Here is a 71,497-nt window from a genome sequence, read left to right as displayed (position 1 = left end):
TTTTGGCATAATAACTAGTTACCGTGCTCGTTACCACAATAATAACGTAGTTACTGTAACGCGTTACTTAATAACGCGTTAGTCCCAACACTGCTGATGATGCATGCATCGTGGATCACAGCAGGGCCACAAACACCATAAATGGGTAAAAAAAGACAGCGACTCTCTGGATCAGAAGACCTGGGAAGGAGCTCGAGATGACTGCAGAGGAAGGAATTCAGAATTGGTTGTTACAGAAAGTCCAGAGGAGCAGGTAAGACCTGGAACTTGGTCGACAAACACAAATGGCAAAACTCAGTCAATGTTCACAATCTGTAATCCTAAACAGATACAGTCTAGGTAACGTTAATCAGACTGATCACAACAGAGGAAACATTCACATCTCTGTGGAAATATGTCCCGAATATGTTTTTGCTAAATTGCTAATGGAGAAAGGGGCAGATCATTTAGATGAAGGTCACGTAAAGCACTGAGGTTGTGCTCAGTGTGGTAGGCCTAATAAAAACAGCACAGACACCTGCGTTGCAAACTCAACCCATCTACTGCAAGTCTGGGTTTGGATCTCGGGGTAAGCAGTAAAATACCTGGACCTATTTATCCCCAACCACTGCTTTTAGATCTTCCAAGGAATATTATGTTTTCCCAAACCAGTTGTGATCCGTGATCTTGATCCGTTCCTGGGTTTGACATATCTGTAACATCTCACCTCGGGGGCATCCAAGAAGGACCTTAGTTGGATGCTTCTTGACTTTGTTATTGAAATGTAATGTTATTTTAATATTCATGTGAGGGAAAGAGTAGAAACCAAGATATACTGAATGTCTATAAAATTCCAATGCAATAAAGAAACCACAGCATGATATTAAAAAATGTTCACGTATTTAAAAATGTACTGCAGTAGTCTACTGTCTGCTGCTCCATCGTCTTACTCTTACTGTAAGCAAGCTGAAATTCAGCCACTGACCTCATGAACGACTCCAACTTCATTTAAGGGCTATAATCTGTAGTCCTTTTCACATCTGCCTTAAACTGGTTTTCCTGGCCTGGGTCTTAAGGGCAGCAGTCTAGACAAATATGCAAAGATGAAATTAACACACCCCTCCGTCTCTCAACCTCACGTTTCATTAACCCCCCAAACGACCCCAAGTCTTTGAACTCTCCTTTACTTGAGCTGACTTGTTGTTGTTGTAGTAAATTGTACTGCAAACATATTTAACTTTTAAATCTCAGGATTCCGAAAAACTAAAGAGTTTTTGTTTTGTTAGCAGGGTTGGAGTTCTGGATGTAGTTTGGTGTATGACACATGATGATGTTTTAACTTCATGTTTTAACTTCAGAAACATGTCTGACCTCTTTGTCTCATCGTTTATTTCACTTGACTTGGCTTAACTGGGATGGGAGCCAGTGACTATTGGATTGGTCTGAGAGTTGAAGGTGGAAGAGTTAATGATGGAGATCTGACTGAATAGTACGACATACTTCTTAATTGAAAGAATTATAAACTCTATCTTCCATGATCTAACCACTATACTGTGTTCTCAGCTCAGGATGCAATCACCTGCTGATAACCAGCGCTGTGTGATTTCTGTCAAAGAAACCAAAGCATGGAAAGCTGTGAGCTGAAACATCAAAAATGATTGGAGCAGAGCAGAGCGCTCCTTCTGCTTAAATATCGCTATGAAATCAAAGAATGTAACAGGATTTATTCCACATATGTCAACCCACCCCATCCATCCTTCTTCTGCTTATCCCTATCAGAGTCGTGGGGGGGCTGGAGTTGGAGCCTATCCTAGCTACCATAGGTCAGATGGTAACTTGTCTTTCTTTTGCAGCAACTGTTATTAAACTAATTCATCAACTAGTTTCCTCAGCTTGTTGCTACTGATACTGCCGCTGCACCAGAGTTTTTAATGCACTGGTGACCTTTTTAGCACTGATTGAACATTTGTGCAGTTCCTCTTCAAGCTAGTTAAAGAAAAACAGTTGATCAAAACTGTTGTTTGGCAAGATTTTTGATCAACTAGAATGATAAAATCCCAAAGTAGAAGTCTACAAAGATCAGTGGATGATATCAAGGAAATCATGGAATAAAGGCTCAAATGGATTTCCTGTATCCGTGTGCACACATGTTCAAACTCTCCTATAGGGAGAAAGCATGTGTGTGTTCTTGGCAATCAAAACAAAGAATCAGCTCTGCTTCTTAACCTGCACTTTACTGTGTTTGTGTAAACACACAGAGGAAGAGATAATACACTGTTATAGACCGGGAAGATGAAAATAGGCTGGGTCGTTCACTGGTAGTTGCATGTGTGCTCATGCAGGTACTCAAGACTGTTTTCAGCTTTGTGCATGTTTCTTAGTTAATGTCTCTCCTTGCAGTTCACACTCACCACCTTTCATAAGAGCTGTCCTGTACACACCAAGAGTATGTGTGGATAAACATGATTGGAGGCCAGCATGTCCTATTATACTAACAGATTATAGGTTTTCTCATTGGCCAACGTGTGTTTGATGTAGATGAGTTACGTCCGGTTTGATAAAACAGTACAGGCTCCAGATTAGCATGTATGAGAAACCAGTTAACCAGCTGTGTTGCTACTAATATTCCATTTTCATTAATTGTCACACAATTAATAAATAATCAGGCCCCATCTTATCTTAATGACCTTGTAGTACCATATCACCCTATTAGAGCACTTCGCTCTCACACTGCAGGCCTACTTGTTGTTCCTAGAGTATTTAAAAGTAGAATGGGAGGCAGAGCCTTCAGTTTTCAGGCCCCTCTTCTGTGGAACCAGCTTCCAGTTTGGATTCAGGAGACAGACACTATCTCTACTTTTAAGATTAGGCTTAAAACTTTCCTTTCTGATAAAGCATGGATTGGGGGTTGGAGCTGGTGACCCTGAATCCTCCTTTAGTTATGCTGCAACAGGCCTAAGCTGCTGGGGATCTTCTGCTGATGAATTTTTCAACGGCACGTTCGCAAGAAAAGCCTTGATGTTGGAAAGGGGCTGTGAGCTCCTGTCATGTTCGGTTTGATTAAACAGGTGGAGACTCCACATTTCACAAACATACTGATACAACATTTATACAGTGAGTATACTTGTGTGCAGCTGCTTTAGCTGCTTTCAGAGCTCATGAGAAGCCTGGTAGGTGGGTGATGTCTTTACTACTTGCCTTCCTGTAAAGTCACTACACACCTCTGCAGGACACAGAAAAATACATCATTGTCCTGGTTAGTCAGTGTGGACTAAAGGAAGTCAGACCTGTGTGTTGTGGTTTAGAGACTGATACAAAGCTTCATGTGAAAATGCATTAAAACACACACACACACACACACACACACACACACACACACACAGAAGGTCACAGTGGGGTCCGTGGCTGCAGCTGCATTCCTGCACCGAGGTCTGTGTTGATACGTGCGTCGACGCGCTGCGCGGCTGTCTGGACTCTCGGCCTGCGAATCCAAACACGGAAAGGTCAGGACCTCGCTGTATTTGTTTAACGGTGCGATAGGTGTCACCATGGCGGGGTTACAGCGAAACAGCGCCAGGCATAACTGGCTCCGGAATGACAACAAACACCGGCCGTGTGTTGTTCCGGCTAATTTGCTGGTGTTTTCTTTAAAGCCTGGGCTTAGCCGGGAACACAGGCCGTTTAACTCGATCAGTGTTCCGCTTTTTTTATCCCATTTTATTTCACACAAAACAAGCTGTTGTTGCCTTCCCTCTCCAGAACTTAACCCGGCCCAGCCCTGGCCGGTTCTGTGTGTACAACCTTTCATCGGCTTTAAATTGTTATGATTGGCAGTGATATTTCAGCTGCCAACAAAGAGGCCGCATGATAACAAAAAAGGACATGAACTCAGAAACCACCCAAACAATGTTAACGGGCTTTAATGTAAATTTGATTTATTCCTGTCTGATTTCTCTTTTCTCACACAACAAGCGCACAAATTACACTCGGTTATTGTTTATTACCGTGACAGACCAACAACACCATGAGGAAATGCTAATATTCACCCAACATAACTTGACAGTTGCATGAAAGAAGGCAAAAAGTCTGGCACTTCTGATCAGTTTACAGTTACACTGCAAACTGTAAATGATATTATTGGGGTTAACATCTCATTGTTGCTGTTTCATGTTTTTGTTCAATTTTTAACAATTAATGTATCACAGAAACTACAATATATGCAAAACAACACAAGCATACATTTAGTAATATAAATTTGGGTGTTTTATGGAAGGAGCTGTAAGTATTGAACTTGTGTATCCAATCTTCAAGTGATTACATATGAACCCTGCTTCCTGCGTTAATTAACGCTGTTGTGTTTTTAACATGTTTTAATGCTTTGTATCTTGTTCTATTTAATCTCAACAAGCCCCTAAAAACAGTCAGTGATCACTGTCGGCCTGGTATTGTGGATGGATTATCTCAGTTGTTCTCCTGACTGACGTTTGGTCCGTTTACAGCATCCTGCCATGCGATTGCATTTGTCCCTAACCATCAGGAACCCTCAAGTTAACTTTTATCGAGTGGAAAAAAGTTAGCGTTCATCCTCCAGCTTCACTGTTTATATTATGCTAACTGTGTAGCTAGCCACTACATAGCAAATCATTATATACCAGCTAGTCCAACTTCAGTAACCCTACAAACGTCACTGCTGTTTAGTTTTCTGTCTTCATTTATGTTGGAAGTGATAGCAATTCAATTCAATTTTATTTATATAGCGCCAAATCACAACAACAGTCGCCTCAAGGCGCTTTATATTGTACAGTAGGTAGCACAATAATAAATACAGAGAAAAACCCAACAATCATATGACCCCCTATGAGCAAGCACTTTGGCGACAGTGGGAAGGAAAAACTCCCTTTTAACAGGAAGAAACCTCCGGCAGAACCAGGCTCAGGGAGGGGCGGGGCCATCTGCTGTGATTGGTTGGGGTGAGAGAAGGAAGACAGGATAAAGACATGCTGTGGAAGAGAGACAGAGATTAATAACAGTAGCAGAGATGTACGTTTGAATTTTTCAGAAATCTCTCAGTCAGAACATGCTATATCATGTTTAGGTGGAAGCTAGCGAGCTAACTTCCTGCTAACCTCTAACTCTGTTAAATGTAATAAATTCTGTTTTCATGGATGCCTGGATGTTAAACTTAATTGTTACACCTGGTAAAGCAGCAACGCTGATCATTTTATTAAAGATGAAAGAATTTAGTCATTTTTTAACTCTCAGTGATGCTGCAGTGTTCGTTTGACTTTGGGACCTGAAGCGGAGTTTGGACCCAGAAACAGCTAAAGACCGGATAGGGTTAGTTAGTTATTTATTGTTAACAGTTTGGGGTTTGGGTAAGTGAGGAGGTGTAGAGGGGACAGGAGACGTTTTGGCTAATCACTTATCCTTCACCTTACTGGAAACGTCATGAGGCCATGGAAAAGAGAAGTTTACTGCTCTTTTTTCCCCCATAAAAAATAAACTTTGTGCAGGTTTGTTAATTTAGAAAAACTCAAAATGAGATTGTGCATCCATACTGTCACTTAAGTGTGCATGCACTCACACTGTCCACAAATCAGATATTGTGAACTAAAATACACAACGAGACCTGTTACACTTACATTTAAAAGAGTCCGTTAAATTTCACAATAATTCATTTTTTTTATATCTCGTCAAATCACAACAATCATCGCACGAAGGCGCAAATCAATCCTTTATGATTCATAAACCTACACATAGGCTACATAACAAGTTTAAGGATAAACAAACAACTTTAAAGCACATGAACACATAATTACAACCATACATGGATAGTACGCTCAAAGAGAAACGTAGCCGCAGTTGGGTAGTGCAAAAACACCTGCTTTAGATTGAAGACACAAAGCAGGTGCACGAAGGTGCACGAGGGGATCACCGAAGTCACCGCACGCAGAGAGTGACTGTGAATATCTCCAGCATGTTTCCATTTCTTTTGTTTTTCTTAGTGATGTCGTGCTTTAAAACTACAACATATGGACAGTTTTAGTAGGCCACCTCTACGTTACAGCTGTGTGAGCTGCTCAGCCATGGAAGCTGGAAATGGAAGCTCCCGGCATACAGTTTTTGTGCTGATCTTAATGTTCATGGTTTGGTGTTCTGTAGTTATTGGTGACTCTTGCACTGTATGTGCCTCAGCACTCAGCAACCTGGCTCTGTAACTCTGTGTGGTCTGCCACTTCATGGCTGAGTTGCTGTGGTTCCTAAACACTTCCCCTTTGACATAATACCACTTACAGCTGATTATGGGATATCTAGGGGGGAAGAAATTTCACAAGCTAACTTGGTGCCTTACTGGTTGTATGTTATTACAGAGCTCTTGCTTGTAAAGGCAGACTGCATGGCTAAATGCTTGACTTTATACACCTGTGGCAATGGGCCTGAAAACACCTGAATTAAAATAATTACTTTTGTTCGTGTAGTGTGGCTGCACACACTGGTGAACGACCTGTTTTTAGTGCCAATGAAACACGAGGGGTAATTCCCAAAGTCTGACCTGCATAGGCTTGCTCTAGGCAGAAGCACTAAACTATCATTACAGAGTAAGTATCTCGAGCTGCAGTAACTTATTGCCGATGTGGGTGTTTAACTTTGCTCATTACTAAACTGTATGACTTAATTTAACGTATAGTTGTGGAGGTGTATCAGTAGAATTCAGCCGACCCCTTTGACCCTGAGGCGTGTCCATTACGACGTGTTGTTGACCGGACTACAACATCTTCCATGCATCGCTTTGTGTGTTCTTTGTGTTGCTTCCTGCAGGCCATGAACCAGGATCAATGAACTCACCACACACCAGAACCATCGGGATGTGGTCAAGTAGCCAAATTTGCTCAGGAAGGTTTCAGACTTCCTGATGTGACCCCAAAGTATCTGCAGCAATAACAGGAGCTGTTGGCTAAATAACAGGTAAGGTTCTCCTTTATTACCTCCATTTTTTATGAAAGGAAAAGAGATAATGCCATCCCATAATTCACAGCAGAACAATTAACACAACTGACAAGTGACGCAGGTCATGTAAATGTTAATTAACAGTCTGTTTTGATTTTCGTGCCGTAACCTGCCGATATGTTTTGAACCTTCAATTGCAGCTTGTAAAATCAAAGCCACAGGTGAGCTCTGAACATTATGCTCCTGCAATAAAAACAGCTTTTTATGAAGTTATGTGAAGAAAATAAAAGCTGCATAAATCAAGATTATGAGCTACATACAACAAAATAATCAAAGTGAATTTGAGGCTCAGGAGTTCATTTAACATCAGTCATGGAAAGCCTGGATGAAGGATCATGTCTCCCACCAGAGGAGAAAATATGAGTGAACAGGATGAGAAACTAATCACAGTATGACAAACATATCATTCCACTTCATAGGCTACTCATTACTTTTTATTTAAAATCGCAGCCTCTGTGATGTAAGGTATCATTTTCACCGGTCGTTTTCTCTTTTTATCACCTACATGACACAACCCAGCAGGAAGTGATGTGCTGAAGTGTCTGATGCACATTTTGCAGTTGATCCTCAGATTTTCATCTCTCCACAGCAGACTCACATCAACAACATCAGCTGTCACCATAGTTAGTGAGAAGGAGACTGTGTGGTGTGTGGTGCTGCACTGAAAACCTCCTTGTCTCCTCGCTTTGGTCACCTTTAGGTTTGCGTGGAAGACACGACTGATCTGCAAACACTCGCTGTGCAGACTGCGATCCAAACCATAAATGGAAACTGTTTACTTTCAAAGTAAAAGTTGGGACATTTAAAGCGTGCTGGTTTCAGCAGCAGGACAAAGCTTTGAACAGTCTCTGTAGTGTTTGCAGATGAGTTGGTGTCTTTCATGCAAACAGCTGGTGACCACAACTATCAGCTACTGACCGAAGAAATTAAACGAGGTTTGTGGTGCAGCACGCTCTGATTTCACAGCTGCTTGGGGAATATGTATTTTCAGCAGGTGAAGCTGCTTTAGGGCCTACAGCTGACACCTGCTCTGACATCTCTGATTAGCTGTGTGGGCAAACATGAGACATCTTCAGTGCAGTAAACTGAGTCTAGGATGATTTAGAAACATGTGACCTGTTCTTAACCTGCCGCCTGTTTGTACCCAGATGATTCAGAATGACATTTTTTCTTTTACAGTGTATCCGTCTGTCCCTGCTGTACAAGCAGAGCAGTCTGTGTGTCTTTGTGTCAGTGTTGTTGCAGAGTGCAGTGACCTGCGGTTACACTCTCTCTGTTCCCGTTAGGGTAAATATCCCTCTATTAGCAACAAGTGGTCTGAAAGCTCCGATTCTCTCTGAGCTGCTGGAAGCTTTTACAGAGTTAGACAAGAGAGGAAAAGCAGCAGCTCTGCCAGACTAACCCTCACTGCAAATCACTCGCATCTATTTGATCCACTTTGAGAACAACAGCACTGGCTGCTGCTGCATGCGCTTTTTACATTCTGCTTTAGCGATATTTTAGGTTTTTGAAAAGCATTTCTTCAGTTTTTAGCGACATGTGAAATCGATCTTTGTCAAAACATGAAAGACAACCAAACTCATTGGTTTTTGAACATTTTGACACTGTTTTGTCCACCACCACAAGTTCAAGGCACACCTGCCCGAGGGCTGACAGCCTGACTATTCCTTAAACCTCGGATTCAGGGTTGGGGTTATGTGGTTTCCATCCAGCTTGAAAGCCATCATGTTCAGTTTTTGGAGACAGAAATGACCATATTTGGATGAGAAGGTGAAGTAGTACCTACGTCAGACTAAAAATAAAACTTCTTGGATGGTGTGTGAGTTAACAATAAGAATTAAATGCAACCATATTAGTTTTCAGACTGTTGCATTAAAAATGTTCAGAAACGCATGAAGCTCGTGTGAGAGCCCATCAGTCCACACTCCTTATGATTATAACTCTAAACCTTAATAACATTTAAAAGACTGAATTTGTGTACACCTCCACCCCACAGACGTCATAAAGACCAAACAGTTTTCTGTATCAGGCTGTAAACTGTTTTATTTCTGCTGGAAAGTCTTTGAAGACTGACTCACTGTCTGCACCCCTAGTGGACATTAGAGGAAGTGGAGGTTTTGGTAGCTCAGTGTTGGCGTCATTTTACAGCTTGTTGTTTGGAAAAGTGCTGATGAGATTCAGCAGCGGTAGTCTTTTCTGTAGTAATTCTTTGTAGTCCACTTGAATTAGAGCACAATGATGTCATCTCTTTATAGATGAGTCAGCACAGTCACAGAAAATTGGCAGGACATAAACACAAAGCCTCACAGTCGCCGCCCAAGTGGAGCGAATAACAAAAAAATAAGCAAAGTATCTACTATGTGCTTTTTTAGCTCAATTTTTACGACGTTGTAACAATATCTGCTGTCACATCATTAAGAATAAAAAGGCGATGTCTCCTTCACATCTTTCATCACATCATGACACTCGACGTGGAGGACAGGTGATCAGGACAGCAACTCACTTTTTGAAGGAACGACTTGATTTTGATTTGATTTTCTTTTTATAAACTTATTGGTTTATTATGAGTTGACTGATGGTTGAATGTCAAGAAGAAACTTTGTTGCTCTGTTAACACCTAATGGGAATAAAGAATAAAGAAGCTGATGCTTTCAACCCAAGTTTGACCGCATGGCAGGATCCAGAGTTATTAACTGCTACAGCTGCTTTACTGTGATGTACCGCGACCGGATCAGCATTTGACCGGATCAAGGCCAACATGAGGTCTCTCTGTTGAGCTAGCCGGGTCACTAGCATAAACTGATGAGCATTGTTATGTTTCAGTTTCCAGTTAAAGCAATCTGAACAAAGATGCTGACATGATGAAAACCTGCCTAGTTTGAAAGAGAAATGAAACAAGCTAAAAATTAAAGTGAAGAACGACTCTACATAATCAGGATGTGTGAGGAGCTGCCTTGAAAAAGGTACTTTGGTACTTAACTTAAACCACTTCAACATACTTGATTCACTGACTCACACGTACATTTCTTCTATGAAACATATATGCGTCTTTACTAACATTCAAGCATGCAAACACACTAAGATGGCAGATGATCGAAGGCAACCCAAAGTTGAGCATCTTGTACGAGGGTACTTTGACTTGAGTCGGGGATCGAACCACAAACCGTCGCATTTGTAGCTTCTGCTAAATAAATATATGATGATGATAAATTTAAAGTTAAAACTCACTGATTAAATCCACCTTTATTCCCAAAAGTTTATTTCACTTGTCAGGTTGTTTTCATTTTGTAGGATTTACTGTGAAAAATGTTGAAAAAGAGAAGAGAGTGAGACTGAAAGGAGCGAGAAAAGGAAAAGTTGCTGACCTGCTGCTGAACCTCGGAGCAATAATGAGTAATGACCCTGCAGAATGAGTGTGTGTGTGAGAGTGTTGAACGGCTTATCACTGCAGTCATGCTTGTTTTAGATCTTATCGCTGTTTTCAGGGTTCGTGTGTTTAGGAGTTAATCGTTTTTATCGGCCGTGTTGCAGCTGAGCTCTAAAAACAATCGCTGACTGCTGGATTATTTTTAGATCATTTGGCAGTTTTGATTTCCGTCTTCAAGCTAAAATTGATTCTAGTTGTTCAGGAGACAAGTTTGTTCAACATTTTACAATTGACACACATTAGCGAACACAGTCATCTCGTGGATTAAGTAGCCTTTGGCTCTGTAGCACGCCCACAGGAGAGGCCAGAAGTTCAAGGCACACCTGCACAAAATGCCAGTCCTTCTTTGGACTGAACTGTTGGACTAAGGCACTTTTGACGGGCCATTTGCCACATCTGGACCTAACATGATATCTGCAAGTGTGCCACTGCTCCACTGCCATTTACCTCGCCTCAGTCACCTTATCAAGCACTTTGGGACAGTCTAGCACATGGTTTTACTGCCTCTGGTTCAAATCCAGCACTCGTTAGAGGAAAGCCACGTTCTCAGAAGGCATGTGTGGTTCCCATGTGCCTCTTTAGCTCACTTGGCACGGTGTTGTCAGTTGCCAGTTTCTCTCTTGAGATAATGCAGCCAGCCCGAGAGCTGAGAGCATGTCTATTCTTCAAACCTCAGACTCAGGGGCAACAGTGCAGTTTTGGTTTGTGCGCTCCACGAGCCGGCCGAGGGTGCATGGATGTTTGTCCATGAGTCTGCTTGTGTTTCGTGGACCTTGAGATGGTATCCGACTCCTCTGAGAGGTGAGAGGGTTCCTGTCCCTACCAATGGCTACGAGTTGGTAGTGACCAAAAGAACAAAATCTCAGATACAAGCAGCAGAAACGAGCGTGTTTATATGTTGTGTGGTTTGCTCCATACTGGACAGTGATGAGTATTTCTCCTTATTAAACTTCTGTCTGTAAATCAGGTCCTTTTCTGTCATCCCTCACTCAATCCCTACCATCCAACTAAATCTCCCTCTGACGGGTGTTTTAAAGACTATTGGGTGAGTTAATGAGTGCATTTTTTTGCGCATTTTTGCAGGATATTGTAATAATAATGTATGGTTTTTATAAGATCCGATGGCACACTTACACACAGTTTGGAAAACACTGCTTTAGATATGTATGTAAGTGTGTGTGTGTGTGTGTGGGTGAGTGAGAGAGAGAGAGTCATAAATCCTGCTGTTTGACAGCAAACACACTGCAGGGTCACCAGGAAAACACACAAACACACAGGTGGTCTGTAGCTGGAGAAGCTTGTGGAGGACATGCGTGTACTTGTTTTCCTATAATTGTGGGGACACACGTCTCTTTAAACACTCACATTGCGGGGACGTGGTTTATGAATGCAGTCTGCTAAACACATATATACTACAAAGCAGGTTTAACATAACCAGGCTGTGTTTGTGTCTGGCTCACCTAAAACTACAACCCCACTCAGACATAAGGAACAGTGGTTACCAACTGTATTTGTTATCGAAGGTTTTCTGCTGCAGGCTCTGTGCACGCTCGTATTAAAACGGGTTTTTGACACATTATTCCACAATTTAGCACCACGATTTCAATCAAAGGAATTAAAAAACAGGTGATACAGACCATTAAAAATATAAAAACCTGAAACATTGATGCCGTGAATAAGATAAAAAAGTAACTCTTAATACAAGATCTTGTGAATTTTGATCATCGCATTTGCTCTCTGTGCTGCTGTTTATTGCAAACCAGGCAGCTGATCTTTACAAAGCTTCTCGGTGAGGTCGCACAGATCTTCAGCTTGATGGAGAAGACATGCAAATCATTAGCTTGTAGGGGCTATCCCATCTTTAAGTGAGGACGTATGAACCCTGCTTCCGTGTCCAAAATGCTCTGCGTTTATTAGGCTGTTGTGTTTTTAACCTGCTAACTTCGAACTCCGTTTAACTTCATAAATTCTGTTTTCATGGATGTCTGGATGTTAGACTTAACTGTTACACCTGGTAAAGCAACAACACTGATCATTTTATTAAAGATGAAAGAAGTTTGTAAGTCTGAGTGATGCTGCAGTGTTCGTTTGACTTTGGGACCTGAAGCAGAGTTTGGACCCGCAAACAGCTAATGACGTCAGACTTAAAGACCGGATTGTTGCTTTAAATACTCTTTGCTAACTTTAATTTAGCATGGAGAAGTTGCCAAATTGCCCAGAGTGGTGGATTAACATCCACATCAACACATTTCAGCAGCTGTTTTTGTCTTTTTTCAAAGAGAGGAAGTCAATCTGGGTGAAAGGTCAAATCATCAGAAGCACCGGGGAGGCTAAATAAATGAAAACAGTATTGAAGGTGCTAAACAGATGATTATTTTCACAGTGTTACAGGAGGCTGTGTGTAGTTTACACAGACTTTGAATCTAGTTTCTCTTCTGCTTCTTTTTAATTAGCCGTACGCGCTCACATGCGAGCCGCGCCCTGCTAGCTGCAGCGCTTTGTTTATGTTAGCGAGGAGCTCATCTTCAGACGAGTTCGCCGCACGGTCTGCGGGTTCAAGCAAGTTCAACTACAATCCAGCATCTATGCTTCAGACATGCACTCACACATACAGGCCTGTGATTAAAGAGCATGCACAAGCTGACCTGTGAGAGGAACCAGAGACTTTTCTTTAACGTCGACCGAACCAGCAGAAAATTGCTGTTGTTCATCGATATCTCACAGATTATAACTCCACACGCACGCACAGGCGACATGCCTCTCCGCCCTCAACAGTGGAACCAAAACAGCGATTAGAGTTTCAACTCTTCACCTCACTGTCGAACCGCCGCTAGATCTGCCACCGGGCGTAATTACAGGTGAGGAGGAGACAGGCAGCGGGCCAGCCCGATCTGCCTGCTTGCGTCAGAGATGACTCTGCCTTCACCTCACGGCAATGTGCGCGCCAACACACACACATGCACACGTTCAACAAGAAGAGGTGTATAGTAGCAACCACAAAGAATTAAATATGTACAAACAACACAGGAGGAGGAGGAGCAGAAAGTTCAGGTATGTGCAGGTACACAGTCTCACACACTTAAACGCGACCTCAGAAAAAAGCTCTTTGAAGCTCACTCAAAAATGTGAGCGGCATTTTGAGGAACTGATGAACGGGACAAAACGTCCTCGCCCGCAGGCAAAAGAAATTCTCACACACATTCACTGATTTATGTGGATCTGACAGCTCCAGAGAAGCAGGTCAGCAGAAGGTGGGACTGGCTGATTCTCCAACAGATCATGTAGCTTTATTTCATAAATTCCTGTTTTTAAATTTTTCCAAAATAACAAAATCATGCTATCAACAGAACGCGACGGCACCGCTCTGACTTTAAGTCCTAAACATCTTTGTATTGTGATTGAGAGATATCGACTGAAGCCAAACTAGTGCCAGGCTGTACTTTTATGTAATACCACTTTGTGCCACAAGATGGTGCAAGGACTCAACCTGACAAGTCTTTAAGATCGTGCCTGTTGAGCAAAAAGGGGGCAAAGATGAATGAAAATGTTAAGTCAAAATAAGTAAATGTTGCACCACATCCAGTGTCAAACACTGCCCCCTGGTGGTGAAAGTTTTTCTCATTTTTATTTTTTGGCTGTTTGCTCTACGTGTCGTCAAAGCAGATCACCTGCCTCCGTCTCACCCATCTCACACCAGCCCTCAGCACATCCTAATATTTTGCAAAGAGTTATTCCAAAAATGCAGTTGGCTTCCTCCTTTAAACAGAAGCTTTGAACAGCAGATGTGTTGGGCTTCTGTGCGTGAGATGGGCCCAGCCCTTCTCTATGACATCATACAGGTCTGAGAGTCGGAAAAATTGTGATAAACTGAGTGTTTAAAATTTTGGCTCCTAGGGGTTAAATTTGGACTTTGAGCACCCATTTATAACAGTTTCATAGAGGAGACTGTGGTAGGTTATATATGGGGTGAGACAAGTCATCTACGTCCCTCCTTTGAAGAGAAAGGTGGGTTCCACCGGGTGACCTTTGACCTGATTTACTTCCTATGTGATTTACAGCATTCAGCAGGAACAGAAATACACCAATTATCCTCAAAGTGTGGATTTCACCTGAACAGGTGAAATTTCTGTTCCTATTAAGAGTATCAGGTAATGCACTCATGAAGTTTTATCAGAAAATATTTAAAATCTCCTGCTCAGAAAAGTTGTTGGACCTCCATGGGGCCAAATCAGCTTTCAAATCGTCAGATAAATTATTTCCTTGTGAACTAAACATATCGCAGTCCTGATTGATCGGGTAAATTGATCCCGATTATAGGTGTCTCGTTGAAGGCCTGGTTTCCAGATTTGGGTTGAGTTTCTGGTCGAACTGAAGGATTTCTTGTACCTCCAGTGAAAGTCACAGTGTTCAATTCAATTCAATTCAATTTTATTTATATAGCGCCAAATCACAACAAAAGTCGCCTCAAGGCGCTTTATATTGTACAGTAGATAGCACAATAATAAATACAGAGAAAAACCCAACAATCATATGACCCCCTATGAGCAAGCACTTTGGCGACAGTGGGAAGGAAAAACTCCCTTTTAACAGGAAGAAACCTCCGGCAGAACCAGGCTCAGGGAGGGGCGGCCATCTGCTGCGACCGGTTGGGGTGAAAGAAGGAAAACAGGATGAAAGACATGCTGTGGAAGAGAGACAGAGATTAATAACAGATATGATTCGATGCACAGAGGTCTATTAGCACATAGTGAGTGAGAAAGGTGACTGGAAGGGAAAAACTCAATGCATCATGGGAATCCCTGGCAGCCTACGTCTATTGCAGCATAACTAAGGGAGGATTCAGGGTCACCTGGTCCAGCCCTAACTATATGCTTTAGCAAAAAGGAAAGTTTTAAGCCTAATCTTGAAAGTAGAGATAGTGTCTGTCTCCCGAATCCAAACTGGAAGTTGGTTCCACAGAAGAGGGGCCTGAAAACTGAAGGCTCTGCCTCCCATTCTACTTTTAAATACTCTAGGAACAACAAGTAGGCCTGCAGTGCAAGAGCGAAGTGCTCTAATAGGGTGATATGGTACTACAAGGTCATTAAGATAAGATGGGGCCTGATTATTTAAGACCTTGTATGTGAGGAGCAGGATTTTGAATTCAATTCTGGATTTAACAGGAAGCCAATGAAGGGAAGCCAAAACAGGAGAAATCTGCTCTCTCTTTCTAGTCCCTGTCAGTACTCTTGCTGCAGCATTTTGGATTAGCTGAAGGCTTCTCAGCGAGTTTTTAGGACTTCCTGATAATAGTGAATTACAGTAGTCCAGCCTGGAAGTAATAAATGCATGAACTAGTTTTTCAGCATCACTCTGAGACAGGATATTTCTAATTTTAGAGATGTTGCGCAAATGGAAGAAAGCAGTCTTACATATTTGTTTAATATGTGCATTGAAGGACATGTCCTGGTCAAAAATGACTCCAAGGTTTCTCACAGTGTTACTGGAGGCCAAGGTAATGCCATCCAGAGTAAGAATCTGCTTAGATACCATATTTCTAAGATTTTCAGGGCCGAGTACAATAACCTCAGTTTTATCTGAATTAAGAAGCAGAAAGTTAGCGGCCATCCAGGTCTTTATGTCTTTAAGACATTCCTGCAGTTTAACTAATTGGTGTGTGTTACCTGGCTTCATGGATAGATAGAGCTGCGTGTCATCTGCATAGCAGTGAAAATTTATGCTATGTCTTCTAATGATGCTGCCTAGGGGAAGCATGTATAATGTAAATAGAATTGGTCCTAGCACTGAACCCTGTGGAACACCATAATTGACCTTAGTGTCTGAGGAGGACTCTCCATTTACATGTACAAACTGGAGTCTATTAGATAGATATGATACAAACCACTGCAGTGCAGTACCTGTAATACCTACAGCATGTTCTAATCGCTCTAATAGGATATTATGATCAACAGTATCAAACGCAGCACTAAGGTCTAGCAGGACAAGCACAGAGATGAGTCCACTGTCAGAGGCCATAAGAAGATCATTTGTAACCTTCACTAAAGCTGTTTCTGTGCTGTGATGAGCTCTGAAACCTGACTGAAACTCTTCAAATAAATCATTCCTCTGCAGATGATCTGTTAGCTGTTTGACAACTACTCTTTCAAGGATTTTTGATATGAAAGGAAGGTTGGAGATTGGCCTATAATTAGCTAAGACAGCTGGGTCTAGAGATGGCTTTTTAAGTAAAGGTTTAACTACAGCCACCTTGAAGGCCTGTGGTACATAGCCGATTATTAGAGATAGGTTGATCATAATTAAGATCGAAGAATTAATTAATGGCAGGACTTCTTTGAGCAGTTTTGTAGGAATGGGGTCTAAAAGACACGTTGATGGTTTGGAGGAATTAATTATTGAAGTTAACTCAGAAAGATCAATTGGAGAAAAAGAGTCTAACTTAACATTGATGGTACTAAGAGTAGCTGTAGATAATATTACATCTGTGGGATGATTATTGGTAATTTTTTCTCTAATGATAAAAATTTTATTTGTGAAGAAGTTCATGAAGTCATTACTAGTTAACGTTAAAGGGATTGTTGGCTCAGTAGAGCTCTGACTTTTTGTCAGCCTGGCTACAGTGCTGAAGAGAAACCTGGGGTTGTTCTTATTTTCTTCAATCAGTGACGAATAGTAAGATGTTCTGGCTTTGCGGAGGGCTTTCTTATAAAGTAGCAAACTATTTCTCCAGGCTAAATGATGATCCTCTAAATTTGTGACACGCCATTTCCTCTCCAGCTTACGGGCAGACGTATCTGTAGATATGTAGATATGTGAAAAAAGTGGCTGAGCTTTCTGCCGTCTGTCATTGTGGCGCATTCAGGGTTGTTCCCTGAATGCACCACAGGTATGTGCAGGTACACATACTAACTGTGAATGTCCCGAACATGAATGATTGTGAACTCTCAAAATAAACTTCTTTGTGTTTTTATTTGAGTCACAAAAGCAGGCAGGTGGTGCCATCTTGTGGTCACATTTGTGCTTTACACAAGTAAATCGTAACATCGAAACAGTAGATGGCAATAATTATATCTACTTTGAGTTAATTTCACTGAGAATAATCAGACCCCAGAATATGAGTTTAGCACCACAGTCATGGAGCCTGAAGTCTGGATCTACCTTACAGATGCAGCAGCTGTGGACGCTGAGCTCCACCCGTTAACACACAGTGAACATGTTTCTGATTAGATCTGACTCAGAGAAACGATGCACTCTTTTAATATCACCAGACTCGACTAGTGCAGCGCTCAGTCGTCAACTTTCGCCAAAGGTTTTAAACCAGAGATTAAAGTTAAGCAATTCTAGACCCTTAAAATCTGATTGAAACTATTTGTTTGAAGTTTATTGTGTTTAACTAAAGGTTTCTACCTGCTATAAGAACTGAATCCCCAACATCTTATATTAATTTGTCTTTAGGAAGGTGACACACACTGTTGGTGTAAGTCGTCTTTCATTTTCTTGGCTGCTGTGAAGCAGGAACACCTTCACTGTGGGGAAAAAGAACGAATATTTTATTGTTATTATACTTATAAGTTATTTTATTTGACTTTGTTTTGGTTTTTTCATTGACTTTATCCAGCATTTCATTATTTGAGACACTGTTCATATACTTACAGGCTTTTGTTAATATTCGTTTAGTTTTATTATTATTTAGTCTTTTCATTCTAAGCAGCTCAGCATGTTTAAATGATTTTCTTGCTTATAAAGCGGTCCCTCGTTTATCGCGACCTCTTTTCAGGTCCACAACTTCAGAATAGAGCAGCTGCCAGAGAATTCAACATTAATGAATCAATGATACGGAAGTAGAGGAAGCAAGAACAATGAGTTGAGTAAAGTTTGACTTATCTGACTGTTTTGTTTTGCTTTATGCGCCTTATAATCCGGAAAATACGGTAACTGCTACCTTCCTTTAGCATGTTCAGAAGTTTTTGTGCGATGGTTGGCATCTTCCTCTGCCTTTTGGGTGCTTCCGCAGGTGCCTTAGATGGTGCAAAACATTTCGTCGACATTTTTGTGTTAGTTGGGGAGAAAACTTACAAACATACAGTACAGACCTTCAGAGTCACACTGCTATCAAAGATTTATGTAAATTTGACAAGCTGAACGCATTCTGTACTGTACAGGAGACACGGCACGAGACTAGTTCACAATGGTCTACAGCCAATCAGGTTGCAGAACTCAATGTGCTCTAAAAAAAAAAAATACATGCAACATTGCACAAAAAAAAACAGCGAAACAGCAAGACCACGAAAGGTGAACGTGTTATAGCGAGGGACCACTGTATTACATTTTATTCACTGCTGAAGAACTTTGAGCTGCACTGGTAAAAGTTTTTATGTGAAATATTTTGGCCTTTGACATCATGTGCTCCACGGCGTCCATCCTCAACCTGTGCATCATCAGCGTGGACCGCTACTGGGCCATCTCCAGCCCCATCAGGTACGAGCGGAAAATGATTCACCACGTGGCGTTTGTCATGATCGGGGTGGCGTGGACGCTCTCCATTCTGTTCTCCTTGATTCCCGTGCAGCTCAACTGGCACCGGGCCGGGGAGGAGGAGCAGGAGGTGGCGATGGAGGAGGTGGCGATGGAGGAGATGGCGGTGATAATGGCTGCCAGCGGAAAGAACTTCACAAACACAAGCAGCTTCAACTCAAATGACGTCGCCGCCCAGAGCTGTGTGGCCAACCTGAATAAGACCTACGCCATCTCCTCCTCCTTTATCAGCTTTTACATCCCAGTGGTGATCATGATCGCCACCTACACCCACATCTACCTGATCGCTCAGACCCAGATCCGTCGGATCATGTCTTTGGAGCGCTGATCAAATATGGCAGCTTTGTGTTGTGCTGCAAGTTAAAACCAATTGTCCCCATGAGCACAGCATCTAACAACTCTCCTTCAAAATAGCGCTAGAATTTAACTGGACACCGTGGTTTTCAGTGGGAGATACATTCATCACTCAGCCGTGACAAAACAGTTTTCCATGGAAACATCCAGAGGAACTAATCTTTGTTGTTGTTTCTCTGGGCTCAATTTCAGCCTCAGCAGCATCTCACAGAAGAAAACCACCGTAAAATGTTTGCCAATAATCAGACAAAAACATTAAGACAGGTGGTATTCTCTGGAGTGTAAGACCAAAACTGAACTCAAACAGTGAATTTACATTAGACTGGAATTCATAAGATAAATAGAAATACTGCTGAAGCTGAATGATAAGTTTTCCGCGCAATTTAGTAAAAGTACAAATGTGTACAAGTTACAGACTTCCTCAGTAAGTTTACACTCTTTTGGAGTGATTTGAATTGTGTGTTAAAGGAGAAAGAGATTAGGAGGTAAAGTAGAGGATGCAGAGTCCATCATCACTGAGGCCGTCTCTCCTGCATGAAGTCCAGGTGCTGATTTTCCCATGTGTGCGTCTGATGTCCCATAGCTGACTCAGAGCCGTAACACCATCAATGACTGCGGTATGGAACAGATGTGGGTGTGTATGGAAGCCCGTTTCCAACACACACAAAAAAAAGTATCCATAACTCGAAATTTCAAAAATTTGAGAAAATTAGCTTGAAATTTTGACTTACTTTTCACAAAATAACTCGAAATTTCGAGTGGGTGCTGCCAATCAGTAATCTACGTGAATGACATCATGTCCTTGTTACCCGGAATCTGAAGCCCTCAGCTACAAATGCTACAGCTAAGCTACCAGTATTACAGCCACTGATGAATGCACAAATTGCTGAGTATTTTCAGTGTGGCGTCACAAATGATGAAATCCTTGTGTTATTAGCTGAATCACATGGCGTTACTATCAGCTCTCTCGAAAGTGCCAATTAGTTGCGATCCAGTTTTGAGTGTGCATTCCACGTAGATTTCTGATTGGCAGAGCTAACTCGAAATTTCCAGTTAATAAGTTGAAACTTTGAGAAAATAAGTCCAAATTTCGAGTTATGTGTGTGTCTGGTGGAAACTGGCTTCTATAGGGTGTGTCCTCATCTCCCGGAGGAGTCCAAATTGTCATCAAACAGACCTATGGACACAAAAACATTTTAAAATATAAACAACCAGACTATCAGCAGTGATTTAACTACTTTAAGACCTCTTTGAAAATTATTCCCACATCATTTACAGTATATATCACAGAATTCAAGGCCTAAGCAGAGCATACAGAGAAAAATTTCATCATCTATATCTTTGCCACACAGGTGTAGTTACTGTAGGTGCAGTGAATGCTTAAATTGTACTGAGTAGAATATGCTAAGATTCAGCGCACTGTGTTAGAGGCTGGGATTTCATGAATTCATCATATATACAACGTTTGAGTTTCCATTTTCAAACAACATTAATAAACACAGCCATGTAAAAAATAAAACTGCACAAGGTCCCCGATCATCATCTATGTCCAGCTGAAAACTGAAATTAGTGTCCTCTCCAGTCTTAATATAAGGAATGAGAGAACTGACTCAGCGTCTACTGCAGATGTGTCACAAGTTAATCTGGTTGTAGGCTATGGCACTTGGCCACAAGGTGGCAGTAGTGGACTGACCTCCGTTTGAGCCTGCTCCAGCTGCTGTGTGATAGTCCGTGGATCTGCTACAAACAGAAGATCATATGCAAGTTTTGGAAATTATATTATGAATATTCTTAACTTATCTTTAAAACTAAAAATTTCTAACATGCCTCAAAACTCCAAAACACATGACAAACCAACTGACACACCTGAGTCACTCACTGTCCTAAATCCACTCTCTCTCACTAATCACTGTGGAACTGCTTACATTCACAGGAACTGCCATCTCCTTACAGATGTTTGTTAAATTAACCACACTTATACAGACTGTATATAACTACAAACTCTCTCCAGCCATAGTGATGAATTAACCAAAACTGGCTCAAACAGGAGGTGGTGTTTACAACACTAGTGAAATATTTGTGGGTAATATATTTGTTCAAAACGTATTTCTTTGTTTTGGAAAGTAATATAAAAATGATCATTAACAACAGGAGTGGTGTTTTCTATAACTTTGTGTATATATTTTGGCATTTCTTACTGATGTAGGCCAAAAATAAATACAAAATACCATTTCATTTAGTTTAAAGGTTTATTTGCAAGACGCAAAAACAGACAAAATTGAAAGTTACAAATGTGTTGTGCATGAAACAAGTTCAAGCGTGGCGATAGAGCCAAGTGCAGCTATTTGTGATGGCACTTGGCACCAGGTGGCGCTAGTTGACTCGACTCCATTTGAGTAAACTGCACGCTTTAGTTGTGAGGCGAAAACGCTGAAATCGGAGTAAGAAAATGCGTGAGGAACGATAACGAAGACAAGATTCTCCAGATCATTGACTCTCGCTGTCCTGTTAACAGCATCAGCGTGGCGATGTTTATTTGTTTGCCGTTTTCGCGGTTGCCTCGTGCATGAGAATATCACAAGTTTTAAATATTTTGTTGTTCAAGAGCAACAAGACTGACGGAGTTTGTTGACGGTAACCTCACAAATGTCACAGATTAAATATTTAGTGTTTATTTGCTGGTTTATCGGTAGCAGCTCCTGAAAAGCAAGTCTACTACACACACCAGGCTGTTCGACCAACACCAGGTAATCTGGAACACTGGCTCCCCACGTAAAAAAACAAAAAACGTGGTTTGTTGTGTTGCCACAGTATTTAACTGTCTTCCCACACACAGTTATGATCTGTGAACTAATTCAAGATTGTGTGTTTTGTGGTCTAATGTTTTGTGCCTCTGGTTTCTCATTGGCTCCCACTCTTGTGGAGCCGTAGCACGCACATGAATGAGAGGCGGAAGGCGATTGTAGTTCCTATTAACAGAGTATTGCCGACTCTCCCGCTAAAAGTAAACAAAAGTTTACTTTTGCCTGTATGTCATATTTATGATTAAAAACAAATTTAATCCAATTAGATATTTATATTTTCATATGGGAATTGATCCTCCAACATGAAACGCTGGTATTGGAAGTATTGATATTTTAGGATCGCTCCTCACATCACTACCCCTCAGTCAGACAGCGGTGAGGAGGAGAGTGCGAGTGCGTCGCAAAAACACAAATATGACTGACACCTGTAAATGAAGCAGCATCTGGCTGCAGTTTAAAGAAGAAGCAGATACTCACTAAGAGGAGAAACTACGTCAGCCCATCCAAACTAAGGCATTTAATTTTTCTGAATGTCAACCTACACTGAGGACAGACTGTTTGGCTGCTGAGTTTGGTTCTGTTTCTGTTCTGTGGATTTGTTTGCAGTGTTTTGTTTTTGTGTTAAATTAAAATTAAAAGTTTGATTAAAATATTAAACAAAAGTAAGAATGCCTGCTTTTGTAACAGAACAAATACACAAAATTAGGCAACTATAAGGCTTCTCATAAAAACACTAAATGCAAAAGGGTTTATCAACACACAAAGCATTCATATTTGCCAAGTAAGGCTAAGATATGAGGCTACAGATGATAATAAGTTAAGAACCATTTGGGAGCCAAAAGAGCCGGTTCTCTGAAAAGAGCGAAACTTCTCATCACTACTGTGAGCACAGCAGTGTAGAAAAATCCAGGGAGCCACTCTGTGTCTGTCCAACCAATCAGAGAGCTGCTTACATCCCACCGTGAGGCTAATTTGCATTGCAGCAGGATTTTTAAAATGAAGTTGCTAATCCAGGAGCTAATCCAGGAGCTAATCCATGAGCGAACAGGAAAGGGAAATGGATTTTAAAATGAGGAGTGGAATCACCATTTTAAATTGTGTTTTAAAAAAGTTATAAAAATCAGGTTTTTTTTAATTAAATTAGGTTTTTATTGAGAGTTTAATTATTTTTTTGTGAAATTCATTTTCAATTTGAAGTATTTATTGATGGATTATAATTCATTTTTAAAAAAATATTTAATAATACTGTTTTTATATAATATTGAATTATTAAATACTAAATTACATTAGTAATGTTTGAATAAATAAAGTGATTTAAAAATGAATCTGAAATTGAACAAATGCAGAATTTATTCTACAATACATTATTTAAGCACAGAATTCTTTATTTCGATGCACGTGGCTCTTGTGGTCCTCCATACATGAGTGAAAAAGGCACTTTTAAAAGTGCATCTTTCCAAACACTTACATTTCTTTAAATTTACTTGAGTAGGGTTAGGGGTTGCTACCTTAGCGTGCAGTCAAGTCTTGCTAATGACCTGCTAATTGTATTCAGGTGTGTTGCAGCAGAGACACATGGAAAAGTTTCAGCACACCGGCCCTCCAGGACTGGAGTTGCATGGTGTAACTACAGGTCTAGGAAATTGTCAGTGTCACTGTCCCTGAGACAGTTAAAATAAAGTTGTGTATTTCATATGTTTCTGTGATAGATTCATGCTTAATTTAGCTCATTTATTTGTTGGAAAGAATTAAAAAAATATTGGATAAGCTGATAAAAGTATAGCATTGATTTAAAAACTTGTATAAAATATGTGGTTAGAAAATAACAGTTTGTTAAAGATGTAATGTGATGTAAAGTTTTTATTAGGTAGAGTCTGTAATGGTCACATGACCAGAGTTTGGCTGAGAGCACAACCATGGCATTGTGGAGCTAGCATGGATACATGGCTACAGATGCGGCTACAGCCACAACATTAATGTTATTCTGCATGTGGTCCAAGAGGCGCAGACGGTATGGTTTCATGTATATTGTTTATATAATGTTGCATGTGTGTTCTACATTGGTAATAAGAGGACATTTTCAGTAATATCCATTATTTTGCATTTTTTCTGTTCTGCTTGCTCAAGAATGTTTATGGACACTGACATGAGAGACTCTGATAACGTGGCGTTGCCGTTCCTGCTCGCCATAAAACGCAGGACCTACAAACCAGAACACAGGATGAGCCACGTGATGCTCAGTGTTCCTGAAAGTGAGCAAAGGAAACGGGACGCGCAGACCCAACAAGTCGATAAATCTGACTTTACTTTAGCTCACGCTTCTCTCCAGTCTTTAGAGGGAAAGTGTCAGGAATCGAACCGTGGAGTCTGCAGTTCTATCAAATGCAGCTTTGCAGGTTTTTCTGCATTAAATGCATTCATACTTAAAGTTAACTTTTGTCCCTCGACAGAACAGCGCTCCTCTGTTTGCTGTTTCTAACACTGTGCAGGCCTTTGTCAAACCTCTTGTTTCTCACTCCTTTTGCTTCCTGCTGGTTTTCCCCACTGAGGTCAGATGAGATCAGCGTCCTCGCCCAAACCTCCTCTGAGTGTAGGAGGAGAAAACATCTGATCACGAGCGCTTCAGACTCCAACCTTTGGAGACCTCACTGAGGCTAAAACCATAATCTGAAGCTGGTTTCTCGGCTCACTGAAACATTTAAAAGCACCAGATGAACAGAGTAAAGGAGGGTCTGTTCACACTTTGTTCAGCTTCTCAGTTTTAAATATCAGTGATTCACACAAACATGCAGAGGTGCATTTTTCTAATTCCCGGGAGATTCTCACAGAGCGGCTCAGGAATGCTTCATCGTGTTTACCTCCTCAGCTCGCTCCGCCCGGCCCTGGGAGTACAGCCAACGAGGAGACTCTGGAAGAGAGCTGCAACCACAGAGGAAGACAAGAAGACATCACTGGGTGTGTTTGGTTCATTTTACAGACACAGCAAGTGCAGAAACATTTGAATGTCACAATCAGAAATAGCCAAAGCATTTATTTCACACAGATTCATTAATGTAAACACATTTACATTTCCATGGTGACGAGGAAAAGAGACTGAAAGGGCAAAAACATCTGGTGCTGATCAAAAACTCGAACATAATAATACGAGATCCACACTTTGTGCATGATTCCCAGTGTATCTTATAACGCGGAGCCTCCCTCCCTCCTCTGTATGAAACCAGCTTCTTTAAGCCTTTCCATCCACATTCATCCTAAATCACACTTCCAGCTCCTGCAGGAGGGTCCGGAGCTCATCTCAGGCCAAACAAGAGCCATGTAATCTCTCCCAGTCTAACCCACGGTCTCCTCCCATTGGCTGCAGCTGGAAAACCTCCAAAGGGAGGCGCCCTGACAGTGTGCCTGAACCCGTTTGGACCGTCAGTCTCCACGATCAGAGCTGTAGCCTTTCACAGCCTTTCTGTGCAGAGCCTGGATGTCTGTTCTCTCTGTGGTGATTACAGATTAACACTATAAAGCTGAGCGTGTCATTAAACTGTTAACCTTCCTGGTTTAAATCCCAGGAGAACACGAGCTCTGTGTGTTTAGGACGTCGCCCTGATGGGAAATGCTTCCAAACATCCAACAGTTTAACTTTATTGGTTTTGGTTTTTCGTGGCTGCGTGGGGCGACTCGTCTCTCTGGTGTGTGTACTCACACAGACAGCAGGAAGAAGAGCACGCCGGATGAGTTGGCCGCCGTCGCCAGGGTTAGGGATTTTAAAGGATTTTAACTTTTGGTCATGTCTCTGCACACCACGTGAACTACACGTCTCAGTCCAGAAGCGTCGAATAAGCCTCAGAAGAAACTGAAGAACTCATCTGACTCGACACAACTCACACTGAGCAGATTCTTTGGCAAACATTCACACAATGAGTCACTTGGTCTGCCTGAGCTTATAACCCTTTTAAATCTTATTTTTAAAAACAGTACTGTATGACAAGCAGCACTGAGGCAGATACACAATGAACAGGAGACCAATGAAAGTTTAATGAAGGATTTCTGGCCTGTTGTGGCACCGAGGACTGAGTCTGCAGCCAAATTCATGCAGATAAAGATCAATGACTAATGATCTCATGATTTTCAGATGAAACTGTGGTCAGTCGTTAACAGATGTGCAATCAAAGATGAAATTTCAATTTCTGACAGATTTCTAGAGAATCACTGAAAAATAAAATAAAATAACTCAAACTCTCTTAAAAATTGTGCCAGTTTAACACAACTGACTTTATCTTCCTTTTCCTTCCTTCCAAATCTAAATCAGCCGTGCTCAGTAACATGTGAGCTCGTTCAAAATACATTTTTGTGTCACAGGTCCAGTTCATGGACTCTGCTGAGCCGAGGTGAAGCCGAGCACACAGCTAGCAGCTACAGCCACCTCTCAGTCAAAGAGGCCACGCCCCTAATGATGCAAACTTAAAGACTCAATACATTTGAGACAAATTAGTTACAAAAACATTGAGAATTTTAGGATTTGCATGTATGCGCCATTTTAACTTCCCAGGACTGCAGACCGAGAAAAGATGCCTGTTCACTCACAAGATCTATGTTTCTGTGCACGGTCCCTGAGAAATAAAAAGAATACATAAAGAAATTTTGATCTGCTGACAGCTGTAGTTTTTTCCAATTCAATTTAATTTACAAGCTCCAAATCACAGCAGTTGGCTCAAGGTGCTTTAAAAGCTTCTTCTAAATCCATCACAGGTGAGTCAGGCAGGCAGCTGTGCGCGTTCCTGAGAGGAAGGATCTGCGCAAGCTAATAATCCCCCGCGCACTTCCGGCTTCGCTTGAGCCCGGCGTCCATTTTATCGCGCTTGGATTTTGGGAGGTAAAATAAGACACCATGAGTCTGTGTAGCACTGCCAGGTTTATTTTTAAAGGCACCACAGTTTCTAATAAATAATCAAACTGTGAAGAAGTTAATATGAAAGATGGAAGAGTCGGAAGAAACAAGAAAATTCACCTGTGCAGTGCTTTAAAAACAAACTTTTAAAAAGTGTAAAAAGCACAACACAGAGTGTAGAGTCGTGTCTCATTAAGTCAGCACTGAAGCATTACATGAGTACATGATGCATGTTTAAACTTTGCACATTAACATATTTGTGGACCTATTCTGCGTTTTTTGAGAGTATATACACACAAAGACAGTGTGGATTGTGTGCAGGAGTCAAGTCTGCTTGTTTCAGGCAGAGGATGAAGTGAAGGGCTGCTATGAGATACAGGATTATTATCAGGGCTGCACATAAGTGGTCCGCAGGTGCGCATTCGCTGTCAAAATAAAAGACGCGCACCAGATAAGAAGTTGCAACGCGCGTTTGCATTCATAAGATTTTCTGGAGGAGGACAGACAAGTCATATTCTTTTATTGTCACGACTGTATTTGAAGCTTTTTTTTTTTTTTTTTGTATGATACCTGATTTATATGGAATATGGCTGAAGTAAACTAAAGTCTAAAATACTTAGTCAGTCATTTGTTTAATAGTAATTTAACATTATATAATTCACATATAAAACTATGAATTGTAATTTTAAATGGTTTAAAAGCATGTAGAATAGCATATGTAGGCAAGTATATTTCTCCTTTTTTATCAAGGAGCAAAGACGAAAAGGGAAAAAAAAAAGACACAGGGCAGGGTTCGGTGGATGAATCATCCGTCCCCACCAATGCCAAAACCAAATCTACGCCCTTGGTGTAAAGATATCATTACTTCTTTGTATTCTGCCAATCTGGATTAAAACAGGGAAAATTTCAGGGTTGTTTTCCTGCTCGATGAGTTGAGGACACATCCATGATCTAACCCTAACCCTAACCTTAACACATCGAGGAACGTTTCTGTTAAAGTTCGAACATTGACTATGGCATTGACGCATAGCTTTCCTGACAGTACAAAGGGTGTGGGCTCTTATAGGCTAATACAGGCAGCCCCTCAAATAAAAAACATTTTCTTTTGTTTTAGGAAGAATTACTGTTGCAGCAGCAGCAGCAATCTATAATACACACAGCTGAGAGCTTGAAGACGATCTCCGCAGGCGGGCTGTTTTCATTGTTCAGGGGCTGTTGAGAACATTGCTGGAAAATTAACATCAATCCAAGTCTTAACTGATTCTTTGATTCTGTAGAAAACAGCCGCTGCTTATTCTGATTCTGGTTCTGGCGGTTTCTCCTGGTGGAAGGGATTTTGGAAGGGTTTGCTCTCTTTCTGGCTCACTGGGTTTTTCATCCTGCAGGTGAAAGTTTTCACGCTGTCCTTTTCCAGTTTGCTGAGATCCCTTCTGTCTTGTCCCTCTTCCCACTCTCCATCGTCCTTCTTCCAGGAGTAGGTGACAGGCCCGGCATTTGTAATGTCTCCGTAACATTTCAGTCCACATGTCGACGATCGATCACACGCCAGCGGCTGCAGAATCACCTCAGGCTGGGGCACATCTTCGATCTCCACAGTCTGATAAACCTGACTCTGGACCTGGTTGTTGATCTCCACTGAATACAGTCCAGTGTCCGCCGCAGTCATGTTCCTGATCTCCAACACTCCTGTGGTCGTGTTCAGAGTTGTTCGGACTTTAAACTTGCTGTAATATGTCAGATCAATCGCGTCTTTCACCCACTCAGCCAGCAGATACTTGTCGTATTTCCACAGGATGCTGGTGATCTCTGCAGAGACCGGCTGAGGGCTGAGCTGAAGTGTTTCACCAACCTTGATGTACTTCTCCACAGTCTGAGCCTGACAGAAGCTAACGTTAGCCACCACCACCAGCAGCAGAAGCACTCCGTAAACCACAGACCGACCCATGTCCACTGATCAATACAGGACTGACAGAGTATCGATGATCACATCAATAAAAACTCACTCGTCGAAATCTTTTCAGGCAGGTCAGTAAAAACCGACGAACATGAGGCGGTTTGAGTCGCTGATAACGAAAAGACCTCCGCCCTTCTCTCCCTGTGGAGCAAAATGTCTCAGAAAAAAACCTTCAGCGTGGCTTCTCTGCTGTTCACTTTCAAAATGAAAGAACAATAAAATACCTCAGAAATATTTTAACCAATTTCTACAGTCATTGTTTTAAAGCCACATATTCTAATCAATTTTAGTGTTAAATGAAACATTTGTTAATTTTGTAATATTTGTGAACCAGATGATTTATTTCTTAATAAATTAATAAAAAATGTTTCTTTTCATTCACTCTCTTTCTTCGTCTTCTTTTTTATTTATTTATTTATTTTTTTTTAGCAATGCCAACGTTAATTTGGAGATCCAAATTAACGTTGGCATTGCTAAAAAAAATGTACAGATACGTGATACCTCATGAGGTGAAAGTCAGTAACAAAAACTCGCATCAGTTGTATAAAGTTGGATCCAGCTGTTGTCCACGTGTTTTATGGTTTCCCTTCCTAATCCTAAAATGCTCACAGGTGAAAGTGATCAACACAGGTGAATACAGCACTCAATCTAACGCCTCAGCACCAGGAGGAGAAGAAATCAACCTGGATGCGAAGATGAAAGAAAAAGAAAGAAGTAAACAGCTTATATTTACAGCTATATAACACTGCTGTTAGTGTGAGCGTAACATCAGGTACAAATTTAATAACGTCATAATCAAGAAAATCCTCAGGAACATGTAAAAGGAAAGAAGAGTTTATCAGAGGCGATATTTGAGGTTCTGCTGCTTTATTGCTGCAGTCAAAACAATTCTAGCTGATATCGTATTTATATTATTAACATGACAATGCATGTTTTATATGTGCAATAAACCAGAACAGCGACGCAACACGGCTTTATTTTGAAAGGCACGGGATCGAGTTTCCTTAGAAAGTGAAAGTAACTCTAAAATAGGACATATTATTGTCTGCGCGCACTTATTACAAAATGGCTCTGTCTGTAGACACATAACGTCTGTATTAAGAGCTAAATTAGTCTTAAAGAATAAGAGCGAGAATTTGACAGCAGCCCCGAGAACCCCCCCCCCCCCCCACACACACACACACACACACACACGGTGGCTCTATGGGGGAGGTGTCTGACCGATCAGGGCAGTTTCCACATAGGAAAGAAATGTGCTCCGTGTCTTTCCTATGTGCTTCCTTTGGAAAGAATGTGTATGTAAATACACACACATATGTAAATAAATGTTTATTTTGACATACAATATAAACGTAAATATGTCTGTATTTCAGTTCATCCACACAGTGACTGCAGGGAGTGTTCAGGGTGAATTTGATATTTACAATAAGAAAAGAATAGATGGTTTTTCTGGTTTTCTATTCAGACATGAAAGAACAAAGCCTCCTCTCCTGCCTCCTCTCGTGTGTTCCTGTAAATCTTTGCTTAGAGGGCCTGTTCTGTTTCTGTGTTTCCTTAGGACTCATAATTTTTTTTTACACTTTTAAAATGTATTTTATTGCCATTGGCTTAATAAGAAGAAGGGCAGGCTTGCAATTTCTTCACTAGGCTAGTGCCCTGTATTTGGGTCCTCTCCTTTTCCGTATCCACGACAGAAACATCTTTACATCTTTAGGGCGATCGTGGCTCAGAAGTTGGGAGTTCGTCTTGTAATTGGAAGGTTGCCTGTTATGTATGTTTGCACTGATTGCCGATCACGCTTCAACTGAGTCGTCCTCGGTCAGAAGGAATGGCACTCCACAGTGATGTAGTTCAAGTAACTTTAATAAGGAGGTGGCAGATGACATCAACAGGATGTACAGCGTCGGTGGGGAGGCGATTGCATTACTGTATTCAAAAATGCAGGTGAAGGGAGTGTGAGTGTGTATATGAGTGTGTGTGGTCATATGATAAGCACGCACACAGGGTTAACACACACAGGAATGCAAGGAAAAACGTTAATCCTCCGACACCTCCGACACACCTCTCATCTGTGCAGAACTGCGCTGAACACGTTCCCAACCGGAAGTACAGATACCGAGGTGCATCATGGGTAACGTAGTCTAAACAGTTAAAGTGACCAAGCGGACTTTTAACAGCCGCCCCTGTATTTGTATGGAAATACACACATGCTAAAGTCCTTCTATTTTGAAACAGTATCATCTGAGTCCTCAGGAACTTTGGGAAGTTCCACCAGCTTAGTTACCGGGCGAACATAGATACTGTCTTTAACCTTGACTTCGGCAGCTCGAACAATGCCATCAGTCCCTGGAAAAACTTGGGAAATGGTACCCACAGGCCAAAGGCCTCTAGGCAGATTCGCGTCCACAATCATAACAGCTTGTCCCACGGCCATGTTGTCAGTGGACTTCCTCCATTTCTGTCGGAGTTGCAGTCCTGGGAGGTAGTTCTGTATGAACCGCTTCCAGAAGTGGTCGCTGATGACCTGACTGTGTCTCCATCTTCTGGTTGAAAGAGTGCCTGAGGGGCCGTAAACTGCCTGGGGCAGTGCTGAATCATGCCGCCCCATCAAGAGAAGATTTGGTGTGATGGGATCTGGGTCAGCTATGTCAGCTGATGCATAGCCGAGTGGTTTTGAGTTCAAAATGCCCTCAATCTCTATGAGGGCTGTGAGTAGGACTTCTTCGGCCACAACTTGGTCCTTCAGGACTACTTGCAGAGCTGACTTCACTGCTCTGATTTCCCTTTCCCAGGCTCCTCCGAAATGAGGAGAGTGTGGGGGATTGAAGCAGAAGTTGATAGTCTGCTTGGCTAGCTGCTGCTTGAGGTCAGGCTCCATGTTTTCAAACGCCGTTTGGAGTTCTCTGTGACCACCTCTGAAATTGGTCCCTCGATCAGACCACATCTCGTATGGCTTTCCTCGGCGTGCGATAAATCGGCGTAATGACATAAGGAAGGAATCGGTGTCAAGACTAGGGAGGAGATCGAGGTGCACGCATCTGGTTGTAAGACACTTGTAGATAATTCCCCAGCGTTTCTCTCTTCTACGACCTATCTTTATCGTGTACGGCCCAAAACAGTCTACGCCCGTTGACCAGAACGGGGGCTTATAGAGTCTCAGCCGTGATGAAGGTAAGTCAGCCATTTTGGGTGTAGAAGGTGAGGCGCGCCATCTCCTACAGTCCACACACTGGTGCTGGTGTTTCTTAATGGCTTGACGTCCTCTGAGAATCCAATAGGTGCGCCGTATTTCCGCAAACAGCCTCTGTGCACCTGGATGAAGGAGCTGGTCATCATAAGTTTTTATGATGAGCTTCGTCAGGGGATGTTCAGCTGCTAATACGATGGGATGAATACTGTCTGGATCTAAGTCTGCGGCTCGACGGAGGCGGCCTCCAACTCTGATGAGACCGGTAAGACTGTCATATTCAGGGGACAGCACGCTAAGACGGCTGTCTGAGCGGACTGGGTGACTGATCTGGAGGGCTTTGGCCTCCTCTGGGAAGCTGTCAGTCTGAGCCGAGCGAAGCAGCATGGTCTTGGTTTCTAGTTGCTCCGCTGCTGTAATAGGAGTGTCGGCCGCCCCGTGTAGGGTGCGGTATGTAGCAGCAATCAGCTCATCTAGTGTGGCATACTGTGTTGGATCCGGTAAGGTCGGGGATACAGAGGCGTGCCCACAGAATGCAGTCTTCCTGAGCTCTGCCTCACTGCATGCCGGGAACTCTATTGGCAACTTAGGCCAAGTGTCAGCAGTTTGTGACAGGAAGGGTGGACCATGTGACCAACGATTGGGGACTGTTAGGTCGGCGAGATGTTTCCCTCTGGTGATGTCATCAGCGGGATTGAGGTCAGAGGTCACATACCGCCACTGTTCAGGTGATGTCAGCTCCTGTATTTCACAGATTCTAGTCCCCACAAATACCTTATAGCGACAGGAACTAGACTGGATCCACTGCAGCACCGTCGTAGAATCTGTCCACAGGTAGATCGACTGCAGGAGGATGGTGAGCTCTGTCTGGAGTACTTTGGCCAATTGGGCTCCTGTGAGTGCTGCGCAAAGCTCCAACCGGGGCATTGACACCTGTTTGCGTGGGGCCACTCTGGAGCGAGCCATCAGGAATGATGTGGCAATGGGCAGTTGTTGCTCGATTACCCGAAGATAAGCCACAGCCCCATAAGCCTTTTCTGATGCATCGCAGAATATATGAGCCTCATATGTCGCATTGCTGGAGTTGTGAGGAGGAGCGTAGCAGCGGGGAATGGTGACGTGCTGGAGGTGTGACAGTTCACCTTCCCACTCAAGCCAGGACTGAAGTAGATTCCCTTCAATGGGCTCATCCCATGCTCTCTCGGTGCTCCACAGGGCCTGTACAATCAGCTTGGCCCTTGTAGTATAGGGACAAATGTAACCTAGGGGGTCATACTGGGTAGCTAGTACCTTGTACACATTGCGCAGCGTGACCGTGGAGTAGGTTATAGGGCGGTGCTTATATCCCAGGACATCTGTCGGGCAGTGCCAGCTGAGTCCTAATGTTGACTCTTGTGGGTCGAGACTTTTGAAGTTCAGCCAAAGCTCGCAGCTCTCTGATCTAGCTGAAGCGGGCAGGTGAGCAACTACTTCGGGCACGTTGCTCGCCCACTGTCGTATCTCAAATCCTCCTTGAATAAGTAAATCTCTCATCCGGTCGATGAGCTGCTTTGCCTCTTCTGGGTTGGACAGGGACTGTAAACAGTTATCCACATAGAAGGCTGTGTGGACAGAGTCGCAGATGTCCCTGTGGGTGTCTTTGTGCTCCCTTGCATGTCTCTGTAGGGCGAAAATAGCACAACAGGGGCTACATGTCGTTCCGAAGGGCAAAACTCTCCACTCATATACGTCTGGGGGCCGGTCCGTTTCACAATCCCTCCACAGAAACCGTAGCAGAGGACAGTCCTCTGGGAGCAGCCGAATCTGATGAAACATGGCTTTGATATCTCCACTCACGGCTACAGGGTGTTGGCGGAAGCGGAGCAATACCCCCAGCAGAGTGGGCCCCAAGGGAGGTCCTGGTAAGAGATAGTGGTTCAGGACGTTCCCCTGAAACTCAAACGAACAGTTGAAGACCACTCTAGCCTTATTGTTGTGATGTACCATGTGGTGGGGTACATACCATGACTCAGAAGAGCTATGTGTCTCATCTGGGCTCAGCTTAACAACATAACCAGAATCTACTAACCTGTGGATCTCCTGGTTGTATGTGAGGGTCAGATCAGGGTTCTTGGCCAGCTTACGTTCAGTAGATCTGAGGAGGCCTTTTACTGCTTCAGGAGGGACACACATGCGTGGAAAGTCTCTTCTTCTCAGCAGCGGAGTGGCGTATCTCTCGACACCATCTACTGGGACTCTGATGGTCTTTGTTTCCAACATAGCTACCGCCTCTCTGTCCTCCTTTGACCGTGTGACCTCCTTCTCTGTCCTGTAGGGGGAAGCATCTAGTTGCCACAAACGCTTCACATCTTGATGCAGGGCCTCTGCAGGAGAAAGGCACATGTTCAGGCACTGCAGGTCCCCCTCAGATGTAGGCATACTACTGGCCGGCCCCTGGATGGCCCATCCGAGCTTGGTGCAGATGGCTACTGGCCCTTTGGATGACCCCCGAAGGACAGGACGGACGGGGGTGATGAGATGAGCATTATCTGAGCCAATCAGCACCAAAGGTTGGACCTGGTTGAATCCTTCAATCTGGGCTTTCTGCAAGTGAAGATACTTCTTCTTCAGCTGGTCAGCTGGACATGACTGAGTAGCTAGACTCAGCTGCTCGGCTGTGAAGGCATGTGTTACTTTGTACCTCACTTTGGGCTTAGCCCTTGGTGACACCTGAAATGAGACAAAGCCTCCCTCCATCTGGATTACATCTCGACGGATAGTTCTTAGTGAGAGTGTTGCTCCCTCCTGTTCCAAACCTAGAGATTTAACTGCCGCAGGAAGCACAACAGTCTTCTCTGAGCCGTCATCAAGCACAGCAAATGTGTCCAGAGATTTGCCACCATGATGTAGTTGAATTGGTACTACCTTAAGCATAACTCGACCTGAGTGACTTGAATAGTCTAGGTAAACCATACTAGTACTCACAGTTAGTATGTTAGGGTCCCGCTTCTTGGCCTCAACCAGGTCATGGAGCACCGACAAATGCTGGTCACCACAGGTGCTGCACGGCTTCTTCAGAGTACACTGCTCTGGAGAATGTTTACGGCCACAACGCCAGCATTTGGCCTTCTCGGTAATCCAGGTAGCCATAGCTTTGAGGTCTAGCCTTTTGAATCCATCACAGCCATTGAGATAATGCTCTGTCCCTTCACAGTATGGACAATAAGGTTTGAACTTCTGTCTCTTCTTAGGTTGGACTGTCGGATCTGGAGCTGTAGATTCTCCCTCTTGTTCTAGCTTGGCTTGGGCTGGATTTGGGCCGTAGTAGATGGACGCAGATTTGTTGTGTGGCTTGAGCCCTGCTGAGGCTTTGAGTAGGTTCTTCTCTGGACGTGGCCTGTCAGGGGGCATTTGAGAGGCTTGTCTGGATAGCTGAAGGACTTGGGATTTCCGTTCCAGCCATTCTGAGAAGTCGTACATGTTGTACGTTCGGCTGCTGCCAGTGCGGATGATACCCCGGGTGATACAGTACTCGATGAAGCTGTCTCTGTAGTTCAGGGGGAGCTTGGTAAGCAGTCTGTCCACATGTGAACCACAATGGAGCTCACTGGCTGCTACTTCATCCATGGTACTGAGAAGCCCGACCAGGCTGGACACAGACAGAGACAGGTCTTCCATAGCTTGAGAGTCTCCGGTTCTAATAGGGGGGCAGTTTAATATAGTGCTAAGCTCACTTTGGACTAACTGCCTTGGCTGTCCATACCTCTGCTCTAGCGCCCTCATTGCCCTAGTATAGGGAGTGCGGTCGTGAATGTAGCGCTTGGCTACCTGTAGGGCGCTGGGATGCTCTAGATGATCTAATAGGACCTGAAACTTGTAATCTTCTCCCAGATGAGAATGTGGCCCTAAGGTGCTGTCCAGCCCTTTCTTTAATAAGGCGAAGTCACTCTCTCTGCCTGACCTGAAGATCACCAGCTTAGGCTTTGGAATGCCATATGAAGACGCCACCATCATCTCCATCAGGTTTGGTAGAGGGGTTCCTGCTGGGGAAGTTGTGGCCACCTGTGGATTATGGTGTTCAGCAGAGGAAGATGATGAATAGTGACTTCCTGAGGGATAGGGAACATAGTGTTTGCCAGCTGGATCAGGCAAAGCTTCAGGATGCAGTATGTTGGGCACAGGGCGATGAGCTTCTGCCCACTGTGATGGCTGGGTCGCAAGTTCTGGTGGACGTGAAGGTTGGTAGGTAGGATCAGCAGGATGTGGTGGTTGCTGCAAGTACACAGGATTAGCTGGATGTCTGGCTTGGAAGACGGGAGCAGCGGGATGCGACGTCTGCTGCAGACTCACTGGGTCCACAGCCTGTGATAGCTGGTGTACTGAAAGATGAGCAGGTTGTAGTGGCTGATCAGCTGGGGATGCAGGATGTAATAGCTGCACTTGGTCTGGCCTGTTTATAAGGAGCTGATGTTCCGATCGCTGATATGAGAAGGGTTCAGCAGTGCATCGTTCAGGTCTCCTGAGTGGCGTCGATGCGGCTACATAAGTGGCAGGGTGCAGCACGGGCTGAGTGTGAAGGCGCACTTTACGAGGAGGTGATGGAGCGGATGTTTCCACTGGCGTCAGCATGTTCACAGGTGTTGTGGTGTCCTGCTCTGAGGGTATTACTGGCACAGTTACTGGCTCTGTGGTGTGATGTAACACCTCACTGCTAGGTTGTAGTGGTGCAACTTCTGTTATGGAGGAAATAGGTTGGCGTTGTTCTAATGCTCCTGTTTCTGGGGGAAGAGGACTGCCAGGTTTAGAAGCCTGCTCCAAACGCTCCACCCGCTTTAGTAATGTCCCACGAGTTTCCTCCATAGACACTTGCAATTGAGTCATGTGTTGGAGGACACTGTTCCAGACTGATTCCATCTTCTGCCATCTCTCTTCCTCTTCATTATCGGAGCTGCTTGAACTACTTGGAGCTCTAGATGGCTCGGGTGGCTCAGTTAGGTTGTGCTCATAGTCCACCAGATGTCCCGGAAGTTTCTTCTCCCGCTTTGGACGGGGGCTACTCGATGCACCTCTATCCTGAGGGTTTGCCATCTCATTAACTCAGCCCAGGCGAATCCGGCTCGAAGGACCACTTGTTATGTATGTTTGCACTGATTGCCGATCACGCTTCAACTGAGTCGTCCTCGGTCAGAAGGAATGGCACTCCACAGTGATGTAGTTCAAGTAACTTTAATAAGGAGGTGGCAGATGACATCAACAGGATGTACAGCGTCGGTGGGGAGGCGATTGCATTACTGTATTCAAAAATGCAGGTGAAGGGAGTGTGAGTGTGTATATGAGTGTGTGTGGTCATATGATAAGCACGCACACAGGGTTAACACACACAGGAATGCAAGGAAAAACGTTAATCCTCCGACACCTCCGACACACCTCTCATCTGTGCAGAACTGCGCTGAACACGTTCCCAACCGGAAGTACAGATACCGAGGTGCATCATGGGTAACGTAGTCTAAACAGTTAAAGTGACCAAGCGGACTTTTAACATTGCCGGTCCGAGCCCTGGCTCGGACAGTCTCGGTCGTTGTGTCCTTAGGCAAGACACTTCACCCGTTGGTGGCCCCAGAAGGCCCGGTGGCGCCAGTGTCCAGCAGCCTCACCTCTGTCAGTGCGGCTGTGGCTACAATGTAGCTTGTGTGTGAATGGGTCAGGGTGGATGACTGAATGTGTAAAGCGCTTTGGGGTCCTTAGGGACTAGTAAAGCGCTATACAAATACAAGCCATTTACAAAATGTGTGAAGTTGTCCCTGATGCAGTGGGATTATAAATTATTACAATTAATTTAAACACATTCAGAATGGATAAGTGGCATAATGACTTCATGCACTTGTTACCAATGAAACAGGCTGCTGAAAGACAGATGATGCTGTCAGACCTTCTAAAATCCTTGTGGATGCTGAACTGTTGAACCAACACACACTATATCATATATGCTGTTTGCCTGTTATGATCGCTGGTTTAGGTTCCAGGGTTTTTGATTTGTCTTAGAGATTTTAAAATTTTTTTATTTGGACTTCTTTTCCTTTGAAAGGGTAAATGGCCTGATTCCTATATAGCACTTTCCTCCTCTCCCAGAGCACTTAAAACACTTTATACAATGTGCCTCATTCACAGCCTCTTTCTATGCTCAAGTGCTTTTCATCTAACATTCACACACATTCAGACCTTGATGGGGAGCTGCTTGGGGTTAGTACCTCTTTGCCATGCAGACTGGAGCATCCAGGTATTGAACCACCAACCCTTTGTTTAGTAGATGACATGCTCTTCCTCCTTAGCTACACCTGTAGTGCGGTGTAGCTGTGACTCATGCAAAATTGCTGTAGAAGAATCAGAGGATAGAAAATAAGGACATTTTTTTATTTATTTATCAAGGTAAAAATCTCAATGAGACTAAAATGCAAACAATCATTCACAAACATTCATGATGCTATGAGTTTATCTGCATGTGCTCCTCTCCTGCAGCAGGTCACAGTTTCTAACGCACAAACATCAAACCCAGGCTGATGAAGCTTTACACATCACTGACATCTGTGGGACAGAAATCCTGCCTTTAGTTTAACTGGTGTGTGTTATCTGGCTTCATGGATAGATACAGTTGGGTGTCATCTGCATAGCAGTGAAAATGTAGATTCAAGACTCAAAGATTCAAAGCGTTTATTGTCATGTGTACAAAGAAAAGCATTTCTCTGTGCAATGAAATTCTTTCTCTGCCGTCCACACACAGATGCCGGTTAATATGTACAAATAAAACTAGAACAGATAAAATACAAATAGTATAAATAAATGGAGACAAAAATTGAAGTGTTAAATAGATGTGTGTGCAAAAGAGCTATGAGCTTAATATGCTGGTTTGATATGTGAGATGACCTGATGTGCAAAAATTATTATTACTGTTAAAATAGGTCAGCTGTTCAAGAGTCTGACAGCAGTGGGGAAGAAGGAGCTGTTGACTCGAGATGTTCTGGATTTCACACTTCTGAACCTTCGTCTCGAGAGCAGAAGTGTGAACAGTCCGTGTTGGGGGTGTGTGGGGTCTTTGAGGATGGAGGCAGCTCTTCTCTGGATTCTATGATGGTAGATGCTCTGCAGAGAGGGCAGCGGAGTCCTGATGATCTTCTCCGCGGTTGTTATCACTCTCTGCAGGCAGTGGTGCTGCTGTACCATGCAGTGATGCAGTTGGTCAATGTGCTCTCCACAGTGTAGCTGTAGAAGCTGCTGAGGATCTTGGCTGACATACATTTCCTCAGCATCCTCAGAAAATACAGCTGCTGCTGAGCCTTCTTGACCAGCTGTGTGGTGTTCAGTGTCCAGGTGAGGTCCCATGACACAGTCGTGGGTGTACAGGGTGTAGAGGATGGGACTGAGGACGCAACCCTGTAGGACGCCAGTGTTTGTAATACTGCTGGCTGAAGTCCTGTTGCTTATCCTGACGGACCAACGAACTCATACCCTCATGTATGAGTCTTTGTTTTCCAGATGGCAGAGGGAATAATGAAGGGCAGCAGTGACCAAGAGGCCAGATCAGCTTCATATCATTCAAATCGTCAGATAAATTATTTCCTTGTGAACAAAACATATCATGATTCTGATCGATCGGGTAAATTGATCCCGATTATGGGCGTCTCATTGAAGGCCTGGTTTCCAGATTTGGGTTGAGTTTCTGGTCAAACTGAAGGATTTCTTGTATCTCCAGTGAAAGTCACAGTGTTGGGCAGACGTATCTGTACATATGTGAAAAAAGGGGCTGAGCTTTCTGCCGTCTGTCATTGTGGTGCATTCAGGGTTGTTCCCTGAATGCACCACAGGGGAACTGTGAATGTCCCAAACATGAATGATTGTGAACTCTCAAAATAAACTTCTTTGTGTTTTTATTTGAGTCACAAAAGCAGGCAGGTGGTGCCATCTTGTGGTCACATTTGTGCTTTACACAAGTAAAATTGAATTGAATTGAATTAAATCGTCTGCAGTGGAAACAGTAGATGGCATTAATTATATCTTTTCTGAGTTAATTTCACTGAGTATAATCAGACCCCAGAATATGACTTTAGCACCACAGTCATGGAGCCTGAGTTGAAAGTTAAGTAATTCTAGACCCTAAAAATCTAATTGAAGCTATTTGTTTGAAGTTTATTGTGTTTAACTAAAGGTTTCTACCTGCTATAAGAACTGAATCCCCAACATCTTATATTAATTTGTCTTTAGGAAGGTGACACACACTGTTGGTGTAAGTCGACTTTCATTTTCTTGGCTGCTGTGACCAGGAACACCTTCACTGTGGGGAAAAAGAACGAATATTTTATTGTTATTGTACTTATAAGTTATTTTATTTGACTTTGTTTTGTGTTTTTCATTGACTTTATCCAGCATTTCATTATTTGAGACACTGTTTATGTACTTACAGGCTTTTGTTAATATTTGTTTAGTTTTATTATTATTTAGTCTTTTCATTCTAAGCAGCTCAGCATGTTTAAATGATTTTCTTGCTTATTTTACATTTTCTTCACAGCTGAAGCATTTTGAGCTGCACTAGTTGAAGTTGTGCTAAAGTAAGTTTCTGTTGTAGTGACATTAAAAAGTCACAAACAGATTTTATGTGAAATACTTTGGCTGGTATTAAAAAGTGTGAAACATTAAACTGCAGACTGTCGTTCGCTTCATCAGTGTCGACTCGCTGAATGAGAAGAACTGCTGCTGGGCGACATTCATGTAAAACTGTTGATTCACTGAGAAACGGAGCTGCTGGTGATCTTCTCAGACTGTTTTGATTAACCTTCAGGTGAAAACATGTTCTTCGTTATGTGTTGACTGTCACTGTGGTGCCAAACCTTCACCCTCAATCGTCAAACCTGGAATAAGCTGTATGACTATTTCACACCAGGTACGATGTTTATATTTTAAGTTACTGCATTTTTTAGGAGGAGTTCAGAAGTGTGTGCAGATTTGCTGAGAACAGCTCAAGAAATAATCTGAAGGTTTAATTCTTTGAGGTTTAAAGGTAAAAAGCTGTGAACATGAAACATGGAGTAAACTATTCACCGAGATATAAAACAGGATTTATTGGACTGAACCTTCAGCTCAGTTTGGAATAACGCTGCTTCAACCAGCAGAGGGCCTCATCACAGCCACGGATCATCATTACACTGAATTATGATTAGTTCTACTGCCATGCTGTGGAGGCAACACACTGAGAGGCAGGACTCGAGCTCTTTGGAGAAAATTTTACTCTCACCATTCGCCCCACGACCTTTTAATGACAGCCTTTTCATTTATATAGAAATGATACATTTATGTCTCTTAAATGTCTGAGTTCATGCCTAACCTCACACACACAAGTTCAGGGGTAAAGAGGAAGAGGAGGAAGCCAGGAGGAGGAGCTTGGAATCAAACCATCTGCTTTTCAAGGACACAGACCTGAAAGCCCCGGGCAGACTGCAGGGATGAGTTCAATAAAAAAATTAATTAATTAATTAAAATCCAAATATTGGTGACAGTATATTCTTAATAATTAAATATTTGCAGCTTTTTTTCCCTTTCACTTTTAGTGTTGTGACTGATCAATAACAGCTGATCTGAGTGGGTTTTGCAGCTCAAACTGGATTACATGAAGAACAAATCTGCAGATAAACTGATCATGTTAGTCTGTAGCATCCAGTTTTTTCCCTCTTAATCATTTTTATTGTCTGGACATTTTGAAATGCTGTTTTATTTCATGATGATGCCATTTTTATTAACAGCATTACTGGAATTTTCCTGTATGGTACCTTTGCTGTATTTTCCATTTTTAGGGTATTGCTGTGATATCTTTTAAGGTATTTCTACTGCAGTCTCATTTACAGTATTTTTACTGCAATGTCTGTAACCAGAGTGTAACAACACTTTTAGTGTATTTTCCTTTATTTTTGCTTAAAGTAGTTTTGTTGTTTATAGTACTGTTTATTAATTTTAACCCGTAGAAGCATTCTGATTGCAGTGCAGCACTTTAAGCTAAAACTTAACATAAAAATGAGATACACATCTGTCAGATTTGTCCTTAAAATTGACTTTTATTTGTAGAAAACTGATTTGAAATGAATGAAAGTACAACATTTGTTTTTAAACGCAGACTGATTTTCTAAAACACTGAATGTTTCTACTTGTGGGCCTCATTAAAAATGCATTGAATCATTTTGATATATTACACCAAACCCGCAATTACTGTGACAACGTAATGCATTCTGGGTCATATGACCTGGACTGCTGCTTTTCTCCTATTACGCAACATAATGAGGCATAAAGCATAAGGAGGATACTTAAAAGCTATAATACGTTTAATTGAATCCATTATATTCAAAAAGTTAAATGTATTTCAGGTGTGACAGATTTGATTTTGCTCCGTTATTGTAATATTGATCTTTGATTTTTAATTTGCTGTTTAATTCTCCCTGATAAGCTCCGGAGTTCTCGGAGCTCCTCTCCGCGATTCGCTCCAGCAGGAATGGAGGAGAGTAATCTATTACACACGCTGAGGAGGTAACGAGCCCCGCATCCCTTCCACCTGACTGAGTGTGAGCGCGTCACACAGAGAGGTGAGTCCACTGTGAGTCACACCGGGGCTGAAGACCGAGGAGGCAGAGAGTTCTTCCCCCCCGAGGAGGAATCATCCGAACCACCGCTGCTGCTGATCCCCCATCATTTATTATTATTATTATTATTATTATTATTATTATTATTATTGTCATTTAATTCTGAGGATTTATTCACGGAACGTCCGGGACGCGGATATTACAAAAAATAAAAGGAAAGTGCTTTATTTATTTTATTTTATGTTTTATTTTTTCCGTGGGAGGATGGTCAGTGGATCAGCTGCACGGAGGACAAACGGCTTTCCACGCGGATATTAATGCGCTCTGTCACTTTGCGTGATGGAGAACTTTACCATGTGGAGTAATTTCACTCGAGTTCTGTCAGAGCTGGACGGGACGGAGGAGGACGAGGATGGGGAGGAGGACGGCGGAGGGATCGGCGGACTGCGCGTCCTCGTCGCCTGCGTGCTCTTCCTGCTCATCGTGTCCACGTTGCTCGGGAACACGCTCGTGTGCGCAGCCGTGATAAAGTTCCGCCACCTGCGCTCCAAAGTCACCAACTTCTTCGTCATCTCTCTGGCCGTGTCCGACCTGTTCGTGGCCGTGCTCGTGATGCCGTGGGAGGCCATCACTGAGGTGACCAACACGTGGCTGTTTGGACGCTTTTGTGACGTCTGGATCGCCTTTGACATCATGTGCTCCACAGCGTCCATCCTCAACCTGTGCATCATCAGCGTGGACCGCTACTGGGCCATCTCCAGCCCCTTCAAGTACGAGCGGAAAATGACTCACCGCGTGGCGTTTGTCATGATCGGGGTGGCGTGGACGCTGTCCATTCTGATCTCCTTCATCCCCGTGCAGCTCAAATGGCACCGGGCCGGGGAGGAGGAGCAGGAGGTGGCGATGGAGGAGATGGCGGCGATAATGGCCGCCAGCGGAAAGAACTTTACAAACACGAGCAGCTTCAACTCGAGTGACGTCGCCTCCCAGAGCTGTGTGGCCAACCTGAACAAGACCTACGCCATCTCCTCCTCCTTTATCAGCTTTTACATCCCAGTGGTGATCATGATCGCCACCTACACCCGCATCTACCGGATCGCTCAGACCCAGATCCGTCGGATCATGTCTTTGGAGCGGGCGGCAGAGCAGGCGCAGCACCAAGGCCACGGCGTGAACAGGAACCAGCAGCAGGTGCAGCGGCCCGGCGACGAGGCCTCGCTGAAGTCCTCGTTCAAGAAGGAAACCAAAGTCCTGAAGACGCTTTCAATCATCATGGGCGTGTTCGTGTTTTGCTGGCTGCCCTTCTTTGTCCTCAACTGCACCGTCCCCTTCTGCGACCCGCCGTGCGTCAGCGACACCACCTTCACCGTCTTCGTCTGGTTCGGCTGGGCCAACTCGTCCCTCAACCCGGTCATCTACGCGTTCAACGCAGACTTCCGCCGAGCTTTCGCCAGCATCCTGGGCTGCGGCCGAGTCTGCTCGAACAACGCGGTGGAGGCGGTGAACTTAAGCAACGAACTGGTTTCCTACCACCACGACACCACCCTCCACAAGGAGGCGCTGGTCCCCGCTCAGCCGCAGCAGCATCCCCGCAACATTAACGTCAGCTCGGACCACCTGGAGGACATGAGCGCACATTTTGACGAGGAGTCGATCATCTCCAACAGTTCTCCGAGCCACAACAGACTGCTGCTGCTTCCCGCAACCATCCAGTATGAGGAAGACCCAGAGATTTCCTTGGAAACAATCACACCGTTCACCTCAGCTCCAGGGCTGGAGAGTGATGCTCTGATACCGGGACAAGTCCACCAGGACGGATAGGACAGACTCAGTGTTTGAACAATACTCCATGATGTGTGGACTTTAGAACTTCATAATTTGGGTTATTGATCTGAAACTGGCCAAAATCACCACTGAGCACAAAGAAAGTATAATCTCCATGTTCATCCTGTTATAGCCTGTCATGGAGGGACAGATGATGTTTGAAAAGACTTTGTCTTGACAAGTCTCACGGCTGATATCTGGAGCTCTGAGGTCTCTCCAGACGAATGTCCCATTAACAACTCAGTAGTTTGAGAGAGCAAAAGATGATATTGGATTGGTATCCATACTAAATGAACACGTCATTAAAATTGCACTAAAACTTCCTTCTCATTTAAACTCTTTAAATGAGAGTCCAGTGACACCACCTGCTGGTTTCTAAAGTCCAGTTCTGAAGCCTCAAACTGAGCATTTCGGGCATGATAACCAGGCGTGATGAGCTTCTTTCCCACTATAACATTTTCAGTGTGGATCAAGTGCAGAAATGAAAATGCCCTGTTTCATGTAGATAAATATAAAAAAGAAAAACAGAACTGTTTATGCACTTTTTCTTAGTGCGAGGATCTGAACACTCTGTGATTCCCAAATCACTGCAGTATATGCACTAAGTAGATGTGCCCTAAATCATACCCCTGCTTTACTGTCCATTTAACTTTTTATGGGACCATAATTTATCAAAATAAACATTTTATGTCCACTAAGATATAAAACTAGGAATCAAGACCATAAACTCATCAGATAAGTTTTCACTGAAGTCATTTATCATGTGAGAAGGGGAGCCATTTTCCCATAGTGTTAAATATGATCCGATTTCTTTGTCCTACTGGCCTTTAGAAAGAAGGCAGGTTCGAGGCATTCCAGCGTTGGCTGGATCTATCCAGCCTGATAATAAATAACAGGCAGGAAGCTCAAGCTTCTCTTAAAATGCCAGCATCCTAATATATATTTTTTTACATCCTATTTGCTGTTGTATTTTGTATTTTCTTTGTATTTTCATCTTTTTTTAGGTTGTTTAAATAGAAACAGATTTATGTGTGTGGAAATGTGACCTGACAAAGAGCCTCTGCAAACCCAATGCAGACACAATCGTTTAAACCCATATTTATTCACAGTAGAACACAGAAAACATATCAGATGTTTAAGCGTAGACATTTTAATATGAAATGAAAATATGACCTCAGTTTGATCTCATGGCAGCAACATGCCTCAAAAAATCCATGATGGGAGCAAAGAAACAGCTGGAGAAACATGTTGTACGAATCAGGTTAATTGGCAGCAGGTCAGTAACATGACTGGGTATAAAAAGAGCATCTTAATCTATAAATTGTGAAACAATTTATGAATAATATTCATCAAAATAAAATTGCAAAAAACTCAGAATATCTCATCATCTACAAAATATTAAATCATAAACTAGTCTGGAGAAGTATCTGTGTGCATGAGACGAGGCTGGAAATCCGGACTGGATGCTGGATGGTGATCCGATGGCCCTTTGGCTTCGGAGTAGAAGAGTCCGAGTGCTGAGCCAGCTGAGAACATCTGGAGCATCCTGAAACCAAAACATGGACCTGCACAAACTTTTAGAGACATGTCGCTACCATCAAATTCAAAACGAGCTAATATGTTCATGAAGACTTACTCAGTTTAATCATTTCATTCGTTTTTTGTGAATAAATAGGTTTATGACATTTGCAAATCATTGTATTCTGTTTTTATGTACATTTTCCACAGCATCACAACTTTTTGTATATTAGGAGAGCGCTGTTAGAAAAACAGACGTGCTTTAGAGACAAGTAGAAGTGACCGCTGTTTGTGTGTTTAAACAGAATTAAGGGTGGAAGTTACGAAATCCAGACAGAATTTTCACCTGACCCTGACGGTTATCCATAAAATGACATTTAAAGCTTCATCATAAGTGCGATGATGTATGCCATTCATCTGTAATCCGCAAGATGCACCCGTTGTTGAGAATATGTTATTAACAGGGACTTAATGTGAAAGCAACATTTAAATATTTAAACAGAGTGCGATGGTTACTCTGTTGCTTCGTTACGGTTTTAAATGCACTGTAAACCATCAGAGAGACAAATAAAGGCAGAAGAGGTTTAACTGAGTGAAAGTCAAAGGTAAATGCTGCTGTACTGAATCTTTGAATCTTTACAGCAGGTAACCTGACTCACTCACTAACATCCTGTCTCCCCCCTACAGATACATTATGCTGTTCTCAGCTATTCTTAGAAACATGACATTTTTGACAACCCTCTAAAAAAGTAGAAATGAGATTTTTTTCCAACCAAGAAAAACAAAATACTTTCATTTTATTTATATAGCGCCCAACCACAGTCGTCTCAAGTAAATTCGGTACAATGATACACAGAAAACCCAACAATCAGACGACAGCGAGGATGCGAGGACGATACAAATACAGACGAACACGGAGCGACGGCAGAGTCTGAGTTTTCCTCCCGTTGGTCGCCGCTCCTTCCTCTCTCTCTGCAGTCTACCTCTGCTCTCTCCTTTCATCTTCACTCAGTGGTGGAGTTGAAACAGAGCGGAGGCTCCAGGGGCCACTGAGGGGACGGCACTCTGAACCTCACAGGTGTGTCCTGCAGGGTCAGCTGTTCAATGCATCATCGAGGTGTTTCGTGAGGGGGGAAACGGGAGCAGAGCGCTTGTTTCGGGTGTGGGCTGAGCTCAAGAACTCTGCAGCACATCGACACTTAACTGATCTCAGACCTCCCTGCAGAGTTTGAGTAATAAACGGATTGGTGTTTGGTTGAGCAGGATACAGAGGAGTCTCCAGCAGTGTAGACGCTGCTGTTTGTGGAGCAGGTGATAGATGGAGATTGTGATTTAAGAATTTATCTCATAGGATCATCACAGTATCCTGGCATCTTTAATGAGTGCACACTGACACACACATATGGCAGACACCATGAAATGTTGACGAACTTTGAAATCCTGGCAGGCATAAAACAGAGAGACTGTGGCACTTGTGCTCTCTGTATAGTGTTTTGGTGCACTTGCACGTATGCCACTTTTATTTGAAATGGACTGAGATCTGGAAACTGTGGAGAACAGGAAAGAGGTGGGCAATGAGGAACAGCCGAAACCAGTTAAGGTAGCGCCAAACAAAGTAAAACAGGAAATGCACAAAGATGAAAAGAATAAGAACACTAAGAAATTCAGAAAGCGTTGGTCCAAAAAAAGATCCCCATCAAGCCGTGATGAGGTGGTCCTGATGTTTTTAAACAAGAAAAAGAAGAAATGGGGATTCTCAGTTCATCCGATTCACAGAAGGCAGCAGGAGAAAAAACAATCCCCCCCCAAAACTGAGCAAGGTCTGAAATAAACCAAAAATGTAATATCGTATGCTGCAAATTCATCCTGTGAAAGTACGCAGTTGGTGTGAACGGCTCCATTAACAATACTTTTTTTATGCACAAAACATTTTCACAAATAACACTCAACGATATTTCAGAGAGATGGTTGTGTGAGCAAACTGGACCAGCACGTCTGACATCATCAACCACCATCAGTTAAATCAGCTTCCCTCTCCATCCTGATGCTTAATTGCACTGAGTTGCTGGCATGTGACTGGCTGATTAGGTAAATGATGAGCTATATATGACTGCAGTATTAGAGCACGGTGTCTGTCCAACAGTCTCACAGCAGTTTGTGAAATATTCAACATGAAATGCTTGAATTCTTGTTTCTGGACACAAATCGCCCCTCCCCACCGTTTTGCATCACACTCGTCTCTGTCCAGGAAGAGCAGGAGGGGCAGTGAGTGCTTGAATCATTGCGTCACTTACAGCAGAAACACGCAATTCAGGCAGCTCACAGAACTGAAAGCCGTCCTAATAAAAGTGCTTTTAGAAAATATCCTGCTTTGGTTTCAAAGCTTCAAAGACAACAAATAATTCTTGTTGAAACACGTCTGTTTCACACTCGTTCTGACTGTGATGACAAACGAGAACAATGTGCGTCTGTGAACAACTCATTGCTTTTTGTGACAGTTTCACATTTTGCTGTGAGACTGGTCAAAGTGGTCATACTCCTCTATAATGCAGCAATGTTGAATTGAAGCCGACTCATTTGCAGCGCGTAACGCAAAAGTTGATGCAACGTAAAAGCAACTAATGCACACTTACCACCTTCACTCTCTAAAGGAGCTCTTCCCATGTCTGTTTCATATATTTAATGAATTACTGAAGAATTTTAATATCGGATGTATTCTTCTCTCCTTTTTTACTTATAATCTTTTATACATTTGTCAGCTACTTGTTGCTGTGCTGCTCAGGTTTTTGGATAGAAGTCATTGAGAGACAGCACGAACTGTTAGCCTCCTTTATTACTCTGATGTTACAATAAACTACAAAATCAATATAATTTGTTATTAAACAAAACTAACTGCAGATGAAGCCCATTAAGTTCGCAGGAAAACGTTTATTGAAATCACAGAGTGAGTGAATTTAGCGCTGTCTCCCTATTATCGTTTATTGAACTTGAAGTCAGAGTTGCCACCCCCTGCTGGTCATCACAAAGAATGCACCGTGGCACTAAGCTCCTTTTTACACTCTATGGCACAGGTGACAAACTCCAGTCCTCGAGCGCCTGTGTCCTAAAACCTTTCAATGTTTCCCTGCTGCAACACACCTGAATAAGATTAGTAGGTCATTAGCAAGGGGTAGGCAACTCTAGGCCTCAAGGGGGGGTGTCCTGCAGGTTTTAGATCTCACACTGGGTCAACACACCTGAATCAAATGATTAGTTCATTACCAGGCCTCTGAGAACTTTAAGAAATGTTGAGGAGGTCATTTAGCCATTTAAATCAGCTGTGTTGGATCAAGGACACAAACCTGCAGGCCCTCGAGGCCTGGAGTTGCCCACACCTGCTATAGAACTTGGCTGCATGTTGAGGTGTCAGTTCAGCCATTTGATGTTACAGCAGCTAAAGAGTGAATGAACATGGTGCAATAAAAACACTTTTAGAAGTACATTTTTCCAAACACTTACATTTATTTAAATTTACTTGAGTAGGGTTAGGGGTTGCCACCTTACCAGGACTGGAGTTTGACACCCCTGCACGGTGTAATTACAGGTTTTAAAAGAGCTCCAGCTTACAGGTCTAGGAAATTGTCAGCACTGAGCATGAAGGAACTTTAGCTTCACCTCAGTGAGGAGACGTATTTGATCCCAAAGGTGTGAGCACATCCTCGGGATCAGGAGCACACGGACAATGAAACTGCTAATTATGGAATTTACTTACTGTCAATTACAAATACTCTCTCTCTTTATCAGTGAAGTCTGTGTTAAAGAAACACAGAACAGTTTTCTTTAATGCTTACCCAACTGAGTCTTTATCAAATGAGTCATTAGATGAAGAAGTATCGTCACATGCATACACGAGTCACAGGACTCGACACTCCAGTGATTTATTCACTATCAGTTGCAGGAAAATTATAGAAAGATTTGTTTTGTTTTTTTAAATCAGCGCCAACCACAGGTGTCAACCTTTATTTTGAAGGCTGTCTGTGGCTCACGGTGTGATTGCTCACTTTTCATTCTACACATTAGATAATGGAACGAGTTGTTCTGTGTTGCATCTGTGCTTTTAAACTGACAATAACACACAGACTTGACATCATTTAGACACCATCAGCTGCTGAAGAAGCTCACATGTCAGTATACATTTGCATCAGCGCGGACAAAGAGAGAAGGAAACCCTAAAAAAATGGATTTTTTCTGTTACACAACCTGCGAATACTTTGTGCACGGGCCTCCCTGCTGGTAATTTTGATAGTTTTGATGCCAAAGGGGGGAAAAAGAGCTCAGCTTTGATTCTGAACAGCACCGGGGAGGCCTCTGTGTCCATGAATGCCCCTTTGTCATAACGTGCGTCACAGTTTGAGGCTGTGAAAGTACTAATTTGTTAGTGTGAACTGTCTGCTGATGAAAGGTTGGACAGATTCAAGTCATCACTGCTGCACAGTTTGTATTTTTACAGTTGCCAGATTTCTTTTGTTGTATCACTTTTATTCCAACAGTTATGGGTAAAATAATGATGCAGGTTGCTGATGTGAGCGCACTCGCTAATGAGAGACCACAAACTTTATTCCTGCACCGACAGAAGACCCAAAATGAGACTCTGGATTAAGTAAGCAAGAGCAAACTTTATTAAACTTTATTGCACTGAACCAGAACTCTGGGAGAGCGTGGAGGCCAGAGGAAGAGGTGGGAGCACACGCCGACTGGGTGGAAAAATAAAACAGGAAGTAAGACAATAAAAGACACACGAGGAAACAAATCAATCAAAATTAACTGGGAAGTGACAACAAGGCCTGACACAGACACAGACAATGGGAAATATATCCCAAAGTCTTTGTCACCTTAGAGCTGAAGGGCTAAGGACACTTGGTGAAAGACTTTTATCTTAACCAGGATTTAGTTTTAATGTTATGGGAGGAATTTCTTAGAAAATGCCATAATTTATTGGGCCAACAATGCACTGGGAAGCTTTATGAATACAGGCCCTGTGGTGGTAAAATGCAGCCTGCATTCAGACTGTCCAGATAATAGATGTTGAGGTTGGTGCTCTGCATGTAAACGTAGTGTCTGTGTCCGCCACACTTGGCTGTTATGTTAATACCTTCATTAGAAAACTAAACTTTCTCTCAGGAATCGAAATAGTGAACGATTTACGTGGAGAAACTCTGTTCCCGTACATTAAACCTTCATTGTGTGGCTGAATCTACTCTTCCTGCTGCATTCACAGTTTCACTGTTTCTGTGCTTGTCCAATAAACATGACTGGAATTCAGCCGAGTTAATGTGCCATGCTTGTTCTCCCCATCATCGCCTCTTTTATCTGAATGTCCAGGATCTCTTGGTTGATGTTTCTATCGTCTATGTGCCTGCTCTGTTTGACTGCGAGGGCTCATCTTCAACCTTCATTTGGCTACTAACTAAACCTTTCATCTCATTACTTCATTAAATTCTGCTGTTCACATCAGAATGACCTTTTTTAATTAAATCTGAACACCTTTTTAGCAGGAATTAGCTCACTGTTCCCATCTTCTAGACCTCAGAGCCACATTTACTAAAGGAGTGCAAATTACATAAGACTGCAATCAGAAACCTGCGCTGATTGGAGTGGAAGGTTCTCCAGGTGATCTTCTAACAATGAGCTCATTTAAGATCACAAACACAGCCGGTTAATTTCAATCTACCAAGAGGAATGCAAATTAAATAAAAAAAACCAAACTTGATCTGGAAGTGAGCCACCTGCTAACCTGCAGGTTATATATACACAAGCTTTTATCCAGAAACAGGACAAGAATCCAGATCAACGAAAGGCAACTGAGGGGGAAATATCTCCGTGGGACGTTAGAAGAACCTAAAAAACCTAAAATTTACATCTACAGAAACCATCATTCACCAGATTCTGGTTAATCCGTGTTTTAATAAACTTTAATGTTACTTGTGTGCAACACGCTTTGATTTCTTTCTGCATGCATTGTGAGGCTGCAGGGATTGATTACAGTCACAGAAAGGAACCTGATTCACAGCCATCTGTGGGCAACAAATAGTTCCTGCAAAACCCTGAATGACATTCAGTGACACCTGAACAGAGATGAATGCAACACTCTGCATTTTAAGAGACATTCTGTTTTATTTCAGATTTGAAGAGAAGAATAAACAACAAGCTCCGTGAAACCTGCTTGTGATGGTGCAGAGCTCTGTGTGTACACTGCTGGGTTAAATGGCACAGATGTTTTTACTCCACAGCCTCCTCAGAGGCCTTATGGTGTGGACCTGAGCGCAGACCCGAGCGCAGACACTAACCTAAACTAAAACCTAAACTGGGATAAGCTAACACTAACATGAGAACTATGACAGGGGACGTGAACATGAATCAGAACAGGTGCATGCTAAACCTATGATGAGAAACATGAACCTGAACTGAAGCTTGAAAATAATCATATGACTTGAAGTACATGATGCAAGACAGAGGAAGGCAGAAGACTTAAATACACAGGAGGGTAATGAGGGAAGTGAGAACATCTGGGGAAACACAGCTGACACAAATGAACCTGAACAGCAGGAGACGTAAAACTAAACACACTGAACATGGAACACCAGACCCTTCAAAGTAAAACAGGAAACTTAACAGAACGTGGACAAGACAAGACAAGCTTGACAACGTGTCAGACTGCACAGAGGACAGGAAACGACTCAGGAGACAGAAGAAACATAAACTAGACTGAAACTCAACTAAGACAAACTAATAATAATAAGAACTTAACATTATTTCAACGTATAATAAGCAAAGAAAATATAAAATAACACAAAGATGCTGGGTCACAGACGGAGCCCCCTGAAAGGTCGACCTGCCGTCATGAAGAGCAGTAAACATTTTAATTGTAGTTTATTCTTTTCAGGCGGAGTGTGCTCTCAGTGCTGCTGTTGCTTTCTAAGGTGGCAGATCGAAGTGAAACTCATTGTAATGATTTCTTGGTGTGTGTTCTGCTTTCGAGTAGCTGCAATTCCAACAGTGTGAAAGAGACTTAGCAGCAAATTAGAATCAGGTATAAAAATATTAATGCGTCCACACTCCTGTCACAATGCAGTGGTTCATTTAGTGGCGTCAGTAAGGCTTGATTTAACAACTTGCACATTTCAAACATATTCCCCTGCAGTATTCTCTAATACACATAAAACATGCTGCAAATAAAAGACTCGGTGAAAGCAGGGTGCTTCTAGCTGACTCTAGCACACTGGTTGCATGAGACACTGAAAAAGAGCCCTTAGCCTTTCTCTTAGCTTCCTAATACTTTGAAGTACACAATCATCTTTTAGACTCAGACACAGAACTGCAACCAGCACCACACACGCTGGTCTTTCTTACTCATGGCTGATGCTCTGTGCAGGTCATTGCTGTGCACAAACTGCTCCTGTCCTCGGCTCCTCTGCACTCACCAAAGAGCCAGCAGCTTGACAGCTAGCAGTGGGTGCTTATGAGGAAGTTAATGACTGAATTGTGAGCGCTGATTGTACACTCTGAAGTCTTTATGCTCGGCTGACAGCATTTTATAAATCGTCCCTGTAAAAGGTAAGATGTAAATCAAGGGTGGGGGAACTCCAGGCCTCGAGGGCCGGTGTCCTGCAGGTTTTAGATGTGTCCTTGATCCAACACAGCTGATTTAAATGGCTAAATCACCTCCTCAACATGTCCTGAAGTTCTCCAGAGGCCTGGGAATGAACTAATCGTGTAATTCAGGTGTGTTGACCCAGGGTGAGATCTAAAACCTGCAGGACACCGGCCCTCGTGGCCTGGAGTTCGACACCCCTGCTGTAGATATTGAACACTTTACGGGCAGTTTAGGAGTGAGAATCAAGCCTCAGTTAGAGAACTTTGTGAACTTTGTTTGCCTTTACTTTCCTGTTAGGGAAGAATAGAAATCATTTGGATTTTTGGTTAACCATTTTACGTTTATACGTCACTCCTTGATGTGCACAGGTGACCAAAATTTTGACCAAAACCTTCACAAAAGGTTTTTGTTGCCACTTGAACACACGTACACAAACTTCAGTTATCAGTTTTGTGCTTTATGCTTCATTTCTGAACTTGCCATTTAGTGACACATCAGCAAAACAGGTGAACATCCAAGGAGATTCAAAAGCTCACCCCACACGGTTCCCCACTGGTCAGGTTAACCAGGTATCCACATACCAACTGTGGTTCGACCTACTTATGATTCTGCCTCAGATTATGAATTAAATTGAGCCAAGTTGTCAACACAACTCGCTCTGAGTGAACGCTCTGAACAGATGATTTATCAAACTCACTTTAGTCAGAGATCCCAAACAGCTGACTCTGTTCATGTGGATGCAGCGTTTTCAGGTGATGATGAAATGTTTCTCCCACTGAAAACGCTACGTCCACATGAACAGAGTCAACGTTTTGGGATTTCCTTACATGGATGAGCATGTATGAAAACACTCATTCAGAGACTTAAAAAAAGAAGAAAAGAAATGTCTGTAGTGCTGAAAATGAACTGCCGTCTCCTGCAGCTGAAACCCTGTGGGCTCTGATGTAGTCACACCCCGAGGTGACAGCAGCAGAATGAATTTGTCTCAGTGTGTTTGTGCGCTGCAGTGTAACATTACAGCCTGGTGAATGAAAATCAGTCTGATCTTGTTTCCATTAACCTAAGTGATCTAATCAGTTTCCCTCACGTTCATCAGCTTTGCACAAACTCACGGAAACTTCAGATCATGTTGACATTTGGTGAATGAAGGACTTTAATTTTGAGCTGGGAAAACACATTTTCCCTGGACAATAAACCACACGTCAAGTTGACTGGACTGCGCAGTCGGTGCTTTCTGCATAATTCATATACAAAATGTGTTAACGTGCAAATAAAAAGACAGGACAGGGAGTCTAAACGAATTCAGCCGAGCTCGTCCTTCACATCATTAGCAGTTTCAACATCAACAGCTCTCTCGAATGGGTTTTCAGTGAGAGTCGGCTCTTCTTCACTCTCCTCACACACACACACACACACACACACACACACACACACACACACAAAGTCTGAAGGTCAGTGTTTGGTGTCATAATCACGGCAGTAATCACAGCAGAGGAGGTGACGACGACGGTGGAGCGCTGATTGCGGCTGTCTCTCAACAACTGCTCAAAACGAGAAAGTGGACGCCTCTGTTTGCAGTCAAGGACTCAAAGTCATCACCGGTGCATCACACACACACGCGCACACACACTTAGCTGGAGACTGAAAACTGGTCAGAGAGAAGAGGTTAAAATAGGCAGCAGGTGTTTTAATCGAGGCTTCTGCAGCTTGGTGAGTCAGAAATCTGCTTACTCCCAGCAGGAATAAAAGCATGTTTTTCATAGGAAGCTTTAGGAATATTCCTACTGTTCCAGCAGAGGTCCCATGTAAGTACTTGAAAAACTTTTATTATAGCATAAAAATGTGTATCGGACTGATTTCATGCAGAACATGAATGACTCCTATGTTACTTTGTTCTGACACGTTTTATAGTTACAAATTGTTAGTTTCCAGAAACGACCAGTAGGAGGCAGCAGAGTCCCAGCAGCACATGCATAATAAATGTGGCTAACACAGAGGGACTCTCAGCTCCTGGCACTTCATCGTGTGCAGGACACAACAGAACAGGCCGGTGCCCGTCGCTGTACTTTACCAAGGTCTGACTTTCTCTCTGACTTCCTGTTTCCCTTGTCCTCCCCTGTGATGCATATTTAAAGCAGCTCTAACAATCCTTTTTTTTAAGTGTTTGAAGTTTCTGTTCTGGTTGTTGTCCTCTCGGCTGCACGAGGCCTGCTGAACACACACAGGAGACACAGTCAGACACTGGCTGGTGAAGACAGCTGAACTGTACATGCAGAAGACACAGATACTTCCTCCAGGAAGCAGAAGTGCTGGAAACATGTTAATGCTGAATGAAGTCTTTATAAAGATCAAATTCTAATAAATAAATATGTTACTTCAATGCTAATACATGTTGAAATATCGGCTGTGGTGCAGGAGGTCATCTACTGGCATTTGTGTCAAACTGAAGAAGCCCCAAAACTGTGCAATACGAAGGTTGTGTACAAGTTGTTGTTGTTATTCATGTTTGTCTGTTTATTTGTATATTTGAGGCTCAATGCACAAAATACATGAGAGGCATTGAACCACATTTAGCTATCAGCTAATTTCCATCTGCACAAAACTGTTCGTGCTGGTGAAAATGAACGTATAACTTATACCTCTGTCAACTCTCTAACCTCCCAACACTGAGACTGTGTGTCTGCTGAATCAGATCTCAGACTTATGATGCAGCACAGTGACAACGTGTCTGCACAGTCTGCGGTTTAGAATTATGTTTTTTTTGTTTGTTATGCTTTAAAGATTATTTGAGGCCATTTTGCCTTTATTGGATAGCAGAGCAGTGAAGACAGACAGGAAAGTGGAAGACTTGCAGCAAAAGGCCATGTGACATGTGGCTGCTTGCCTCTGCATTGGAAACTGACAATCATTCACTACCAACAGCCAACAAGAAGACCAGGAAGAGATTAAGCTGCTGGACCTGCTGATGTTACATTAATATATTTTCACAACTTACTGTGAAGTCTTAAAATATCACTACGCTTTCTCTAGGCCCATTCCTTTGTTCGCTTTCTCTATCCATGAGTAAAGTAGAGCAAAGCATCTTCAGCTGCCCTCAGATGACATCAAGAAGCTCGTCTTCCATTTCTGATTGTTGGTGAGAATCCCAGCTGACGAGTTTTCACAGTGCAAAGGGAAGTGAGTTTTTCTGCAAAGTTAAAATAGTTTAACTTGTTTAAATGTGGATCTGCTGATGGCAGACGATTTGTTTGTGTCCTCTGCCATCAGTTTTCTGCCTTGCTTAGACTCCTTTGCCTTTGGCGTGATCGTGCTGTCAGCTGAGGGTGTTTTTGCTTGGACTCATGTATTTGACCACAGACTGGGCAAGTTCGTTAATGAGGTTAGATACAGAACTTATTTTGAGAGTTGATAATGGGTGGTTAAGCTGAAGAACAAGATATTTTCTAAGGAGGTAGTGGAAGGCAAGTCGAAGCTAAAAGGAGAGAGTGCACTGTGAATGTAAATGTTAGCAATTAACACGCAGACCAGAACAACCTGACAAAGTCAAAATATGCCAGAACGTTTCTGTCTAAAGGTTTGCTAAGAAAGTGAAACAAATCTCATTTCCTTTAAATCAAATATTTTACCACAGTAGCAGTTTTACAGAGTGCAGAATATGGTTTCTATTTGGCCTTATTTTATTGAACATATATATTACAAAGTCTCTGGCTGACAAAGAAAGCCCTAAAAATAACACAGGAAGATGGATCATCCCTCTATAAATTATTCATCCTCCCTGCACACAAACGCTGACACACTGAGCTGCTTCTGTTAAAACTTGAGTAAACAATGCAGATCAGAGCGACGCCGCTCGGCTCGAGGAGCACTTATAACCGAAAACAAGGTGACAAATTTGTTCTTGATTGGCCCGGACCGGGCGGAACGGCGTAGTCATGGCACGGTCGACTTGTTTTTCAGAGTGTCCTTCTTTGGCCAAGAGGATTTTTGGCAGCGCTCGCAGGGATGAAGAGAGAGGCGCACTCAGAGCTCCACCAACCCCTGTGCTGAATGAGAAGGAGCTGGGCGCTGATGACAAGAGTGCCAGCAGGGGGTTAAGCTGTGACCCAGATTCCTGCACGAGCCTTTGTCCTGGAGAGGAGAGAAGATTCTCCTCATTCATCTTGCCGAGGGCTGAATTCGCGTTATGAATACAGTGACAGAGGGGAGGAGAGACAGACTCTGGACAGCAGAAAAAGAAATAAATGACTCTGAGTTTGCATGCATTAAAGATCATTCTGGAGATGCATGCAGTTTAGCAGCAAACCAGTCACTGCTGCATTCTTTGTTTACTCTCCTCTTTCAAAATCACTGCTGGTCTGTGTTGCACGGACTTCTGGATGTGCATCGGTTAAAGTCACAATCAGCTTCAGAAGGAACAAAATATTTGTTTCCACATACAAAGTTTTATTCCAGGCAGATGTTTTAGTTTGGAATAAAGGTGCAGTAATGCTGTAATACTTTCTCTTAAATGAGTAAGGATGAACTGTTCTGTATTATTCTGCTTATACAAACTTTTATCCCAATAAGCAACATGTCATCATTCAGAGGGCTCAGCTGGAAAAATAAACACAGAGAGAATATTCTGAAAGTTTTAATTGTGGCGTTGCGAGTAGAGCAGATGATGAGCAGCTTTATTATGTTTTCTTTCCTTTATTCTTTTTACACTCTAATAAGTAAAGAACTGTTCAGTCGTCACCTGGTAAAACAACAACATTGATGACTGAAGCTAACAGCTCAAAACAGCTTTTTATATTGGATTATTTTCTCGGTACCCTGTGTGCACTTTAAATCTTTTACTCATGCCATTATGTCTTTATTATGTGAAGCACTTTCCTTGTGACAAAAAACTTGTACTAATAAATATGTCTTGCCTTGCTTTGGTGAGTGGGTCCCAAACTGTGGTCCAGCACCCCATAAGGGCTCTGGCAGAACTCGAGGCATTTCTAACTGCTCCATCCAGGCAGCACCGAAACATGTTTCTGTTACAGGTAAGAGAAAGAAAGCTAAAGCACTGATAAAGGTTGAATTGTAAAAGATATGTCGGGTTTTCCCAGATTTCTTCCTGTTAAAAGGGAGTTTTTCCTTCCCACTGTCGCCAACCTGCTTGCTCATAGGGGGTCATATGGTTGTTGGGTTTTTCCCTGTATGTATTATTGTAGGGTCTACCTTACAGTATAAAGCGCTTTGAGGCGACTGTTATTGTGATTTGGAGCTGTATCAATAAAACTGATTTGAATTGAAGTGACTGTGTCCCTGTGTGGGGGCTGCACACGGAGTCAGTTTGTTGGGGTTAAGGTTTAAAAACACCAAAGAGATGCTGGAAAACTAGGAAGAAGGGTAATTACATGAGCTGTATATAAAAGATGGATGTATGGCACTCAGTCATTTTGTGGGAATCAGAAGTGAAGAGAGGGTGGTTATTTGCTGGTGCTGGTTAGCTTGGTTACCCACTGCATCCATAGACTGCACCAGCACATCCCACAGCCACAGATACACAAAGGCTTTGTTTTTCAGCCTTTGTGGCAAAAATGGTAAAAAAAACCCGTTGTTCTTTATTGATGGACAAAGTTACAGATTTTTAGCACATATTAAGTCAATGAAGCATGTTGTTGGACTGAATTCTATAATAATTTACTTAAAATAGCTTCTCCTGGCTCTTATCAGTGATTATCACTGTCTCGCTCTATTCAAACTATTCAATTCAAACAAACTTGATGTTTCTGTGACCCAGTCAGCTGCGCCACACATTCATTTCCATAATCGCACCCAAAACATCGACGACTCTCTGCAGGCTACGAAAGGCCAAAGTGAGTCAGGACAGAGCTCGTTTTTTAAGTAATCCCACAAACATTCACACAGTTTCAGTAAGAAATGTTAATATGTGATAATTAAAAGATTCATTAAAAAATAACAACTAGTCCTAGAGTTAAATGTGAGAGGACTGTGCAGTGGATGAATTTGTAAAGCACCTTACAACTGAAAACTCTCCAGTTAGGAACAAAGCGGTGTTTTCTCCCTGAGCTGAATGACAGCGATGCATCCAAACCCTCAAAATGTCGTCAGCGTGGCACAGAGCGAGGGACCTTGGCAAGTGTGTCCATTGTGCTGCTTTCACACATGTATTTTGGGGGGGGAGAATGTGGGAGGTGTCCTTGTTTTTTAGACTTCTTGGTATAGCGGTCCATACTCCCCCCCAAACACCCTCCCTCCTCCCTCCTCCTCCTCCTTTATCCTCCTCTTCTCCCCTCTTTTATCCGAGTGTTTGTGGCCCCCTCAGTCTCAGAGCGACTCGGAGCCGAGGAGCGTCACATGGTAAGAGCACCGGGCCTCCGCTCATCAACAGCTAACCTTCTCTTCATTTCCACTGCTTCCTCAAACTGTCTGACAAAATATTAGACACAACAAAGAAAGGTCTTTTTTTTGTTTTTTGTCATGACTTATTGATGAGGGTGCAAAGGGAGGGGTGGGGTTGGGGGGGGGGCACTTAAAGGAGGATTATTTTACTTTGTTTTTATCTCCAGAAACTGTGATTAAACGCTGCAGAGGAAACGTGACGCTTACGATGAAAACAGATGTTTGGGGTCATTTTTGTTCCTGAAGATGTTAAAAATATGGAAGTGAGGGAGACAAATATGGGAGCGCCATATTACAACTGCATGAAGTGTAGCAGTACACCAAGTCTTGATTATGAAGAAATGCTTTTATTATTTTCCTCCAGGTTTTTTCAAAACCAAACAGTACCATACAATCGTTGCTCCGTGCTAATGCTCTGCATCCTGAAACTCTTTGTTCAATTCATAAATGTCGAGTCACTTCAGACTCTTTGGTATTGATCCACGGGAACGTGGACTACGGGATTTTGCGCAGGATCATCAAGAATGATTGTTATTCTACTTCTGAGGCTTTAAGGGAGGATTTTTGGTGGCAGCTTCTCTTTGAATAATCACACAGCAGGAAGTAGAAGTGATGCTGGGCTGAACATTAGAAGCTGGGAGACTGGTTAGGATCCTTTCTTGTACTACAGTGTTTACTAATTTTATGTATTTTTTTAGGTGGCGTGTATTGGTTTGTGCACTGAAATGGAGTCAAACTCATCTCCATCTGGTAAAATCTGGCTCTGCGTCAGATTCTGACGTTTTCTTGAGTTAGTTTTTGTACGTGGACCTCGCCGTCAGTAATCACACACTAATTTGTACCTCGCTGGTAGAATTTGGCGACCTTTGTGTTTTGACTGTATCTGACGAGCGGTGTGACTGAGCATGTGTGAGAGTGCACGCTCACACACATCACTTGTCGGTTCTGATCCCGCTCACTGGAAATCAAACCGGCCGTGAGGCCCAGGAGCCTGATGCTCTGGTGATTTAATTTTCCATTTCATTACAACACAAACACGTGAACATTATTAATGGCTCTCATTCTGGTTAATCATATAAAAGCACTGCATCATTACCACACAGCAGTACAGCAAACAGCCTGTTTTATTGCACTGACCTGAGGTCATGTATGCGAGTAATTCCTCTAATAATCTAGATTGTGTTTACATAAGAGTAATTTTGAAATGTGATTAATCAAGCTTGTAACAGCTAAGCTGAAAACAGAGTCTATTTAAAATCTTTGAAGCTTAATTTTCACAGTAAAATGCAAGAAAAGATGCGTCAAAAATAACAAACAGTCCATTCAGTTTGAATAAATGATTTTTTCTGGAGGATAAGTAAATGTGGAAGTACCGGTGGGTCCTGAAAGCCTCCCCCAGTGCTCGCTGACAGCACCATGTCCGGGCTGGACTCCTCTTGGTGGAGTGTTTCTGTCGCTTGGCTGATTTTCAATAAGCCAACGACAGACTCACCCCCCCGCTGAGTGCCCATTGTCTGTTTGTTAACACTTAACACTCATGTGTCCGGATGCTCTTTGGCACGTCTTGGTGCTTTGGGGTTCTGATGAGAAACTCTCTTAAACTGTTTTACGTGTTCAGGAGTAGAAACTGCCACTCGTAGTTTTGTATATGCTATGATGCTAACTTCCTGTACTGATGAAGTGTGCACTGACCCAGTTCTGTTGCACCAGTCATTAAACTTTTATTGTGCTTTCTATTCAAAAATTCCTTTTAAAGTTGTAAACAAATCTGTTTTTGTCCTTTGGCAAATGCATTTTATGGGTCGATGCAAGAAGTTACCAGAAAGTAAAGATAGATGAAGCTTTTATTTCTTTAGTGGCTCTGCTTACAGTCCCCGAGTCTCAGTCACATGTAGACGAGCTTAAAACAGCAAATAAAAATCATTTACTGTTGGTTTTAATTTTATTTATTTACTTCAAAGATTAATAGTTAAAGAAAAGGCTAGCATGAAACTTTACGAAAAGCTAAATTATCATCAGATCATAAATACTGGCAAATACACTCTCCGCTCGCTCCAACACACTATTTACCTGCACCTAAATGTAACTGGTTAAATTCAGACCATAGACGGACTACAAACATCTTGTCCTTTGTGCACACGGTTATGAAATATGAAGAATAGTACTGTTTACTGTTGCCAGATTACAACTGTGCTGAGACGTATTCACAGCACACATCAAACAAAGTTTGACTCAGAGAGATTGTGAAGTCTTTACACAAAGACAAATGGAAACAAATTCAGACAAATGCACGTCTGTATTTGCAAAATTAACTTCAGCTTCACTGAAAAATACTCGACTCAGTGTCATCGAGGTGCATCAGTGGAGATTCTCCAACACACTGTGGACCTGATGATGGCTCATTGTTGAACTTTATACAGAAAAATAAAGAAAACCAAACGACTTCCTGTTCAGGTCTAAAAATATGACACCAGTTCTCATCTCACAGGAAAATATGAAGGAAATGTATTTGTTTGTTTTAAAGGATACAAACTTTTTTCACAACAGCACAGATTTTTTAAAGTAAGTTATAGCAGCAGGAGTTTTATTTGGTGTCAGAAACATGTTTTTTGGACACACAAATCTCAGTGGAACCAAGAAACCAGAGCTTTAAAAGAAGTGGCAACTGTTGCCTTTCAGCCCAAAGCGTGATCTTTTTCCTGTCCAACTCACAAGCTTTTAATACCTTGATTGTTTAGCATGAATGCCACCAGCCCCATCGCCCGCCATCCCTCCAATCTCCAAATATCATTTATTTACTGTTTTAAATATGGAAACACTTTTATTTCATGTTCATGGGGACACGAGTGAGTAAATGTGAGACTGGACAGATGAAAATTCCTGCTCAGGAATGTAAAGTTTGTGTCCAGAAAGACTGATCACTAGACTGGAGGTTCTAACATTTACACAAACTGTGACTGTGCTGTGACTTCAGCCATCAGCTGTGCTCCTCTTCCTCCTCCAGTTGGCTGATAAGGGTGGTGTTTATGTCACCTAGCGCATCGCTTACACTCAAGAATATTACATAAAGCAGCACTGACATGATGGCTGTTTATACATCCAGCTGGCACAAAGCACAAAGTCCAGTAATCATTTCTTTCCTGTAACCTTTAGCTCGGTTGTCTTAAAATTAACTGGTGCAACCATTTTTGCCATTTTCTCCAACTTACTCTGGTTAATTTGAATTGAATTGAATTCCAGCTTAAAAGTGCTTCTAAATACTTATCAGCTTTCATAACCTTTCTTCCCTTCCCTGAACAGCCACAATGAGTGTCCTGCCATATTGTGTCCTCATCCTCCTCCTCCTCATCCCCATCCTCACTGAAGCTAAACGCCAACCAGGGCAGGAGAAGCCTGACAAACCCCGTCAGCCTCCTCCATCACCTCAACCGGCCAAGAGACCCAGAAATCGCTCCGTGCCAGGCTCCGGAGAGCTGACCTCCAAGGAGGGGCATCGCTGCGTTTGGCAGACATCAGGTGAAGGTCTGGTGAGCCTGCTGGTGAACTGCAGCATTGAAACACAAGGAGACCTGCAAAGGTGAGCGACGGTAGCGGCACCTCACCTGTGGGTACAGGATACAGGGAATCACTGCAAAGAGTTTATAATTACTGATTTTGAACAGAGAAAAGCAAAGTTAAACATGTATGAGTTATAAATCCTCTGATTAGACATTCATACTGGTGCTTTGCTCTTGCGTCAGATGACTCAGTGTTTATTTCCACTTAACAGAGAGACAAAGTCCTCTTTGATTTTCAGCAAAGTTGAAAGTTTCACTTTTGTTGTGAAAATGAAGTAAGACCTTTGTGGTGAGAATAAGGCACGGCGGGACCACGGAGTATCATTTAGAGACATCTTTATTCACATCTCACCACAACACAGCACACCACACACACCTGAGTCCCCGTGTTTTAACCCGGCGGGCGTGATTACGGATGCCGTGCAGGTCCGTCCGCCCTCCCTGCACGGCACCACAGACCACGCCCCACCACAACCTTATTTTCTTGGTAGGACTTTGCATGGAGTATAAATGTGAACACACCGACTGTGGAAAAAGGAAAGAATTTTGTGCACTCACTTCTAAAGTGGGAGTGGAAAGCTCTGCAGGTGATTCACTAACAGCCAGTTAATTTAAATCCCAAAATGTAGACAATTAATTTCAGTAATGACCAACAAAGTCTACTGATAGCAGCGGAAATTAGTGTGAAAAATGAGCTGACACAGCGAGTAGTGCCCGAAGAGACGAGTGTGTTTCTGTGTGATAGAGCAGGACTGATCAACGAGGGCAGCTGAAGGAGAATCCATATGTACTCACATACATACAGTGTGTTGTGTTGACAATGAGGGCGTGTGCGATCTCTGAGGCTTTTGACTTCTGTTCTCTGTATAAATTGGACCGCTCAGGGTGCCTTATTACAAAGAAGTGTCCCATATTAGCCGAGGCCTGATGTGTAGAATGAAGAAGGACACAAAACATGATTTTTACCAACAGACTAAAGGAAGTTACTGTTATTGATATTTTAAAATCCATTTGGAAACTCATATATTTTCTTGCTTTATCATTTGCTGTTGTTTTATTCTTTTAACACAGAACTTTAGTCACCAACCGTTATTTTTAAATGTGGTTACATAAAAAATAAAAATAAAAAAAATCAGTTGACATGTGCAAATGCCCTCAGTGCTCCTTTTGCTTGTTTGTGAGGCTGCAGATATTAGTTAAAGTCAGTAACTTGTACTGTAAAATTATTATTTTACGATATTATTCTAACACACCAGGTTTGCCTGAATCCAACTTATCGTAAAGAAAAATCACTACTCCATAACCAAACTGTGATGTTTCAGAGCTCGCTGTGTGCGCACTGCTGAGAAAAGACAGATGCTCTTGTGCTTCCTGCAGATTTCTTTATGGGCTGTACTGAGATTCTTCTCCTCTTTTTTCAGCATTAATGATAAATTTGATTAGATAAAACTTGACAGGTACAAAGCCAGTTAAAGCCAGTTAGGATCTATTCAGAAGTGCAAAAAGAAAAAAACAGCATTACATACAAAAAGTGCCGTTATACAGATTAAAGCCTCTGTGAGACGCTGAGCCTCGTCATGTGCACACATCACCATCATAATGTGGCACAGTTGCTGCCTGCCATAAGTCTTAGTAAATGATGTTTGAATTATTCATTCAAATATTACTTATAATGCTGACTTCAAGCATTACAGAAATCTCATTTAAACCACTGAAGTGCTTTGAATGCTCGGGGAGAGAAGATGAGTGCTTTATAAGAATCATACCATCCAAACCATTCAGACACACTGGGTCTAACAGTCTGTGTACGTGGTGTCCAACATGCCAAGCTTGTGGAGCTCTCTTGACTTTGGCCTCTGTGCTCCTCCTGCAGGTATTGGTGTCGTTACGCTGGTAAACCAGACCTCTGCCAGGCCTATGGGGTGAAGTCCAGCCAGTACTGGAAGCAGCTGGTGGGAAAGCTGAAGAAAAGGCAGAATGCCTGCGAAGGGGAAAAAGTCCTGAAGGCCAAAACCTGCAAGAAGGCGCCCGCAGAGGCCCACATGAAGCTCGCTCAGCGCAGCGGGGAAGACGACAAGAAGGGAGGGAAGGAAGGAGGGAAGAAGAAACCAGCTGGGAAGAGTGTAGGAGGAGGAAGGATGGACAAAAGGAAGAAGAAGGAAGAGGAGACAGAGGAGAAGAAGAAGAGGAGGGAGGAAAGGACTGAGGCTGAGGATGAGGAGGGAATGCAGAGTGACATGGAGCCGGTGCAGGCTTACTGCAGCGAGGGCTGGCACTCGGTCTGCTCCTTCTTTGTCAAGTTCTTTGAAGGCTGATGAGAAATTATTTTGGATTTATGATGGTGCGAATTCACAATCTGAAAACAACACTGGAAATCATGTTCTTAGTCTCATGGGAAGAATCAGGCAGCTCGTTTATAACAATATATATATTCTTTAATTTCATTTTCAACATGGAGCTGCTTTAATAAACAAATATACCCAACGTTATCTTATATTTGGACACAAAAACTTTGATAACATCAGCTTTTTATAGAGTCTGACTTTTTTCTCTAACCAATTAGCCCCATGGCATCTACTTAGCTATGCTACAGTGGAGAGATAATTACTACCAGGTAATATAAATTATGCAAAACCATTAAAATTAAAGGTGTTAATGTTCAATGAACACGATTAATTTATTAGAAAATCATTAGAGACTGTTAATTTAACCTGAAATGGGAAAGAGTCGAGCTATAAAGGTACTTTTTATAATAACCTTCAGTGAGTGTGTCAGGCTTTCCAGGTGTGTTTTAATATTTGTTTTCAGTTCAGCTCACATTTCATCAATGCAGGACTCACTGCTACAGTTGGCTTTACACAAAACGTCTCATCAGCATGAGGCTAACAGTATTTTAGACATAAAGTCAAAGTTTGGTTAAATTCTGTTCATCACTTCAGTTCATTTTAGAAGGTTTTTAAATATTTTTAAACCCCATAATTCGCATCAAGTTTCTTTATTTGGAAAAAATAAACTTTTTGTTTGGTTATGTTTAGATCTCGGACGTGTCTTGCCATCGTAGATGTGTTTTCTAGAACTCAGAAGAAACTGAAAAGTTATTTTATGTCCAAATTTTCTGATAATAAATAAATGTAATAATTCTGTGGGCAACAATCAGTCAGTGAGAATAGTGATTCTTAAGTTTAATCATGTGTATTTTAGTACTTCTTGTTTTCTTGATGTGAAACTTTTTTATACACTTTGTGTAACTTTTTCTAAATGACTGTTAACAATGTTGGAACTCGACAATAAAGTGCTTCAAATTTCCCTTTCTAATCATGTGATTGACATGCAGTAGTCCATGCATTCACCCCATATATTCACACATAATCATAATATTGTGATGACATCTTGGCCATTAAAGCAGAACAGTTTGGGAGTTTTGTGGTATTTAAACCACACAGTGTAATATTTTGGTTATAAGAGTTAAAAAAAAAGCTTGACCTTTGAACCAAACATGACTTGGGAGAAAAATAAATGTGCTGCCTTTATTCTTTGCTGAAGATCAGTGCTCTCCACTGCTCTGTTGACCCAACCATGCTCAATGTAATTAACGGGCAGGCTGAATTTAATGGAAAATTTCTGTTTCGTGATCTTCTCGTGTACATTTTATTTAGTTATGGAAAATACTGCATACTGATGAGACTTCCACAGAGGCGAATGACATGAATTCTTTTAGCTATGTGCAGTATGGATGTTTAATGACGCCAGAGACACTTATAGGTACACACTGCCTCAGTTCTTTGTGGCATAGATTCGACAAGGTGCTGAAAACATTCATTGGGATTTGTCCCATTCCACCACATCCCAGCGGTGATCTATTGGACTGACATCTAGTGACTGTGGTGGCAATCCCAGTACAGTGAACTCAAAAAAACATATCCCCCACACCATTACACCACTAGCAGCAGCCTGAATGGCAGATACAAGGCATTATGTCATATATGCCAAATTCTGACCCAACTATCTCCAGCAGAAATCGAGACTCGGACCAGGCAACGTGTTCCAGACTTCTATTCCCAGTTTTGCTGAATATTTGTGAAACACAGGAAACAATTCACAAACAGCAGTGGGGCGCAGAGAGGTCTTCTACTACTGTAGGCCATGTGCTTCAAGGTTCAACACGTTATGCATTCAGAGATGTTTTCTGCCTGCCCAGTTATTGTTGCCTTTCTTTCAGGTCAGCGCAGTTTGACCATTCTCAAGGTATCTTCCCCCACACCACCGGATGTTTTCTCTGTAAACCCCAGAGATGTTTGTGTGCGAAAATCCGAGAATTTTTGAAATACTAGGCCAGCCTGTCTGACCAAAAGCAACGGGAAGGAAACTTTTTAAACTCTGTTTCATGTCTACCTGCATCACCTGCATGCAGTGATTAAAAATTCATGATGAAAACTCAGATTATTAACCGATAAGAAAGCATATGAAGCAGGCAAAATTAGCAAAAAGCAGAACTGTTATTTGGCAAAATACTAAATAAACATGAACTACGAAGTTCAAGAGGTTCAACTAAATGGGACAAAGCGAGCAGGTGACAGACGAAATGCTGAAATATGCATGTTTGTTAAGTGGTGGTGAAGATAAAGTGGACCTCTTCAGAGAGATTTACAGATTGGTTTCTTGTTTACGTCCTTTGGTCTTTTTTAGGTCTAGTTATTTACTTCGTGTGTACTCAGTTATCTTGGCTTCCCTGCATCATACAGTTTTGTCAGCCTGAGTCTTCTACTCCACTTGGATCACTGGATTTTCTGTTTCTACTGCTTTGGTTTTGACTGAATAAAGTTGAGCCTTTGTTCATCAAGTTAGCCTGACTATTCCCCTGCACTCAATATAATGACACAAAAAGCCACTGCAGAAAAACGGTTAAATACACACGAGGTAATTTAGGAGAGAGGACACAGCTGGGGAAAACAAGACACAGGTGAACAGAATCTAACTAACGAGACAAGGCAGCTCAAAACTAAACACAACACACACAATACAAGAGACTACCAAAATAAAACAGGAAGTAGCAAACAACAAACAGTGATGGAGACCTGACCACAAGACAGTGGGCCTGTCTCAATATGCGTACTTGCGTTCTCGTGTACTCGTGATACGTCATCAGTCAGAGACCAAGTACTGTTCCAGTTCAAAGTACGCATCAAGCGGAGAATGTGAAAAAGTCCCGGAGGTGTTCTCGCTCCGCCTGTTTTATCAAGCATGCATCGTGGTGACTTGTGTGGACTTGGTACAGCTAAATATCCCAGAATGCATTTTGTCCAAAACTCAAACGCGGCAATGGCGGACGAGCAGGGCTAAAAACTTTTAAATATTACTCTTTCTGGGTCACAAAATAAACTTTTAAGTTATTTTCAAGCGAGAGTGTAGCTGTGTAAACTTCAAGTATCTGCTCGATTTATCAAGATATCATATATTTCCAAACGTGCTCCAACGTTTTCGGAGACGTCTGTGACCCGCCAGCTCCATAGCGGACAGCGAGGTCGAGGATCACTAGAGCCGGCGAGAACAGCGGACTCCTGGTACATCGTTTTCAACCCCTCCGCGGTCTTTTCGCTACTCAGGTTAAACAAACCCTGAACCCCAGCAGCTGTCTATTGTATTGAGTGTCCACTAAATTAAAATAAAAGCATTCTAACATCTCACCTGCTTGTTCTTATTAAGGCATACATGTACACTATTTTTATTAATAGAGATTTGGCTACTAAGGTTAAAAATGATATATAAGTCACTTAGATCACTTCTAAATGTTAATGTTTGGTTTATTTCAGTGTTTTATTTGTTCCTGAGTAAACCGGTTTGGCTGTGATTACAGTTAAGCTTCATAACATGTTACTCACAGTTAAATTAGGAGGGGACGGCAGTAAAAGCTCCGGACCTGTGACATCATCAAGTATGCTGGCGTTCCAATTGTACAAATCGCGAGTCTGTGCTCGAGTTCTCGGCAAGTCCGGTCTCGCCGAGAACGCGAGTACGGACTCGCGTACTTAGAATTAACAAAGGGCCAGTTTGTTGCATATGGAGCTCTTCTCTCACCCCAACCGGTCACAGCAGATGGCCCCGCCCCTCCCTGAGCCTGGTTCTGCCGGAGGTTTCTTCCTGTTAAAAGGGAGTTTTTCCTTCCCACTGTCGCCAAAGTGCTTGCTCATAGGGGGTCATATGATTGCTGGGTTTTTCTCTGTAAGTATTATTGTAGGGTCTGCCTTACAGTATAAAGCACCTTTAGGCGACTGCTGTTGTGATGTATAAATAAAATTGAATTAAATTAAATCAAAGCTGTGACGCTGGTCTGGAAACTAAACTGAATGGAAGTTTAGGTTCCAGACCACATTTTCTCCAAACATTTATTCACATCATTTTCTTTAATTCACTGTGTGTGTCTTCACTTAAGCGTTGCACTGAATTTCATCAGAAGTCACAGGAGTTGCTTTATATTTGACACACTAACCTTCTTCCACATAGTCGAGATCTTCTGCTGGACCTCCCCTCCTCCAGTTCTCGAGCAGACACAGTTAAACAGAGAAACTCTAAAGGTCATAAAAAAGCCAGCCTGGAAAGAGTAATCAGGTTGATGGGCTGTTATTGCAGCCTTTTCATGTCCTGCTCCACATCATAATCACCTCTCCCACTTCACATCTCCACAGTGGCCTGATTGTCCTTGAACTACACACACACACAGAGGAGGGAGCAGCATGGGTCACATCCTCCATAGATCGGGACACTAAGACCCCCCATGTTGGACGCTGGCTGCCTGCCTGTGAGGACTCGGGCACAGTGAGGGTCTGGCAGCTCCCTGCTCTGCTTTTCTTCCTCAGTTTTTTCTCTGCACTCTTCATTTTTCCTCTTCCCTTTGTGGGCACACACCTCCACGCACACTGCCAAACAAATCCAACACTCCTGTGAGCTGCAGATGAAGTCACAGAGACGTTCTGGGAAACAGATTTCTCCTTTGTCCTTCAAGAAACTCGGTAAATCCTTTTCTGGGAAATTCAGCAGTTAGAAGCTGTTTTATCTCTTGAGTGAACTGAAAAAAAAGTGTAATTACATCAGGAGTTTAACCAATGATAAGAAATCTTTATCAGCTAAACACTTATTTCCTGTTGCAGAGATGATGCAGCGTAACTCCTGCTGGAGTCAGTCGTAAAGGCTGCAGTAAAGCACGAGACATAAAAGACTGAAGTAGTCTAAACATGACATCTTATATATTCTTCAGGAATGCTTGCATAAGAATCAGATTTTATCTGAGCAGCGTAGAGTTGGTTTCAGAGCTGTTTGTGGGACAGTTTTAGCTCCTTTTCTTTGATGAAGGACACTTCAGTGTATCCTCGGGTGAAGGAGGTAATCAAGGAAGCACTGAAGCACCTTTCCTCAGTATCCAGAGAACTTAAACAGGTCTGAGCTGCAGATACTTCAGGGTCGCTTCATTCAGCAGCGCTGAAACACAGAGAAGGTTGATGGTGAAACAGAAAACAGGTGGAAACATGGTGAGACACAACTCAGAGGAAAACCAGAACTTGGCAAAGATATGCAACATAACGTTTTCTTTAAAAAGAGAAAAATAGAACCTCTCCGATAAATAGTTGAAATCATTTTTCATTGTCTTATGATTTCATTACCTGGAAGCAGCGAGTGGATGGCAGTAACAGCGAAGCGGGTTTAGAGTTTATGCACAGGTTCAAACTGTTCTGGGATCTGCGCACAGGAACTGATGAAATGCAGGTTTTTATCAGAGAATAAATGTGCTCCTTCAGTGGGAGGAAACTATAACTGTCTTCTTCACACCAACATTTTTCCACGTGCGCTCTCACATAATG

General features: G+C 42.6%; 5 protein-coding genes across 7 annotated transcripts; 3 read left to right on the top strand and 2 right to left on the bottom strand.

The window, feature by feature from the left end:
* The first annotated feature begins 18,636 nt into the window (after nt 1-18,636).
* LOC100709371 (D(1C) dopamine receptor-like) lies at nt 18,637-19,953 on the top strand. Its single transcript, XM_005473755.4, has one exon. The coding sequence runs from the start codon at nt 18,813-18,815 to the stop codon at nt 19,272-19,274; it is 462 nt and encodes a 153-aa protein (XP_005473812.1). The 5' UTR covers nt 18,637-18,812; the 3' UTR covers nt 19,275-19,953.
* A 3,511-nt stretch (nt 19,954-23,464) lies between these two features.
* LOC102076678 (solute carrier family 22 member 15) lies at nt 23,465-27,643 on the bottom strand. 3 transcript variants are annotated; one of them, XM_013264360.3, is made up of 3 exons: nt 25,172-25,792; nt 24,963-25,023; nt 23,465-24,306 (listed from the first exon to the last, which is right to left on the bottom strand). In XM_013264360.3, the coding sequence occupies exons 1-3, from the start codon at nt 25,267-25,269 to the stop codon at nt 24,160-24,162; spliced, it is 306 nt and encodes a 101-aa protein (XP_013119814.2). In that variant the 5' UTR covers nt 25,270-25,792; the 3' UTR covers nt 23,465-24,159. The 3 variants fall into 3 exon arrangements, 1 of the variants encoding a protein (XP_013119814.2); XR_002064386.2 differs by lacking the exon at nt 25,172-25,792 and adding an exon at nt 25,799-27,643 and having other exon boundaries at nt 24,271-24,306; XR_003213548.1 differs by lacking the exons at nt 23,465-24,306; nt 25,172-25,792 and adding an exon at nt 25,799-27,643 and having other exon boundaries at nt 24,359-25,023.
* Nucleotides 27,644-27,793: 150 nt separating this feature from the next.
* On the bottom strand, nt 27,794-29,111 carry LOC100709639 (SLAM family member 9-like). Its single transcript, XM_003455680.5, has one exon. It carries the CDS (start codon nt 28,926-28,928, stop codon nt 28,275-28,277), a length of 654 nt encoding a protein of 217 aa, XP_003455728.1. The 5' UTR covers nt 28,929-29,111; the 3' UTR covers nt 27,794-28,274.
* Nucleotides 29,112-41,937: 12,826 nt separating this feature from the next.
* Nucleotides 41,938-46,351, top strand: LOC100705974 (D(1) dopamine receptor). The gene has a single exon (XM_005473754.4). The coding sequence runs from the start codon at nt 43,059-43,061 to the stop codon at nt 44,538-44,540; it is 1,482 nt and encodes a 493-aa protein (XP_005473811.1). The 5' UTR covers nt 41,938-43,058; the 3' UTR covers nt 44,541-46,351.
* Nucleotides 46,352-59,917: 13,566 nt separating this feature from the next.
* fgfbp3 (fibroblast growth factor binding protein 3) lies at nt 59,918-66,959 on the top strand. The gene is made up of 3 exons (XM_003455681.4): nt 59,918-60,045; nt 63,388-63,664; nt 65,518-66,959. Exons 2-3 carry the CDS (start codon nt 63,393-63,395, stop codon nt 65,957-65,959), a joined length of 714 nt encoding a protein of 237 aa, XP_003455729.3. The 5' UTR covers nt 59,918-60,045; nt 63,388-63,392; the 3' UTR covers nt 65,960-66,959.
* The last annotated feature ends 4,538 nt before the right edge of the window (nt 66,960-71,497 follow it).

Source organism: Oreochromis niloticus, linkage group LG13, assembly GCF_001858045.2.
Source record: "Oreochromis niloticus isolate F11D_XX linkage group LG13, O_niloticus_UMD_NMBU, whole genome shotgun sequence".
NCBI classification, from domain to species: domain Eukaryota; kingdom Metazoa; phylum Chordata; class Actinopteri; order Cichliformes; family Cichlidae; genus Oreochromis; species Oreochromis niloticus.
The sequence above is the reverse complement of the archived record's forward strand: the minus strand, read 5'-3'. Positions and strand labels throughout refer to the sequence as shown.

Excerpts from the sequence above, each read along its gene's own strand:
- fgfbp3 (XM_003455681.4), top strand. The coding sequence starts at position 63,393 with ATGAGTGTCCTGCCATATTGTGTCCTCATCCTCCTCCTCCTCATCCCC. Across the intron at positions 63,665-65,517 it reads ACACAAGGAGACCTGCAAAG|GTATTGGTGTCGTTACGCTG; the intron begins GTGAGCGACGGT and ends CTCCTCCTGCAG.
- LOC100709639 (XM_003455680.5), bottom strand. The coding sequence starts at position 28,928 with ATGGGTCGGTCTGTGGTTTACGGAGTGCTTCTGCTGCTGGTGGTGGTG.
- LOC102076678 (XM_013264360.3), bottom strand. The coding sequence starts at position 25,269 with ATGCACAAAGTGTGGATCTCGTATTATTATGTTCGAGTTTTTGATCAG. Across the intron at positions 25,024-25,171 it reads TTCCTCGTCACCATGGAAAT|CTCTCTTCCAGAGTCTCCTC; the intron begins GTAAATGTGTTT and ends CTGTGGTTGCAG. Across the intron at positions 24,307-24,962 it reads GGGCGGAGCGAGCTGAGGAG|GTCCTGCGTTTTATGGCGAG; the intron begins GTAAACACGATG and ends TCTGGTTTGTAG.
- LOC100705974 (XM_005473754.4), top strand. The coding sequence starts at position 43,059 with ATGGAGAACTTTACCATGTGGAGTAATTTCACTCGAGTTCTGTCAGAG.
- LOC100709371 (XM_005473755.4), top strand. The coding sequence starts at position 18,813 with ATGTGCTCCACGGCGTCCATCCTCAACCTGTGCATCATCAGCGTGGAC.